The sequence below is a fragment of the Mya arenaria genome, chromosome 17 (genome assembly GCF_026914265.1).
Source record: "Mya arenaria isolate MELC-2E11 chromosome 17, ASM2691426v1".
NCBI classification, from domain to species: Eukaryota; Metazoa; Mollusca; class Bivalvia; order Myida; family Myidae; genus Mya; species Mya arenaria.
Genome location: NC_069138.1, coordinates 34,593,760 through 34,661,982, shown reverse-complemented (window position 1 = coordinate 34,661,982; position 68,223 = coordinate 34,593,760). Strand labels below are relative to the sequence as shown.

General features: G+C 36.2%; 4 protein-coding genes across 5 annotated transcripts; 3 read left to right on the top strand and 1 right to left on the bottom strand.

The window, feature by feature from the left end:
* The first annotated feature begins 10,643 nt into the window (after positions 1 to 10,643).
* LOC128224588 (nmrA-like family domain-containing protein 1) lies at positions 10,644 to 15,131 on the top strand. Of its 2 annotated transcripts, none has more exons than XM_052934501.1 (4): positions 10,644 to 10,772; positions 12,550 to 13,082; positions 13,685 to 13,878; positions 14,442 to 15,131. In XM_052934501.1, exons 2-4 carry the CDS (start codon positions 12,557 to 12,559, stop codon positions 14,634 to 14,636), a joined length of 915 nt encoding a protein of 304 aa, XP_052790461.1. In that variant the 5' UTR covers positions 10,644 to 10,772; positions 12,550 to 12,556; the 3' UTR covers positions 14,637 to 15,131. The 2 variants fall into 2 exon arrangements, with proteins under 2 accessions (XP_052790461.1, XP_052790460.1); XM_052934500.1 differs by lacking the exon at positions 10,644 to 10,772 and adding an exon at positions 11,315 to 11,572.
* Positions 15,132 to 18,923: 3,792 nt separating this feature from the next.
* LOC128224094 (vesicle-associated membrane protein 4-like) lies at positions 18,924 to 32,129 on the top strand. The gene is made up of 7 exons (XM_052933752.1): positions 18,924 to 19,282; positions 24,663 to 24,709; positions 25,396 to 25,443; positions 26,460 to 26,560; positions 27,476 to 27,555; positions 28,283 to 28,334; positions 31,030 to 32,129. Exons 1-7 carry the CDS (start codon positions 19,217 to 19,219, stop codon positions 31,074 to 31,076), a joined length of 441 nt encoding a protein of 146 aa, XP_052789712.1. The 5' UTR covers positions 18,924 to 19,216; the 3' UTR covers positions 31,077 to 32,129.
* A 3,085-nt stretch (positions 32,130 to 35,214) lies between these two features.
* On the bottom strand, positions 35,215 to 39,243 carry LOC128223414 (PR domain zinc finger protein 12-like). The gene is made up of 6 exons (XM_052932694.1): positions 39,147 to 39,243; positions 37,672 to 37,850; positions 37,241 to 37,393; positions 36,236 to 36,371; positions 35,601 to 35,810; positions 35,215 to 35,333 (listed from the first exon to the last, which is right to left on the bottom strand). The coding sequence occupies exons 1-6, from the start codon at positions 39,241 to 39,243 to the stop codon at positions 35,215 to 35,217; spliced, it is 894 nt and encodes a 297-aa protein (XP_052788654.1).
* Positions 39,244 to 40,205: 962 nt separating this feature from the next.
* On the top strand, positions 40,206 to 52,768 carry LOC128224945 (long-chain fatty acid transport protein 4-like). Its single transcript, XM_052935054.1, has 12 exons — positions 40,206 to 40,540; positions 41,696 to 41,843; positions 42,409 to 42,649; positions 43,437 to 43,589; positions 44,640 to 44,709; positions 45,232 to 45,433; positions 45,878 to 46,070; positions 46,899 to 47,039; positions 48,152 to 48,289; positions 48,745 to 48,909; positions 49,603 to 49,752; positions 51,014 to 52,768. The coding sequence occupies exons 1-12, from the start codon at positions 40,314 to 40,316 to the stop codon at positions 51,169 to 51,171; spliced, it is 1,986 nt and encodes a 661-aa protein (XP_052791014.1). The 5' UTR covers positions 40,206 to 40,313; the 3' UTR covers positions 51,172 to 52,768.
* The last annotated feature ends 15,455 nt before the right edge of the window (positions 52,769 to 68,223 follow it).

Here is a 68,223-nt window from a genome sequence, read left to right as displayed (position 1 = left end):
CTGTTGCGGCAAACTTTTAATTCAGTCATGTGCATACATATATACATGACCTTCACCTGTCTAAATAAATATGGGTCCGAGATAGAGCACACCTTTATCCGCGTTTGCCACCCCGAGGGTAGTACAGCGGGAAAGGCCTAGCGTCGAGTTGCTGCGCATGACACAAACGCGCGGCCAGGAGTTCTATTTCGCCTTATGTCACCACAGTGTGGTCGCTAGGACCGCTGGTATCATTGACCAGCTGTTCCGCTGTCAAATAACAACAACTATGACCATTCTCAACATGGTGCCATCTATACATGCGTGGTCGTCGGATTTATATATAAATAAAGATGAAAGGTCACTCCTAAATTCAGTTGCCGCCAGAAAGGTTTCCATAACAACCAATGTAACGGAGTATATACGGTTTGTGCTAATTTATTGTCAACGTTAAAATAGCTAAGATTTTGCAGATTTGATTTTTAACTGCCAATAATCTTTATAATTTTACAGCAAATATAAAACTTTGTTAATGCCTGAAATTCTCTTTTTAGATAAAATAATGTTTTCTCTGAGGGTGATTCTGTTTGCTGCCATGGTGTCCATGATTTGGGCGGCTTGTCACTATATTCACAAGACAGATTCAGGTAAAATAGGAAATAGAAAAGTAGCAGGTGTAAATGTTCTAAAACGATTCATTATACGTGTTCAGTGGTCAACATTATATGTTGTCCAATTAGAAGGCAGTATCTCTCAGGTTTTCCGATACATTTATTTCAGTTAATCAGCAGTCAGCCTTTCTTGATTTTTAATCAGGTGAAGCGGTAGATCTAACCGTGACTGACGCAGTTAGTGGGTAGTTTACACACTATCATGTGGAGCACAAAAAACTTAAAGATTGTAAGAACATTCTAATAATCTTTAACCACTAGTTTTGCTTTAAGAAAGTTGATCTAAAACGCTAAAATACTATTTTCCAATTTGAACAATATTTAAAACTTGAATGACTTTAGTTCCTGTAATGCCAAACATGTTTTTGCTTACACAAAACTGTACATGTATACGTATTACAGTATGATTTCCTTATGTCTATCAAAGTCATAAACAGTTTTCATTTTTTATAAAAAACAATTGTTGTTTGCTATGTCTTTTTTATTATGAGCGTATTAACAACAGAGTGTAGTGAACATTTATACATGTTCTCACTTCAGACAAGGAACGGGAAGAGTGCGTCCACCCGGAGTTTTCTGGGTTCCATGTCAAGGTCGGTTCGAACATTAAAACCCCGGACTGTCTCAACATCACGTGCTTTGAAAATGGAATGACCGTGTGCGAGTGAGTATACCAGGACGTGGTACATTGGATGTTTAAATAGTACATCAGTATCACTAAACATCGAATGAAAATGATATTATTGCTCGAAATTTTATTTATCTCATTAAGTGGAAGTATTTTTCATGTTTGATTTAGATTTATTTTGGTAAATCAGCAGTCAGTCGTTATAGGTGGATGATCAGCCGGTAGATAACATACAATTTTGAACACTAAACCGGTTAATGTTTGTTAATATGCATATAGCAAATTAAAGCGGTCGCTCGGCACGCGCCGATCCTGGTCTCGTTTAATTTGATATATGCACAGCCACAAACGCTCACCTATACATAAACATCGAAATCAAACGCTGCAGGGTCATTGTATACTAACTTGAACCGAACCACAGAGTAAAGCTCCGTGAATGGCAATACGAAAGCTGCATTGTAGCTTTGGTACGTTGTCCTGATTTGAGTCATCATGCGAATTGATCGTTTAAAGGGTCTCTTGATTTCATTGGTCAGGGATACTTATATCCCCTAGCTTTCAATATGTTCAAATCGACATGTGTTTCATTCATTAATGATGAATATATAACCTACGCTTCACTTCCTACCCTCATGAAAGAAACTAGTTACTATCTCTGAAGCGCTTATGTGTTATTCAATAAATCGTGTTATGGGTGTAGTAACCCCCCCCCCCCCCCCCGTAAAATCGTCTTAGTTTACTTACCATGTCATTTTTTTTTTTTTTTTTTTTTGGGGGGGGGGGGTAGTAATATACGCTTAAAATGGACCATATCGGACTAAAAACTGTAAAAATCGTATTGGGGGAGTAACCCTAAACTCCATGCAAATTTATGTCATATACATGTTGGTTCTGAGGGAGGCTGCATGCCAAAAGGTTGCACCCCTAAGTTACGCTCCCTCTAACTTCAATTCCTGGATCAATCCCTGTATCAGTATTAAAAAAAATCTCTGACTATAACCTCCACAGGTTCGGTTGGCGACTGGCTCGGCATGTTGGTCTGCCGGACGAGTGCACCAAGGTGAAGATCGGGGATTGTGGGGTCAAGTTTGTCAAGGTCAAGGACGCCGCTAAGCCCTGTTTTGAGGAAGAGGACGAGGAATATAACTCCATGCCGGCCAAGAAATAGATTATTTAAATTAATGTGATGTTAGTAAATGGATATAATTGATTTTCTATGTTCGCTATGCGGCTACAATGGTTAATACATTATAAAGTTTAAAATAGTATCACCCTCGGCGATGAGTTAATAGAGAATGAAAATCTTTAAATGGTAATCTACATGGAAACAATATCTAGCTATGGTTTTTGGTGTTTGGCTAGGAACAAAAATGTTTCAAATAAATATAAATGAAAATAAATTACTTTGTCACACATTTTCTGCGCTGTGTCGTACATGGTTCCAAGATATTATATTAAAATAAACATAAAATATATTTGATATATATGATGATTATGATGATGATGATGATGATGATGATGATGATGTTGCGCTGCTGCTGATGATGATGTTGTTGTTGTTTCTGCTGCTGATGCTGCTGCTGCTGCTGCTGATGATGATGATGATAGTGGTGGTGGTGGTGGTGATGATGATGATGATGATGATGATGATGATGATGATGATGATGATGATTATCATCATGATGATGGTGATGATGATGATGATGATGATGATGATGATGATGAAGATGGTGATGATGTGTTTAAGTAAACTGTCAATAATAAAGACAAAAAGAACGAAAAAATCTCACCCTCATTTCCATAAATCAAAGTCTTTTTTAAATATGATACATTCAGTAATGTTTATATTGCACAAAATTGTTTGTGCATTATCATAATAGTTTTAAAACACCATACGTATACTCTCGTGGGTATCTTAATCAGAAAATAAAATACTGGTCCCAGGCATCTTGTGTCAGAGCATACTTTTTAACGGTTCACACCAAGTGGTATCATGTTTAAAGGGAATGCAGGACGATAAAGAATGTTTTATTATAAAAATGCATTAATTTAAAAGTGAAACACCCAATTACTATTGTGACAGCATCTGAGCCCAGGCCTTCTATTCTTTAACGTCTTGAATTTGAGTTTGACTAGTATCTTTGGCGAGAGCGTATCAAGTGCCTGGTACCAGATACCAAGTTGTCTATTTATTTTAATTTAGGAGAAAAAGGTTGATGGCTAAATTGCACCATTTCGAACCAGTAATTATTACAAATTTATTTTAGGAATACTTACGAACTGCTCTGCCAACACCAATAAATTTCGTTTCTGAAGAATGAGCCAAAAGGTTACGCCCCTAAGTTACTCCACATTTAACGTAAAATTCTGGATCCGCCCTGGATATCGTGGTCCACGCGGCTATCACGTCATTGAACCAAATGAAATCAAGACAAGTAATCTGTATTAAAACTCTCAGGCCACTTTATGCAGCAGCATGAACCATGCACCTACATTTAACAGTGTGCACATACATATACACGTGTAGTACACTATATAAATTGCTTGATATTGTAATGCTACTAGAGTAAAAAAAATAGTTAAAAACAAATGCAATTAAACGGGGAAATAATGTTCGTAACTTAGTGTAAATAACCATAGCATATATTTCGTTTTATACCTGAACTGTGCAAAAGCGGTTTGCACTTACTTTTTCAAATATGTAGAACACAAAGTACTTAAATCGGTTCAACAGTTTAAGGTTATATTATGTTTACTGGAGTACCAATTTGTTTAAATGTAACATTTACTGGCATGACTCGTGTAGTATGTACGGGTAACAAGCAACATACTGATAGTTTACTGGGAACATAATCATTGTGTGTTTTAGTAAGTTGAAAACGATGAATGTTCAACTTGTGAGGACCGAAAATGTAGTCAGATGGATAAAAATTTTCGATATGAGAAGGGACATATTCAGGGACAGAATTTAAACACATTTCTCAAGCAATTTTGTGCAGACGGAGGCACGAACAATGGACACTGCGCCATCTCACAATTTGCTCTTCTGTCGACCTCTTTAACAAAAGCAAGGGAGAATAAAACAAAAACCCAACTGCACACGGTCAAAATGGGTTGTCTCACTTAGTTTGACTGTAATTTTAGAATTGAGCCTAAAACAGCAATTTTGATAATTCCAATGGGTATAATCCAATCATGCATGGGCTGGTTTTCGAAAGGATTTGAGCTTTCATGAATATCTCACTATTGAACTACTTTATCGCATTCACAAGCAATTGGTTACGGACGCACGCTCTAATGGCACCGCATAAGCTCTTCTGGCCTTTGGTGCGTTCTTATTTTTGCCCCTCCATTTGGCGCATTTTTGCCCCGCCACATCGCCGCAAAAAGTCGAAAAAGTCTTTCGTGTTCCCATTTCAGTAGACATGCGACAAACGCTATCAAATTATATCCTACCGCTGCCTTTTCAAACCTCTGCATGTATGTACCTTTTAGACGAATTAAATACATGTACATGCAATTACTGAATTAAATTTGTGCATTCGTGCAAATATTTAAACCATTTCATTTTGTATATACGCAAATGGCTATTGGAAGGCCAAAAGGCGCCAAGGGGGAGGTGAATAGGCAAACAAATGCACCAAGTAGCTAAGCGAAATGACGGGAAATAATCAGCCGCATCATGGTTTCGCATTTTAGCCGCACCACTTTGTTTTCGTCCCGCCTGCGCATGCTAACAGCCACCATAATTACGTTGACGGGAAATCAACTGACAATTTTACTCTTACACATATAGGGCTGTAATGACTGCAGCTTCAGGGTATTGAATATATTAAAGAAAAAAAATGTATTGCTACACGTGCTTGATTTCTATCTGGCCACTGGGTTTGAGATAGGTAAAAGTAGATTATCGTTAAGGATTTTACACAATAAACGAAACTATTCTAACAAAGCGACATTGAACGCTGGAATAAGTGCGCGTTATACCGAATAAATTCAAAACTTTCTTATTTCTATGTTTTGAAAACCCTGAAACTTTACCAAACCGACCTTTATCAAGGCACATACCACTTTTGTAGAAACTTTGGATATGAAATGGTCAATTATAAACATTTTCACTCAAAATATGCACTTATTTTTGAAAATTACGAAAGAAAATCCACACTACTGCAATAATAATTCTATATGTTTTTGTTAAGTATTTGTCACGGTCTTTACATATTTCCGAACGTTATTAATTTAAGTATCTAATTCTGATCCTAAATATTATCTTTGCAAAATGTCAAATGCACAGAAAAATTACCTGATTATCGGCATTGTTCGGTTGCTTAAGATTATGGCAGTCTGTATTTGTTTCAGGATAATACTTGTCCCATACCCGATCAATGGCCGCAGAACAAGTGAATGAATGGAAAACCAAACATAAAAGGCCTTTATCGAATGTACGTGAAGTTAGCGGCCTAGCGGCCTAGCGGCCTAGCGGCGTGAAGTTAGCGGCCTAGCGGCCTAGCGGCGTGAAGTTAGCGGCCTGGCGGCCTAGCGGCCTAGCGGCGTGAAGTTGGCGGCCAAGCGGCCTAGCGGCCTGGCGGCCTAATTATTTTTTCTATTTCCAAGCAATTGTTAATGCGTTTTTTTTTAAACAATGATAAATCAAGGTTTTTTATTCATATAGTTACATAGCGGCCTTAAATTGTTATATATTCAGAATATTTTTCTTTACCTTTTATTCTAAAACAATTTTAAATTAACTGTTTTATGCACAAATTATCACTCTGAAGCGTTTTTCAAACTTTTTTCAAAAAGTCGATCAAGCACTTCAGCGACCTAGCGGCATAGAAGCCTGAAATTAGCGGCCTAGCGGCCTAAATTGAATCCTATTTCAAAGCATGTATACATGCATTTTCTTCTAAAACAATAACATTTTAACTGTTTTTATGCACAAATTAACACATTGAAGCGATTATCAACAGTTTTTTTTCCAAAAACGTCGATAAAGCAGTCAGCTATTTCAAAGCATTAAACATGCCTGTTCTTCTTAATCAATGATATATTAACTGTTTATATGCACAAATTATCACTCTGAAGCGTTTTTCAACTTGTTTTCAAAAAAGTCGATCGAGCACTTCAGCGGCCTAGCGGCCTAGCGGCGTGAAGTTAGCGGCCTGGCGGCCTAGCGGCCTAGCGGCCTAAAATGGTATCCTATTTTAAAGCATGTATACATGCATTTTCTTCTAAAACAATGACATATTAACTGTTTTTATGCACAAATTAACACTTTGAAGCTATTAGCGATTATCAATATTATTATTTTTTTTAAAGCGTCGATAAAGCAGTCAGCTATTTCAAAGCATTAAACATGCCTGATCTTCTAAAACAATGATATATTTACTGTTTTATGCACAAATTATCACTCTAAAGCTTTTTTTTATTTTTTTTCAAAAAAGTTGATCGAGCACTTCAGCGGCCTAGCGGCCTAGCGGCGTGAAGTTAGCGGCCTGGCGGCCTAGCGGCCTAGCGGCCTAAAATGGTATCCTATTTCAAAGCATGTATACATGCATTTTCTTCTAAAACAATGACATATTAACTGTTTTCATGCACAAATTAACACTTTGAAGCAATTAGCGATTATCAACATTTTTTTTAAAAGCGTCGATAAAGCAGTCAGCTATTTCAAAGCATTAAACATGCCTGATCTTCTAAAACAATGATATATTTACTGTTTACATGCACAAATTATCACTCTGAAGCGTTTTTCAACTTTTTTTCAAAAAAGTCGATCGAGCACTTCAGCGGCCTAGCGGCCTAGCGGCCTAGCGGCGTGAAGTTAGCGGCCTGGCGGCCTAGCGGCCTAGCGGCCTAGCGGCCTAAAATGGTATCCTATTTCAAAGCATGTATACATGCATTTTCTTCTTAAACAATGACATATTAACTGTTTTTATGCACAAATTAACACTTTGAAGCTATTAGCGATTATCAACAGTTTTTTTAAAAGCGTCGATAAAGCAGTCAGCTATTTCAAAGCATTAAACATGCCTGTTCTTCTAAAACAATGATGTATTTATTGTTTTTATGCACAAGTTATCACTCTGAAGCGTTTTTCAATTATTTTTCAAAAAAGTTGATCGAGCACTTCAGCGGCCTAGCGGCCTAGCGGCCTAGCGGCGTGAAGTTAGCGGCCTGGCGGCCTAGCGGCCTAGCGGCCTAAAATGGTTTCCTATTTCAAAGCATGTATACATGCATTTTCTTCTAAAACAATGACATATTAACTGTTTGAATGCACAAATTAACACTTTGAAGCTATTAGCGATAATCAACATCTTTTTTTTTCAAAAAAGTCGATTAAGCAGTCAGCATACATGCCAATCCTTCTCAAAAATATGTTCATAATCGCCTCAGAGTGATAGTCTGTGCATAAAAACAGTTAACATATCATTTTTTTAGAAGAAAATGCATGTAGTCATGCTTTGAAATAGGATAGCATTTTAGGCCGCCAGGCCGCTAGGCCGCTAACTTCACGCCGCTAGGCCGCTAGGCCGCTGAAGTGCTTGATCGACTTTTTTTTAAAAAGTTGAAAAACGGTTCAGAGTGATAATTTGTGCATAAAAACAATAAATATATCATTGTTTTAGAAGAACATGCATGTTTAATGCTTTGAAATAGATGACTGCTTTATCGACGCTTTTGAAAAAAAAAACTGTTGATAATCGCTAATAGCTTCAAAGTGTTAATTTGTGCATAAAAACAGTTAATATGTCATTGTTTAAGAAGAAAATGCATGTATACATGCTTTGAAATAGGATACCATTTTAGGCCGCTAGGCCGCCAGGCCGCTAACTTCACGCCGCTAGGCCGCTAGGCCGCTAGGCCGCTGAAGTGCTCGATCGACTTTTTTGAAAAAAAAGTTGAAAAACGCTTCAGAGTTATAATTTGTGCATATAAACAGTAAATATATCATTGTTTTAGAAGATCAGGCATGTTTAATGCTTTGAAATAGCTGACTGCTTTATCGACGCTTTTAAAAAAAAAATGTTGATAATCGCTAATTGCTTCAAAGTGTTAATTTGTGCATAAAAACAGTTAATATGTCATTGTTTTAGAAGAAAATGCATGTAAACATGCTTTGAAATAGGATACCATTTTAGGCCGCTAGGCCGCTAGGCCGCCAGGCCGCTAACTTCACGCCGCTAGGCCGCTAGGCCGCTAGGCCGCTGAAGTGCTCGATCAACTTTTTTGAAAAAAAATAAAAAACGCTTTAGAGTGATAATTTGTGCATCAAACAGTAAATATATCATTGTTTTAGAAGATCAGGCATGTTTAATGCTTTGAAATAGCTGACTGCTTTATCGACGCTTTTAAAAAAAAAATGTTGATAATCGCTAATTGCTTCAAAGTGTTAATTTGTGCATAAAAACAGTTAATATGTCATTGTTTTAGAAGAAAATGCATGTAAACATGCTTTGAAATAGGATACCATTTTAGGCCGCTAGGCCGCTAGGCCGCCAGGCCGCTAACTTCACGCCGCTAGGCCGCTAGGCCGCTAGGCCGCTGAAGTGCTCGATCAACTTTTTTGAAAAAAAAAAAAACGCTTTAGAGTGATAATTTGTGCATAAAACAGTAAATATATCATTGTTTTAGAAGATCAGGCATGTTTAATGCTTTGAAATAGCTGACTGCTTTATCGACGCTTTAAAAAAAAAAATATTGATAATCGCTAATAGCTTCAAAGTGTTAATTTGTGCATAAAAACAGTTAATATGTCATTGTTTTAGAAGAAAATGCATGTATACATGCTTTGAAATAGGATACCATTTTAGGCCGCTAGGCCGCCAGGCCGCTAACTTCACGCCGCTAGGCCGCTAGGTCGCTAGGCCGCTGAAGTGCTCGATCGACTTTTTTGAAAAAAAAGTTGAAAAACGCTTCAGAGTTATAATTTGTGCATATAAACAGTAAATATATCATTGTTTTAGAAGATCAGGCATGTTTAATGCTTTGAAATAGCTGACTGCTTTATCGACGCTTTTAAAAAAAAATGTCGATAATCGCTAATTGCTTCAAAGTATTAATTTGTGCATAAAAACAGTTAATATGTCATTGTTTTAGAAGAAAATGCATGTATACATGCTTTGAAATAGGATACCATTTTAGGCCGCTAGGCCGCTAGGCCGCCAGGCCGCTAACTTCACGCCGCTAGGCCGCTAGGCCGCTAGGCCGCTAGGCCGCTGAAGTGCTCGATCAACTTTTTTGAAAAAAAAATAAAAAACGCTTTAGAGTGATAATTTGTGCATAAAACAGTAAATATATCATTGTTTTAGAAGATCAGGCATGTTTAATGCTTTGAAATAGCTGACTGCTTTATCGACGCTTTTAAAAAAAAAAATATTGATAATCGCTAATAGCTTCAAAGTGTTAATTTGTGCATAAAAACAGTTAATATGTCATTGTTTTAGAAGAAAATGCATGTAAACATGCTTTGAAATAGGATACCATTTTAGGCCGCTAGGCCGCTAGGCCGCCAGGCCGCTAACTTCACGCCGCTAGGCCGCTAGGCCGCTAGGCCGCTGAAGTGCTCGGTCGACTTTTTGAAAAAAAGTTGAAAAACGCTTCAGAGTGATAATTTGTGCATATAAACAGTTAATATATCATTGATTAAGAAGATCAGGCATGTTTCATGCTTTGAAATAGCTGACTGCTTTATCGACGTTTTTGGAAAAAAACTGTTGATAATCGCTTCAATGTGCTAATTTGAGCATAAAAACAGTTAAAATGTTATTGTTTTAGAATAAATGCATGTATACATGCATTGAAATAGGATTCAATTTAGGCCGCTAGGCCGCTAGGCCGCTAATTTCAGGCTTCTATGCCGCTAGGTCGCTGAAGTGCTTGATCGACTTTTTTGAAAAAAAGTTTGAAAAACGCTTCAGAGTGATAATTTGTGCATAAAACATTTATTTTAAAATTGTTTTAGAATAAAAGGTAAAGAAAAATATTCTGAATATATAACAATTTAAGGCCGCTATGTAACTATATGAATAAAAAACCTTGATTTATCATTGTTTTAAAAGAAACGCATTAACAATTGCTTGGAAATAGAAAAACTAATTAGGCCGCCAGGCCGCTAGGCCGCTTGGCCGCCAACTTCACGCCGCTAGGCCGCTAGGCCGCCAGGCCGCTAACTTCACGCCGCTAGGCCGCTAGGCCGCTAGGCCGCTAACTTCACGCCGCTAGGCCGCTAGGCCGCTAGGCCGCTAACTTCACGTACATTTAATCGATGTTGATTCCTATATCCAATACCCAATTTCAATACTTTGACATTAAGCAATATGTTTACCCAATATTTATTTGAAATGATTTAATATTGTAATCTTCTTTCACAGTATTGAGCGCGCATGCGTACTGCAGCGTTGCTAGCTTATTTAGTATGATATTTACTTGTTATAGAAATCGCATGTAAGATATTTAATACTTCTTAAAGAACCTTGGAAGGAATACTTACGGTATGTAGTTCTTTTGATTAGTTTTTATCTATGAATCAAATTATGGTATGTATTAGTTTTAATGGTCACACCAAAAGGTGTAGGAGGTTATCGATTGTGACATTGGATAAGATAAACATCTTATTTGCTGAGTATTTTGCTTCAGCTATATTACTATTGCGTTATTTTACGTCATAATTTAATGTATGAAGACTTTTAAGCATCCAGCTTAATAATACACTAAATAAAATTAATGTAAATTGAAATTTGGCGGTTGTTTTCGTGAGAGGCTTTCTAAATGATTAAATGTAACTCCAATACGGGTAACACAAAATCTGGATAGAAATGTTTCGTATCATTTCGAGTATAGAAAAAGGCTTGATAATAAGCCAAATGCAAGTCACGCGCTTTAAAGTGGTTATTCAATCCAAAGTCAGACCTAAAATCAATCGTTATCAAAATACGGTTGTCGGCGGGTTATCAAAGGTCATCTGAACTTGTTAGGTTTGCAAAACATATTAACATAGTCTGCAAACGTACATAAAAAGGCCGCAGACTGGATAAATAGAATAACAATGCTTACAAACTTGAATAGAAGTGATTTAATGTATACGATCTAAAATGTTTGGGAAATTTATTCATACTATGTATCTAATGAAAAATAACACTGAATTAAGCGTATTAGCTTAGATTTGCCAAATATTTAAATATAATAGTAAAATAATATTATTTATCCAACCGATTTATGAAATAACGTGAATATTGGAATGTTGAAAAATGGAGCCGGCGATGCATTTTCAAATGGTTGAAATTGAAACAAAGTAAGTTAACGAGTGCACGTGTGAATGTCATTCATTTACATAATGTTAAAACTTAATACGGTTTGATGGCATCATCATCAGGGTCGGTTCTATGATGTGACGTTAGAAAGGACGCACGATGGGGCGCACTTTTGGCCGTGTGCCCCCTCCGAGTGGTTCGTATAAAATATGAGCCAAGGTTTGGGGCTTCCCCCATACGAACATCTTGGCATCTTGTGGGTCTAAAAAGATGCATTCGAGTGTAATTTTCCATAATTCTTTACCGTATTAACATGATCAATCTACAATCAGCCCCACTTCCCCATCCCCACCTCTGGTTCTAGAACGAATAGATATAAACTGCTCCAATTCATCCATTGATGTATTACAGTGCAAATGAAAATTGTCCACACTTGCTCTTATGTATATTCCAGTTAATAACTTAACACCATAAAGCACTCGACATAGAATAAATTGTTATATCGTTTTAAGTTTGCTATTCATGATCTAAACGTGTGTGCCATAGTGCCATTAATCAGAATTCATATTGTTGAAGACTGTTGAATAATAATGGTGTCAATTACATGACTTCCACTGCAATTAAGATCACGACTATAAATGGTATGACTGAAACTAAACTGATATTACTATGTGTGGTCTATAGCTGTAAATGGTTGGTATAGCTTAAGTTAAAAATACTAAGTGTTTTGCGCGAATTTTCTATCATGACTAGCCGGTAGCCAGTAGCCACCGGGCATGTGCAGAACGCTGAATAACCCACTAAATAAAAATAATTTATGCCTTAAAGGAACTTTTGCAGCAGTGTTCGTCCAAAGCTTTCTAAACGATTTAATCTGAACTCGTCTGGCGATCCTATTGGCAAAATCATGGGCGTAAACACCAATTAGAATTATCGTGAAACATGCTTTACAGTATTTTGGGTTGTAAATTTCCTTACTGGATGCAATAGCTTAATGACGTAAATTTTATCCTTTCAGGGCAGAAATGCCGAAGACAATTACTGTGTTCGGTGCGACAGGGCACCAGGGCGGAGCCATTGCGCGCGCGCTGGCGCGTGATCCTGCTAACTTCGTCGTCCGTGGGATAACCAGGGATGTCCAACAAGAAGTTAAAGTGGACGATCTTAAGAACTGCGGTGTGGCAGTGATACAGTGTAACCTAGATGATGTAAACAGTATTAAAATGGCGCTAAATGACGCTGACGGGTGCTTTGTTGTCACGTACACGGACTATAATGAGCCAGACTGTATTGCAAAGGAGATACAGCAAGGAAAAAATATAGCTGACGCATGCGCACTGGCGAACATTCCACATGTTATTTATAGCACACAGTTACACACCACCAGAGTGAAGGGGATTGAGGTCCGCAATCTAGTCGCAAAAGCGGAAGTGGAAGAGTACTTCCGGTCAAAGGGACTTCCGTTATCGTGCTTTCTAGTTCCGTGTTATTATGAAAATTTCTATGATTTCCTAAAACCCCGGAGAGTCGATAGAAACAACTTTGTTTTTGGTAAGTTTTCGAAAGCAAAAAGACGGCTATATATACGTGGATAATGATTTCGGTAGATGTTATCTAGATATTATGCAAGTTTTGTTTCGCCATTGACTGAAACCAGTATAAATGTTCGGCGTTAAACTACACGCGTACAATACAGTAGCCCCATTGAAAACCGATCAAACTTATTTCATTAACATCTTTGTTTGCTTTTCAAAGGTATGATATCTACATAACCTTACAAATAAAGTCCTTTAACAGTAGTCACCACTGTAAACATTTAAATATGGTCGCATCACTTGCACCGGATTTTTGAACTCAAATTATTGTTTTAAAAATATATTAAAAAATCTTATAATTCTAAACTAAAAATTAGAATGCCAAAAATAAATATTTTTTCACAATTGTGGCATTGTAATTTTTAGTTTGGAATTATAAGATTTTATTGATTTTATAAAAAAAAATAAGTTTGAAATTCCGGTGCCAGTGGGTCGCATGCATGTTTCTGAACCTTGATGAGTAAGAACGCTTTCTTATTTATAAAGTCGCTTAAAACATTTATAAATCCCAAAGTCCCAATGGTAGAGCCAACTTTATCATCTACATCTATGTTTCAGAGATCCCCATGGGGGAGATGCCCCTTGACCTTGTTAGCGTGGAGGACATCGGGGAGGTGGCCCGGACCGTGTTCCTTAACCGTTCAGCCTATCTCGACAAGACCCTCAGTTTGTGTGGCGAGAAAATCACCATCAAGGAACTGGCCGCTGACTTCTCACGGGCGCTGGCTCCACTAACGTTCAGAGATAAACCGGTTGGTATTTATAAAAAAAATGCCATAAATATTTATAATCATTTAACAAACTGTATTAGCCCATGTCCGTCCCATTGGTCAACACCCTCAGTCTATGTGACAAAAACGTCATATTAGGTTAGTTTCAGGAAAACCCGATGTACTCCTTTAACATCTGTGTTTGACGTCCATCAAAACTTATATGAGTTGATAGTTCAACTATCATGAACTATGCTAAGAACCATACTGTGTAGCGCACTATGCCCTGCACTTAACAAGTACCATTCCGTTGGCGCCATTAACCTCGATAGAGGGCTAGTTAGACGTGAGATAATAAAACTCAAATAAACGAATGTTCAAATAGCTGTATGGTTTAAAAAGCAAGATCAACTTCATGTCAAACGGAAGAAGTATACATATATCGCGGATTGAAAGCAAAACGGTCGTAACTAAATATAAAAAAGATGACGTTACAATTGTATTGCTCTAAGACCTTGATATATGTAATAAGGATTAAAATCAATGTAAAGAAGGCTGTCAGTCGTCATCTAAAACCTTGCAAACAAGTCTGTTTCTTCCAACAGATAACTGTGCATGATTACAAGAAGAGGGGCGAGCCGTGGTCGGTAGATTTCGGGAACATGTTCGAGTTTTTCGTGCGAAAGGACCAACGGTACCAGCTCCAGCACACCAAGGACATCCATCCGGGCGTTCAGAGTTTCCGGGAGTGGGTCGCCAGGAATGCTAGGACCCTCGGGGACTGCTTTAATAAACTATAGACTTGTTAAACGTTGATGGGACATTGTTGTGTTTTATGGCAATGTACAACAGGCAAGATATACATCGGATGAAAAAGAAACGGTCCTAGGCTAAGGGACATAAGATATACCGGAAGATAGAATACTGTCCCTTTAGTGGGTTGCTTCCCTTTGAATCATCTCACTAAGGCATATAAATATCCCTGTTATGAATATCTGACGAATAACTAAAGCAAAAATAAAAAATGGCAACCGCAAAGGAAGTAAAATGCATTGATTGCAATGAAATGCACTTGGTTTTGTGTTTATAATTATGTCGTTCTTTCCTGTTTAATTTAATTCTATGAACACATACATGTATACGCAAATTAATTATGCGTTAATTTAGTTAAGGTGTATTGCATATACGGATGCATTGCACAACCATTCAATTGTTCATGTTCATTTTATTGTTTCAGACATTGTCTCGTTTGTGTTGTATATGTTTACTGTTATCTACGAATAAATACTTCTGTATCAAATTTACAGCTTAGTTGTGTCGTCAACAGCTAAAACCTTAAGAGCCTTACACAGTGTAAAAGTGGTTGGGGAAGGTCAAAATTGAAATTGTTTTAAACGTACATGTTTTGTTTAGTTTTCTAAAACTTTGCTCAACTCCTAAATACACCTACACATGTTCAAACGGACATATATATATATATATGTACTATCCTTGCTAAATATTTAACTTCAAAACTAAATTTAAAAAAAAATGCTTTTTTTAAGTATAAGATGTGAAGAACCGAAACATGTTTTTTAATGTTTTGGTCCTTCCAACGACTTTCTCTCACTGCGGAAGGCCCTAGACTGGGGGCAGTAAAAAGGAGTTGCTCCCAGAACGTACGCTAAACGAAAGTGCATGGACACTGAATCCGGCAAGGTACCTGAGTGCGCACTTTTATTTAAACATTCCATGAATATATATATATATATATATATATATATATATATATATATATATATATATATATATATATATATATATATATATATATATATATATATGCGATCGGCCAATTGTCCTTCACATATCGATGTTTAACTCGTTTCATCCCTTCGAGTGACAATGTAAACCGTGAATAATCACGGAGGGTAATCGTGTGATGTTATATGCATTTTGATTAAATGACGGAAATAAACGAGGTTGTCGTATTTTCCTGTAAACATCAGCCTTATACACCTCGACACATTTAGTAGCATGTTTGGGCGGAATTTCGGTTGTTTGTGTACTTTTCATCATATTGAACTTCGAAAAACTGCCTCGTGTTTTAGAAACGTGTTTCCTGTAGTCAAAAAATACATTATTTGCAGTGTGCTTGATTTTTAACGGTGTACAAGCGAGTGACCGGTAATGTAAAAAAAAACGAAAATGAAATTTCACTACGCACTAATTTAGACAAAGTTCAAGTTCGCCCCTACAAGCCGATTATAATACCCTTTGGTACTTACCGTGAAACAAAACATCCAATAATCTCCATTCGTGTCCATGTTCACATGATATATACATGTACAACACAATAATAATAAGAGTGATAGCATGAACTACTGATTACGGATTAACTATAATAATTTTACAAAAGTCCTCAGCATGACGACAATACTGGATGTAAAACTTTGTGTAACTGGACTAATTATCATCTGTGCTGGTAAGCCAATAAAAGTCAAATAAATTGTCGTTGTATTTGTATATTAGTCCTTGTGGGCGTGTGGTTTTGTTTTCATTTTTTTAATTGTTGCTTGACTGTGTCCTCGTGGGTTCTCTCCCCACCAAAACCAGCATATTTGGTTTATACTTGATGTGTATTTGTTCTGCAATTCCGATACCAAAGAGTAAAATAGTTACTATTAAAGTGTTTTCAGATGCATAGTCGGTGGTAGAGAATTGGTGCCAAAAACATAAACGAGTTCCTTTAAGGGTCGGTTAAAAGATAACAAGAAGCATAAGCTGAATGAGCTATTTTCCGACATAGCTGACACAACAAAGTCATGGCGCAAACCGAACGGGCCATCTATAATCTGAACAACGTTAAAAATAGCATGTAATATGATGTTTAGTGGATCTAACTATTTGTGGACCAATGATATTCAAGTTAAATCTAAATTGCTGTGTCCCAAACAGCTTTCGAACCTATGACGTCAGACAAGCATTAAAACAAACTTCAATAGTGGATCATTTGCTCAGGAATGCTCAGGATCTTAAAAAACGTCATAGTTACGTCAATAATATTGACTTAAAAGAACATACATACCATTAAAACTTGTTCAGCCAATTATTTCTATAAACCTGCACGCCTTATGTAGACGAATATATTCGAAAAAAAATATTCGATTCTAATTGGTCCACGAATACGTTCATAACCTTAAGTCTGCGCCCTCTAATCACCCAGGTGTGACGCACGCCATCATGTGTTACGAATGCACGTCTGAGATATATCACGGTTGCAGAGAAGACTTTCGGCCCCGTGGAATCCCGTCCGTGTGGACAGTCCCCGGAAGCGCAATGGCGGGCGAGTGTATTCTCTGCTACAAAGTGACAGTATATGGGGGTAAGTAAGCGCGTCCTTATTATGACTCGTTTCTCTCCTAGACACTGGGAGGGGGTAAGTATGCCTGCTGGCATGTGTGCGGCAGCCAGTGGCAGAAAGAAAAAAATATATAATACAGATTTCCTAGCTAGGTCACACTATCGCCGTCTTCATATGTCGCCAGTAGCGGTAGGGCATATACCTGGCACGATATTTGATGCCCGACTAGATCAAGACAGGGTTTCTTTGGTAGTCTCTCTCTCCGTCTCATGGTGTTCCTGTTTTTCTCAGAGCATGCTCCTGATCACATTGTCGCGTTAGGTGGTGTCAACATTCAATACTTGTAGTTAAATGTTGCTTAATATATCGTAATACAATTTTACTTATAAAACCAAATGAAAAATAACACAAGGAACGTCATAATTCAGTTTTATTCATTTAACGTTGCAGTTACAGTGCGGGGATGTGAGACTGACAACACGACCTACGGTGGTTGCTATGACGGCAAATGTTACTGTGCCAATGATCTGTGTAACTCAGCAGTTGCCATGGCAATGACTTTGACCACGCAGATGATAATGGTGTTAGTGTCAGCCATCTTGCTTACCGGAATATGACCTTCGATGTGTAGAGCATGTCATGCTTCGGCAATGAACAATGTTAAAGATGGCGTGTGATTTTTTTTTATAAAGTTCATTTTATTTGTTATGTTTGAAATTGTTCTTCTTTATATTCAATTATTGTATTAACGATATATGTGTTTCTTGATATTCAAGTTTATAATAACATGCAAATGCTCGGAGTTTTCATCCATGAATATGACAAAAATACGAAAATCATGTTACAAACATAAATGCTGTTATATATAAATCTTGGATTAAACTCTATATAATATTATGTTTTTAATGAAACTAACAAGTGGTGAATACAGACGGTTCCAAATTATTGTCAAAAATTGAACCCGTGTCTCCATCATTATGTCGTGCTGTCAAAGGATGTTTTCTAGTACGACATAACGTTTAACGTACAGTATCGAAACAGTCTTAGACACATACATTTAGACTTAGTTTACTTAATAGGAATGATTGTCTATATGAATGTTATGGAAAATGCCGTACATGCCGTGTTTCGTGCTGTTGTTTCCATGTTTTACTCCAAAAGGCATCAAAGACCACACATTGAGTGACATATCTACATGATTTAGGCGGGAAATGTGAAGAGAACTACTAATATGACATTTGCTGAAAATTGTGTTTGTCATGATACTGTGAATTGGTTGCTTTGTCTGAATATGCAATAACCTCCAACGTGCTTGATGGCGATCAATTTCGCTTTTATTTGGTGCAAATTTAAACAACACAATACTTATTGTAAAAATCATATAACATTTTAACCATGCATGTTTGCAAGTTTATGTGTTGTTCAACAACAGACCACTAACATGTGACCTTGGATCAATATAGAAGTGACAAAAGGAACAGGCTTAATTATCATCTCTAAAATTGTATTGATATATATAGCCATGACGCACAAACGGGCAATTTAATTTAAAAAAGTTCAACTTAGTATCATTATCCTTTTTTAAATGGTGATTCAATGATTCATTTGTCGAAGCGATGATGCCACCTAGGGACCGAGTGAGAGCGTTGTGATAAGGGACATCACTGCGTTTCAGTGTTGCGTTTCATTTAAAAAATAGTTGTGTTTAGCCGATTTAATCGATTTATATTTGCCAACAATTCAATCAAACATGACGTAGAAATGTCACTTCCGGAATAAACAAAATAACAATTTTAGTCAGTCGGTTTTTGTTATTAAGATATTCGCCACTGGTTTCTTTTTTAAAAAGGATTTTTGCTTTAAAGGTTCTTCTCATCTGCCTGTGTGTACTTGAAATAAATGACAATGACTTATGGTTCAATAGTAACTGCGTAATTTGGTCCGTTGGTTTGACTATTAAAAAAATCTGTTTTGTACGTGTGACAGTCATCATAACAACAAAAAACCACGAACTTACAGTACTCACTACTGGTGAAAATGCCTCCAAAATTTGCGCGCATGCCAGACAGTGCAGACAGATATGGAGCCAGGGATGTTGAAAGGGTACGTCCTTTTTTTCTGTATACTTTGTATATACCGCGGCACAGGTGATTTCGATTTCCGGTTGTAGCGAAGGGTCACTTCCTCTTCTTCTCTTGAAGAAAATATTTTTTCTCTCAATATCCAGGACCAATTTTGAACTAAATTTTTGTGCATATAATTTATTACATTATTTTCTTGAGTATGATAGATGCAAAATCACATTTCAGCTTTTTTCGGTAAATTTATTAGATTTTCTGTGTGAACCGGAAGTAGGTCAGGAAACTTCCGCCATTTTTCTTTTTCCCATGATGCAATATGGAAATGTAAACATCCTGAAACCCTTTTTTTTTCAACTTTTAAGTAAGTAAAAATGCTTTTTAAACACAATATTGTTTTTGGTTTCATAGCAGTTTCTTTGCTAGTATATAAATTGATATCTTTACCAGAGTCTCACCATTTTTGTAAGGATAATGCCCCTGTTCTTCTTCGAAGCAGCCCGCCGTCTCTCCCCACCCAGTTCATCACTAGCATGAAGCTCTACATGGGAAACATCAAAGGCCCAGTATGTAGGAACAAGCTGGTTCTACTGTACCTTTGCTCCCTACTTCTTGCGGAGTCCTATGCACCTGAGCCTAATCCAGGACCAAGACCCCCCAAGTTTCCGTGTGCTGTGTGCGGCAAGGCCTGCAAATGGACAACACCCTGCATTTGTTGTGATACTTGCGATTGCTGGTACCATCAGGCATGTATGGGAATGAATGACCAGGTATTTAACGCCTTAGCCAACTACAGTTGGGAATGTGTTCAGTGTGGCATACCAAACTTTTCAACAGGAATATTTGATAGTACAATATTTGATACAAGCAACAGTTATGAGAACCTTTCCAATGTAACAACTACTGACAGTGAGATAAGCTTTTCCTGCCCAAACGCCACATCTTCACCTCATAAACGTGTTAACTCTACTTCTTACCAAGCACCAGATCAGCGTAACGACCTACCTATGAGAATCTTGTTATTGAATTGTCAGTCTATTAAGAGCCCAGGGAAGACTGGACAACTAAAGAACATGATCACAGCATCACAGGCAGATATCATCATAGGCACAGAGTCATGGCTTGATGAAAGCATCTGTTCGGCTGAAGTCTTTCCACCCAACTTCACTCCATATAGACGTGATCGCTCTACCGGCTCACAAGGTGGCGGAGTGTTCATCCTAGTATCAAACAAGTATACAAGTGACAGTCCCGTGGAACTCACTGATGAATCCAATATCGAGATGGTATGGTGTAGGCTGAAGGTCATAGGATCGCAACACTTGTACATAGGGGCTTTCTACAAACCACCTTCAACGTCTGACCCCGAGTATTTAGAATGCCTAGCCAACACACTTAGTAGAATTCCTAGCAATGCCCACCTTTGGCTAGGAGGCGATTTCAACCTTGCTGATATTAACTGGAAACATGAATGTCCCACCGCTTATGCTTCTAATGCAAAACAGTGTCAACAGCTTATTGATATAACCAAAGATGCCTATCTTGAGCAAGTAGTGGATTCTCCAACCCGCATTACTGCATATTCAAGCAACATCCTTGACTTGTTCTTCACCAACAACAAATCACTTATCAACAAGTGCGAGATCCTACCCAGTATTGGTGACCATGAAGCAGTCTTCATTGAATCCAGCCTCAGACCAATGAAAGCTAAGAAGTGCCCTAGAAAAGTCCACCTATACAAACATGCAGACTACAACAGCATTAAAGAACATTTGGATTCCAACTATAATCAATTCATTAATGAGACGAGTGACTATTCTGCTGATAAAACCTGGACTACTTTTGAAATGACTCTGAAATCACTTATAGAAAAATTTATTCCATCTAAAGTGATAAAAGGTGACAAACTGAAGAAGCCATGGATAGATAAGAACATTCGCTCAAAACATAGGAAACTAAAACGTTTATACTCAAAACAAAAAGCAAGTGGAAAGGCTGAAGACCGCCGGAAATATGAAAAGGCTAGAAGCACCACGCAGAAACTAGAACGCCAAGCTTATTGGAAACATGTCGAAGACCTAATAGAGGGTGATGATGACGAACTAGACCAACCACCCAAGAAACAGAAAAAGTTTTGGGCCTATATTAAAGCTCTTCGTAAGGATAGCTGCGGCATTGCACCCTTGAAGGACAAAGGGAAACTACACAATGAGCCGATAGACAAAGCAAACATTCTGAATCAACAGTACCAGTCTGTCTTTACCCAAGAAAACAACTCAAATACACCAACACCCGATGGAGATCCATACCCATCCATGAATGACATAGAAGTAACACCAGAAGGAGTACTAGCTTTGTTAAAGAAACTTAACCCCAACAAGGCCACAGGTCCAGATATGATACCATCCAGAATCCTTAAAGAATTAGCCGACCAGTGTGCACCATACCTCAGCACGATCTTCAATAAGTGCCTACAGTCTGGGGAGGTCCCATCCATCTGGAAAACTGCCAACGTTTCTGCCATTTTCAAGAAAGGTGAACGTTTTAAGGCCAGTAATTACAGACCAGTGTCCCTAACCTGCATATGCTGCAAACTTCTTGAGCACATAGTTGTAAGCAACGTTATGAAGCACTTCGACAGTCACGATATCCTCACAGATAGCCAACATGGCTTCAGACGTAAGCGTAGCTGTGAAACCCAACTTGTAACACTGGTTGATGAACTCATATCTTCTATGAGTAAAGGAAAACAGTTTGACCTCGCCGTACTCGACTTCTCCAAAGCGTTCGACAAGGTGCCACACAGACGACTCTTGGCTAAACTAGACCACTACGGTATTCGAGGAACTACTCTGCCTTGGATTAGATCGTTTCTGTCAAACAGATCCCAGAGGGTAATTGTTGATGGCGCTACGTCCGAGCCAGCACCCGTAGTCAGCGGAGTCCCACAGGGAAGCGTACTCGGGCCCATATTATTTCTAGCGTTTATCAACGATCTGCCACTTCAGGTTTCATCCAGCACGAGACTGTTCGCCGATGACTGTGTGGTTTACAGACAGATAGACAACCAATCAGACTGCAACCAACTACAAACTGATCTACACAACCTAGCTAAATGGGAAGAAAAGTGGGGGATGTCCTTCCATCCGGAAAAGTGCAGCATCTTGCGGGTTCACAGGAAGAGATCTCCAACTGTACACGATTACAAACTTAAGGGCCATACATTAGAAACAGAAGACTGTACAAAATACCTTGGTTTGAACATCTGTACCAACCTCTCCTGGGACACTCACATCAGTAAGATCGCTAAGAAGGGCAACTCAACCTTGGGATTTCTTCGACGCAATCTACGTATCTCAAGTGAAGAAACGAAAGCCCGCGCCTACAACGCTCTAGTGCGCCCACAACTTGAGTATTGCTCAACAGTCTGGAACCCCTACACCAAAACACACATTAGGAGGCTTGAAATGGTTCAGAGAAGAGCTGCAAGGTATGTGACAAAACGCTATCACAACACCAGTAGTGTAACATCCATGCTGGAAGATCTTGGATGGGAGACCTTAGAATCGCGTAGGACCAAGGCACAACTGACCATGATGTATAAGATCGTGAACAACCTGGTCGACATACAAGCTGATTCCTACCTCACTCCCTCCAACCGCTCCACAAGAACCTCTAACAACAGGAACTTTACACAGATATCAACTTCTACCTCTTACTACAAGTTCTCCTTCTTTCCACGGACCATCACAGAGTGGAACAAGCTACCATCAAGCATTGTTGAAGCCCCAGACTTGGTATCCTTCAAGCAGGGGCTGTCCACCGTCTTCTCTTAAGGGTTAGGGGTCAGTTACAAGTAGCTTTCGAGGATTCTTAAGGCTGTGCCGGCAGTGGCCACCATAACCGGATTGGCTTAGGTTAAGGAGGTGAAAACGTAACTGACAATAAGTACTTTAGACTTTTTCTTCTTTTATCTATCCGCTTACTCTAATCTTTCCTATCATTTCATTCTTTTTTCTTGACCCTATACCACCCGTCACATAAAAGTCAAGCGTGACTGAGATGACGTAACATATAGATGTAGACAGTGTTTAAGCAGGAGGTTGTGGGTTGGATCCCTGGCCACATCATTTCAAAAGACGTTAAAAGTTGGAACAAGTAGCTCCCTTGCCTGACGCGCGGCAAAAAGAGCTAGGATATATCACTCAGACTTCCTTGTATCCCACCACTGTCTTTTCAGTGCGCTGTCCCTTCAGCAAAAAACAAAGGACCCCATTGGAAATAAGTGCTTTCACTTTCATGGGTTATCCAAGGTCTAAAGAAATACATACATACATGAATATGTCATATCATGGTCTAAAATAGACTTCCCAAAATTGATGTTTTCTATACCCTAAATGTCTAAACAGGGTTGGCAAAAAACAGGGGGGGGGATATAATTTATTAAATTTAATTGTATTTAGAAAAGTGTTAGTTGTTTGAAAAGGTAATGTTCATTTTTTTAAAATGGAACTGCAAAAGTATTTTGCACAAAACAAGCATTAAATGCATTAAAACATGCTTTACCATGATCAAATTTAGTTTAACAAAGTTTCAAATGACACTGACAACACTTGCATTTTTGAACTGCAGGTGCCCTTCCTGTAAATAAGAGTTAAGGAATAAAATAAACTTTTGTTGGATATTGACTTTTCGTGCAAAAACTAATATGAAATAACTTATAATGGTACTTTTGCTTGTTTTTATGATTTTCTATAGACATAATAATGCTTATCCAGGAATCACAAGTGTTATGAATTGCTCAAAATGGCAACAAAACCATTTATACATGAAGGATTCTAGATTGGTCATATAAAAAAGTAAAGAAAAAAATCTGTCTACATACAATTATTTGGAATAAATGACATGATAGTGCATTCACCAAGATGTCCTGGGTTTGATATATATGGCCCCAATGATAGTTGATGCAGCCCAGATTGGCAGATGGTATGCCCCAGATTGAACTATGAGACAGTACTAGGGATGAGATCATTCTAGATGTTTTTCCAACCTTCTAGTGATGGAGCTTTAAATATATCACATGTCTGAATGTATAATTAGGCTGAATTTAGGGACATTGAATAATATATACTAGAGCTGAATTTATGGTAGTGGAAATAATTCATATGGCTGAATTTTTTAAGGTGTTTGGAATGTATGGTATCAGTGATTTTTTGGTGCAATTTACTGCCTTCTAAAGGATATTTCCCCTTGCGAAAAACTGTTCATTTCCCCCAAATTTTATATTTTCCCAAATAATAAAATAATTCTGTGAATGAAAAAAAAAAAGCAATGAATTTCTTAAAAAAAAATTAACCAAAATGGGTAAACAAAAAAGTTTTTAATTTCCTAATATTTTCTTTCAGCAATCGCTGCTGGATGCAGATTCTGATGAAGATGACTTCTTCCTCAAGTAAGATATTTAAGTGTTTTTGCTGTTATAGTAATATTATTTATAAAAAAACACGACAATATGTACAGTACAGCCAGTGATAGATAATGATTTTATTATCAATGAACAATGATGGTTATGAGAGTGTTAATGACTTTGCTTGTGTGCTGATACATATGGTATGATAACAAAATGCTAATTTATTCACGAAAAGATTGTAAATGTAAATATATTGTGATTATACTCTAAATATAAAGTTTATCTTCAATATGATACACCCTAGGGACTTTTATTACTACAGTATTACATAGTAAATACTTCTTAGTATTAACACTCATGTTCAAGTCTTAGATTTTGACTTAAGTCTATAATGGCCTGAAGGATGCACAAGCTTTCCTTCACTAGCAGATCCAATATTCCTAAAAAGGAGAAATAAAGTAATAAATTACGTTCAAAATGGACCATTTTGGACTAGAAATTTTCTAGGGGAGTACCCCCTACCAACACTATCAACCAAATAAATTCAGTTCTGAGGAAGGGGCGCAAGTCAAAAGGTTATGCCCCTTTGTACCCCCCTTCTTACATCAAATCCTGGACCCCTGGTCTCCATGACGGCAAAAGGGTGCTAGCAAAAAAGGACAGGGTTCAGCACCCTGTTTAAAGCCTTTAAGTATGAAAACAATAAAGGACTTTAATCTATTTTGCAGTGGCCCAAGAGTGAATACTAAGAAACTAGCTGATCCAAAAATAAGCAGGTAAGAGAAAATATTGAGAAAAAGTACAAACACATACTTAGAAATTAAATTATGCAGTTTCAATGAAATGCCACTAAGTAAAAAAATTTTAATTTGTCTCTAAAGCATTCTCCATTTTGTAGCAGAAATTAATTTACTTATAATCACAAGCATCTACTCACATGTACCTGCCCATTGGATCATTATTTAGCAAGGTTCACATTTAATCATTGATTATGATGAAAAGCCTTTGAAGAAAACAACTATCAGTGTTATTTAGAAGCTCGCACATGTGCAGTGGCTTGTATAGAGATATATAAGGAATGAATTGCAGGGTTGATGTCATTAGTGGGATATGAACACAATTGGGCTGGTCTCCACACATACTTGGACTAGCCTTATTGCGTTCATATCTCCGATAATGACATCAACCTCGCAATTCATTACTTATATTTACACCATTTGTTTATTATTTTATTTAATAATTGTTAAAAAAATACTTCATCTCAATTAAGAAAACCTTTTAATAATCCTGTCTTTCCCATTCTGTAAATAGAACGACCCGACTGTAACCGGAAACATTTTTTTCAAATGACGTCACAATAACGCGGGAAAAGATCAACCACTTGAAATCACTTTTAAACGTAAAATTGAAACACTTATGGCAACAATACATTTAAAATATAATAAATTAACACTTTCTAAAATGTTGATTTATATTTTACGGGACCTTCTGACACAATACAACCAATAACAAGATCAATAGTTTTCATGTATATTGTTATGCGATGAATTGCGATCCGAACATATCTGAAGAATCAAGATGTTGCGTTCATCGATTGATTAACGCAATTGCCGAAAGGCAGATCATTTAAGGAATGGAATTTGAGGTGTAAATATTTCATGTACAACTCAATTTTGGTCTTCTTAACAACGTCAGTCAGAAATGGACTGCCACCTTAATGATTTAGAAGACTAATTTTAGGAACACTAATACTTATTATGACTGTATTCAATGACTACCTCGAACTTTGTAGATTGAAGGGTCAGGTGGAGGATGTTGTCGGGGTGATGAAGGACAATGTTACCAAGGTCATAGATCGGGGAGAAAGACTGGAGGATCTGCAGGATAAATCCGGTAAGGCCATTTTCAGCCCTGTTGCCATAGATGGTTTAATTATGTGTAGTTGTTAATCATTATGGTGAGGATAGTACAAGACATATCTGATCTGGTATCTCTAGGATATTTAGTAATAGTTAAGAAATATTAAACGAGCTAAGTGAGCCCTTCTTAGTCATTAAAGTTTTACATAAAATATTCCAACTGACTAGGGTTATTACATGTTTTCAGCAAACTAGGAAAATTATTATGGCGTCTTGTCTGTTCAGTTGTAAAGCTGCAAGTTTTAATGAATAAGCATGATACTTATTTGAGGCTGATAGGTGATATCAGTTGTAGTAATATAGATTTTCAATATACTAGTAAGCTATGTAACGCACTGCTGGATTTGAAATAGTCTAACTCTACCTGATTTTATAAAGGGTGAAGAAAAGCAGCCAGTGAGTCAATGATTTAAAGAACATCATTACTAGTGAAGCATACCCTACATTTAGTATGATTGTCTGTGAAAATGTAAAAAGGGTAGCTTATTTTGTGAACTCAGTTTGTGGAACAGTAAATTTCGCTGATTTCTTTGGAAAGGCAAACCACAAATTTGATATCCTGACGAAATATATATTCCAGAAGGTTTGCATATGGCCGGCCTCTGTTCAGTGGGGAATGTAGACATTTTGTTTCAGGACTGGCCAAACTTTCTTGTTATATTTTTAATATGCACAATTTCTAGGTGCCCATGAACTTGTCCATTTTAAAAAATAAAACACCTGAAATTTTGAGCTGACAAATATGTTTTCGCAGTATCTGTTTCCAGCTGCTTGGTTTAACAGACAGCACAAGTTCAGTAGGATTTTCGTAATATTTTAAATTTTTGTCTGGCTTTGTTGCTATAATTTTATATATATGGTTACATTAAATGATTGTTTCATTTTTCAGACCATCTGGCCAGTAACTCTGACATGTTCCGAAGCAGAGCAAAAGCCTTGCATAAAACTATGTGGTGGAAAAACTGCAAGGTACAGGGTTTAGTTTTAGCTTTAAGCTGTGTAACCATGGGTTTATGAATAGACACAAGACTGGGTCTGTTGGATTTAACTAGTGTTATTCTCAGGTAGGGATAAAAAAAATGAATTTGAGAGGTCATGTAAAAGTTCAGTCATTTAATTGCCATAACATCTTGATTCATATTTTACTACACTACATGATGTATGTTCTGTTTTATAGTAAAATTGATTCTATTACATTTGAAGCTGCTTCACAGATTGACAGTTTTGATTTATTTTTAGTTTTTGTCAATCAATTGATTTTGGTAGCAATGCTCTCAATGCAGTCATATAAGATGATTCACAACAGAACAGATCTCAATTGTCTGGAAAACTATTTTTTCTTAAAGCGTTAATAACGCTTGTAGCCATAAATATCAATCTTCAGACATAAATATAAAAACTGTGATCTGATTTTTTGTCAGCAGTCTTGTATCACTGGTTTTCAGACTTTAAGGCAAAATAGGCTCATTTTAAGACCAAAAGTAAAAAAAAGTTGTCAAAATTATCAATTTGTGAGAGTGCAGCTTTAAGGGGTTTGAGTTTCAAATGCAAGTTTATTAATAGAAAGCTGTTGAAAAGGGTTGATATTTCCTTTGTCATTTTTATGAGTTTTAGATGAAATCATAGTTACTGTTACTTGTTACTGTAACAGATGTTTTAATGGCTATTTTACAATTATTTTCCATGTTCTTTTCAGATGAGGCTGATCATGGGCTTGATCATCATGGTCATATTGGCAGTTATAATCAGTAAGTGACAAGTGGCATTAACAAGGAGATATAATTTACTGATATGAGTTTCAAACACGTTATAGATCGATTTACGCCCACACTTAATTAATAGTTTTTTTGGCATTTTCTGCCCAACTCACAATTTCGTTTATTTTTTTATACGTCTATATGCAAAGATTATTTGCAATTACTCTTTTGTAACTCTTTGATCAGGTGAGCTATATAGGACCTTATAGCTCACCCTAGTTTCTAAGCCAATCATCACCCAGAGATTTTCAAATCTTTGCTCGAATAGGTTTCATATAAGATCACATCTGCACCCAATAAGTTAATTATTATAACTAGGTCAACAGACATGGCGCGCGCCAAATGAACTTCGAGCAGCCAATGGGCACGCTGTATACGGCCTTGTCCGATGATTGGCTTAGAAACTAGGGTGAACTATAAGTCGGTTACAGCTCATGTAATGGAAAATAACAAAACTTATTACTGGGCTTTGCTTGTAATAAATTTTGTTATTTTCCATTAATAAATTTGGTTATTTTCCATTATATGGACTATAACCTACACACCACGGTTCTCTTGTTTCTTCATATGTTGCTATAAGTGCATATTAAGCCACATGAGGCTGAAACTTTCACCCATGTAATTATACATACAACCTAAAAATAACTTGTGGTCGAAATGTTAAGGGGACGAAACATTCGGATTTATAACATTTACGCAATACGTACAAATTATGATTTCTAATAAAATTCTAGACAACTGTTGTCAATTTCAGGGGTCGACACTAACCATTTTTCCAAGGGATCCCGAAGGGACACCAACATTTGAAATCAGGTGTCCCTTCCTGAAATTAGGAGTCCCTTCCACTTTTTACATTTTTTCATTGTTGAGCCTGTTTTAATATTAAATTCAACATCCTTTTACTTTTCAATTTGTAATGCAAGTATAAACCACCATAATTATTATACATGTTTTCAGCAGCATGTAATGACAGGTTAGTAGCACTGAATGACAGTGAGGTATATTTTGGTCTCTAAGTTGGTAGATTGGGTTCAAAAGCGGGAGAATGTCTAAGTCCTTTTTGTTTCAGTCAAAAACAGAGATGGATACAATGTAAACAAAAACTTGATGTTGTTACTATTTTTAGATCATGGTTCAGGGTCTTGTCAAATGTCGGTGCTTTTCATTAAGAAACTGTAGGAATATTACATCTGGCTTGTGAAAACTCCAATCAATATTTAGTAGAGCTGTTGATAAATCAATCAGACTGCCCAACAGTCGTAGTGCATACTGGAAGAGCAGACGACCAAAAATTGTGTATACATGTTAATTTTCGCGCCAAAATGTCATAAAATTTTATAAATTTATTGAATTAATGAATAAAACCCTGCACATTTTATTTCTATTATTTTTTATCAAGGCATAAAATATATGTCTTTAAAATTAACAAAGAATATTGATAAGTTGAATGCCAATTAACAAAGAATGCTGAATGTAGGATGCAGTTCTTTTGTGTCGTAAATGTTACTGTAAATACTCAAAGGTCGCATCATATTATATAAAAGGTATCATCAGAGTTGGCATCTTTTTGGGCGGTTCTGACACATAAGCAAAACAATTCCACATAAGTATTTTACCGATAATAAATCTCTGTCAGCTCTGACCTTGTTTAAAATGTAAACAACAAAACGGAAGCGTTAACCTGCATGCGCCTGTGAAATGACCTGTTTATTTATAGATTCATGACGTAACTATAGTCAAATAGTCAGCTATACTTTCGCTTTGATGAGTCCGATAATGATAATTAATAATATTGTTTTGACATGTGCTGTCAAGAAATTTAGGGAGCCCGAATTTAGGTAATAAATTAATTAAATGCTACTTATTTATTGATATTTAGCGTTTATCAGTCAGAAATTTAAGTGTCCCGACGGAATACCGGACTTCGAAGTTCAGGTGTCCCTCCTGAAAAACTGGTGTCCTCGGGATCCCGGGACCCCGTTAGTGTCGAACACTGCAATTTGGTATACTTACCACGAAACGTATCCACACATGCGGTGCAACTATTGGTTTCTAGCCAATTTTGTAGGTTGGTCTTCGACCACGACTTTACAAATTCTGGCGCCTCCGCCATCTTGTTGTCAAGGGACGCAACTTCTTCTGATTTCCGGTACCGCGGAACCGACTCGTAATATCGCGAAAATTTGTATCCAAACCAATTCTGTACACGACGTTCGGTAAAATATGTTATATGGATAAAAAAAACCGGTATTTCACCATCGGGCAGTGAATATAAATGAGCAGATACGGTCAGAAGCAAAAAAGAAAATGACGCCCCCCTATAGAAGCGAAATTGGACTTATCACCACCCCCTACAGTAGCAAATTAAGAAAAAGCCCTCCCCCCTACAGAATTTCTTTATTTTGCCGTCCTGGGGTGGGACATATGTTTAACTGGAATAGCCCTTAACTAAAGTAGTAGTTGAAATTCATCATAAATTGACTAAAGATCTAGATTCTAGAGTCTATGGTAACGGGGTATGCACCTTGGTCATGGTTAGTAGATGACCCCAATTAGGGGTCAAAGGTCAAGGTCATGGTGACCTTTATGACAGTAAATTATAGATGCTATTTTTTCATATCAATTACATTTTAACTATCCTGTTTTACTTGTCATCTTGATCATGTTTCTTGTTTCCATGTTTCAGTTCCAATCATCATCTCTCAGAGCAAGAAGAACAACAGCAACCCATAGAATCAGCAGCGTTAATCAATCAAAGTTGAGTTGAACCAAGCAGTACAGTCCAAGACCTCTAGTGTACCACCATGTGAATTGATATGAGGCTAAAATAGATTTCAATCATGCTCGATAAATACCAACATGTCCAGCAAAAGAATATAATGAATCTAAGTCCATGTAGATTTGTTTGTGTAGGGTTAAATTACCATGTGACTACCGTAGTAAATCTCTCCATTGGTTATACCGTTCTGAATACTTTTATCAGTGTTGATCAGCATTATATCAAATGACAGCATGTGGTGTTTTCAACCAAAAACCAGTTATACGTTGATAGCCAAGTATGTCTTAGCTGTTATAGCATGTAAGTCTGGAAAGGAAGTCTTCAACCATGTACATGTTTTAAATTTATTCCAGAAAATGTTGTCATAAAGACTGATGGTCTGTCCTTGAGCTGGGCCCTGTTCACCAACATCTTCAGTGTGAGGTTCAGACTCAGAAAAGCAAAGTCTTTATTTAGTTGTAAAAATGCTATTCTATGAGAAGGTAGTTTTTGTTTTATCTGTTACAAATAATCTGTGCTATAATCAAACAGACATCTTTTACAAAAACAATGTTATATTATAGTTATAATATATAACAAGATTTCAACTTTTTGTGCCCAAGTCTCAAACTCTTACACACGACGTTTGTGAACATGGAACCAGAACATTATTAAAATACTGGGTGTGTTATTTTGTTAGTATTTATTTGTTAGTTCTTGCCTTCCTAGAAAGCATGGATCCATTCTTCAAAGGGTACAAATTGCATTCCACATTCCATCAACACATAGATATGAGTGTTAATGTGTATATGACTATTTGTTGAAAGTCTTTCACTAGAAACATTCGCTAACATTTTCTGAGTAATGATTTTCAATGAGTTTTATTGTTTCTTAACATAGTTTAGTTTCAATGTTTCTTAACATAGTTTAGTTTCAATGTTACTTAACATAGTTTAGTTTCAATGTTTCTTAACATAGTTTAGTTTCAATGTTACTTAACATAGTTTAGTTTCAATGTTACTTAACATAGTTTAGTTTCAATGTTTCTTAACATAGTTTAGTTTCAATGTTACTTAACATAGTTTAGTTTCAATGTTTCTTAACATAGTTTAGTTTCAATGTTACTTAACATAGTTTAGTTTTAATGTTTCTTAACATAGTTTAGTTTCATTGAATCTTAAAATAGTTTAGTTTCAATGTTTCTTAACATAGTTTAGTTTCATTGAATCTTAAAATAGTTTAGTTTCAATGTTACTTAACATAGTTTAATTAAACTTTGTTAAAGGTGATCTATTATACTGGTTTATTATGTATCTGGGGTATAATGCAACATTTGTATGTATATTAATATATATATATATATATATATAGTTGCTACACGTTATCAGTTCATTCTCAGTATTGGAACATTAAATTTTATAATGTATAGAGAAAATTGTATTTTTAAAGGACTGTAAGCTTTACAATACATAGTTTAATTGTGGGAAGGATAAGTTGGTGCTTTATCACTGTGGAGTGTGTAAATATTGGATATTACTTTTTATTGACCTTATTGACAATTTTCAGCTTTATTTAAATACCATGTATTACACCATGGGTGGCAGTTCCAGTCTGTAATGAAAAAATGTGCTCATTAATTTTTTTTATACCATGAACATGTCAGGGTGTTTTATGCAATGGTTGAAAATGGACTTGGACAGCGTCCCCTTTTATATATTTATATGACACAAAAAATGCGTTCACCATCTCTGACTGATACGTACTGCCACCTATGTGTTACACAGCCTTCCTGCCTATCATACCTGGATGTATGTGTTCTTTTTCTGGATAATTATGCTATCATCCTGAGATGTATGTGTTCTGTTTCTGGGTATTTGTGCTATCATCCTGGGATGTATATGTTCTGTTTCTGGATATTTTTGCTATCATACTGGGATATATATATGTGTTCTGTTTCTGGGTATTTATGCTATCATCCGTTCTGTTTCTGGGTATATTTGCTAGTATCGGGCATATTTTGCATATCATGTAATTTACAATTTAGGTTCTAGAATTGTCTTTACCATTTACTTTTTATTTCATTATCCAATGATATGGTTGTGTGCTATACTTTGCTTATCAAAATTATAATATAATTAAACAACATATGTACCAAGACTGAAATTTCATTACCAAACATTTTATTCTATTTTATATTCATGTTACTACATGAAGTGAGGTGTGTCAGTAATTGATGACAAACCAATTACATGTATAACATATGATACTGAACTATTTTTCATTGATGTCTTCAGTGTTAAATCTTCTTTATTCTACACATCAATTTTGTATATAAAACTCCAGTATCAAAGCTACTTGGTATGTTATAATTACCATTAATAAAATGCACAGATTTTTTTTTCAAGTTGTCTGAGATAAAAAAACAGTAATAGTTCAACTATTGTCAAAGCCTTTGTGTGGAAGTCGTCGTGCATTTTTTTTTCGCCATAACTCAATAACTATTCAAGATATTCAAATGAAACTTGTTTCATATGTTGCCGGAAACAATAGGGACATGTTAAGCATAACTCTGGCTTAATTAATTTCTGAATTATGCCCCTTGTTGTACTGAAAAACAAAAACAGACAAGGTTTGGCGTTTTCTCTGAAGCGCTCTTGTTGTTTTATCGAGGGATATATAGGATCAATTAAATCATCATGTTTTGGTATGTCTTCATAATGATATTTTAACATGGCTGTAGATGAAAGTATTCTTAATGTTCCTGAAACACAATTGTGTGAATTTAGGGTGCCTGGTGACCCAATTTGTTTCAGGATAATTTCAAGTTCTTTCTTACATACCGGACATGTAGAAAAAGAAAAAAATGAACCAAAGATAATATTATGAACAATGTTTTTTGGCCTGGAAAAATTAATAAATAGGTCTTTTCACGTTCAATTTCAGTTGAAAAAAGGAGCAAAAATTTAAACCACAAAACATAATGTATTTTATTTCTTAGTAATGAGCAAGTAATACCCTGTGAAATGATACCAGTATTTTACAGCCGGTCATCAGGCATCAACATTTAACATTATGTTTAATATAGCTGTAAGAGAACAACTTTAATTGTGGGTGGTATATCTTAAGTGTTAAAACTAGGTGAGATGAAATATTTCTTGGTTATGTTCTTACATTTAACTTTTATGTTCTGGTTGTGTTATTTATTTATTGTGCAATATTGTTTCTTTTTCTTTTGCTATTTTGACAATTGTAAGTTTTTTTGCAGCAAGTAAAAAAGCAGCCTCTCATTCAATGACTGTTTGCGTTTGAAGAAGTCAAAGTATTGTCATAGGCTTATAGCTGTAGGCTTAGGCGCTGGTGATGGTGTTTTTCTAAACACAACTGGATTCTTTTTAGATATTTACATGTGGAGCAGGACCCATAACTCTGCCTAAAATATTTGTTAAATAATGAGGGTGACCATCTCAGAAAAACGTTGGAGCGTTGTCATGTGCTTGTGATGCTGTTGTTGTTAAAAATTCCTATGCAGTACTAAGTATTCGTTAATTTAAATCCATCTTTCTTTATTATACAATTGTTAAAATGCTCACTGAGTAACATGGTCGACTGCCAAAAGGTTAATAAAAGCTTTATTTATTGGATTTTGTTCATATTTATTGATCATCATATTTATTGATAACATACTTCACCACAATACACCGTATCATTGTCCAGAGTAATCACATTGGATTGTGCACTCATATATTGTTATAAAATGTCAATTCTTAAAAAAAGGGTAGTTGTGCAGCACTGGTGCTTACAAAATTAACCCAGTAACTGCCTTCAGTGGATTGCCCTTCAGAAATGGATTGCATTGACATTTAAATATCACTGGAACAACGTGTCGATATGATAAGCACTTTATATACCGTGCACTTTGAGTTCTGAAGCTGAGATATAGATTTCCATCTCAGATTTGTTGGCCTTGACCTTGAGGCGACTTGGGTGGAACCTGTCGTCTGCACGCTGTCATTGTGAACATGAATGTTATGCCAACACTTTGAAATTGCGGGCAGAGCGGGTACGCATAGTGACTATCTTACCTAGACCGACTATGATGGAAATTATCATGCTTTAAACGACGATGTGTTTGTTTTTCCCTGGTCTGTGGGCGGAGCTACGCTGGTGCGCGCGCAGACCGGCCAGCTGGGAGTATGAACTTCGGCACGTGACGCACGTGTATGGCTTCTCACCTGAAATTGTAAAATTCATTTAATATCAGATAAGTAGTAAAACTAGTAAAACTAACGTAGCTTCCAGCAATGCTTACGTGTAGTGGTCAGAAGAAAAGTTCACATTGCAAGGTTGGTGGTGTTTGAAATTTGTCAGATGGAAGAATTGTTAATTCTAATTATTCCTAGTCAGATACAACCATTTTTACGAGTACCTATTTCTTTTTTGAGGCATGTGTAAGTTAAAGTATATTTTATAACAAATCTAAATGTTTTCTTTGAGTTTACCTGTATGTAGTCTAATGTGATTTCTGAGCGTTGAAGACTGACTGAACTTGCGCGCGCAGTACTTGCACGTGAACGGCCGCTCGTGCGTGTGAATGCGCATGTGCGAGCGCAGATTGCTACGGGAGTTGAAGCCTCGTTTGCACACGACACAGAGCCACCTGGCGCACGACTTCCGGTCTGTGTCGAGTATTTGATTGACTTCCTGTGTGGCTGTAACGGGAAACATTTTATTGAAAAAATACAGAGTCTAACGGTTTGCAAACCAACAAACTGACATCAAATGCCTAGTTTAAAGAATATCTGACATTTATATCCCTATTATCCCGATCATAAATTAGGCCATTGAACCGCTACGTAGCCTTAAGCTTTTTTATATCGGCACCAAGACAAAGATGGAGATGCAATAAAATAAAACTCAAGTAGGTTGTGAAATTATACAAACCAACTACATGTAACATGAAATTTCAAGTTTTCATTTAGCTTCTAAGCATTTATATTTCCAACGTAAGTTATAGAATATAATATTTACTCAGACTGGTTTAAATACAAGTACATTTAGCTAACGCGGTAATGGGGGGATCTCCTTTAAACGGGCAACTTGCGATCCGAGCATTTTCGTTTTGATGACAACTCACTTGGTTGGACAGTGTCTCGATGACTCGGATGTTCATCTGCCGCCATCTGGTCTGGATTCCGTGTGACAGGAAGTCCCATGTACAGTTTGTACGTCCGTCCGTACCAAACCAGCAGCTCTTTCCCTCGGGGTATATCCTGCAGAAAAAAAGTTGAAAAATAAGTACAATTGTGTTATTTTACTAATCTTAGTTTTTTTATTTAACAACGATTGAGAATTAAGTTATTAAAACATAAAAAAGAAATTCAGTACATAACTCTCGTTGGCACAATGTTACGCGAGGTTTGAATATCCTAACGAGTATGATGCCCAAACTCAGTAAATGCTCAAAATGTGTTCATTTAACACACAAGAGACTTGCCCCTCTAACCAGTGGACTGCATAGAGAAGACCCCGAGACAGCGTTCTATACAGAACAAGTTCACAAAACGGAGCCAGGCCCGGGGGATTGTTTCCCGGCGTGTTCCAAAAGGAGCTAGCTTTCCAATGAATTCAGAGCTCCAAACAGAGCTAGTGTTGCAAAGCGACCTTAAAAGCAACATAACAGACTGAACCGTGCTCCAACACAAATGATGTCTTTCATAGAGCCATAACAATACCGATCTTCTCTTCCCTGTTTATACACATTGGTCGCGTAGCTGCGGTAGTTAGTGCGTCGGCAGAAAATGTTCAGCATGTTCAAAAATTATACCAGTACGTTACATTGAGATCAACGGAGAGCCGCCGATCCATTATGGGTGTTTTCGAACATAAACGAAGTACTGCCGTTGTAGTCCCGTTGCTCGCTCCGGCAGCGCAATGACAGAAATCTACAACGTCGCATGTCGTTGTTATTTTTTCGCCGATGTTCTGACGACGTCCTGACGATGTAAAACCGATCTTAGCGATGCGTAGCCGTTTTTACCGTTGCGCTGCCGTGCTTGTACCAACCCCCGAAAATCGCCAACTTTGTGCTCTGGTTTAGCCCCAGTGAGTCAAAAAAAGTAATGTATGACAGGTCCTTTACCTTGGTGGCCCGGTAGAAGATGCTAACGCCGACCTGTACCGCCTCCACGTTCTGCTCGTGCTCACCACGTGCACACTGCATGTGCGTCAGCCAGTTGGCAGGGCAACCAACTGCTGTAAGGTATGCCAGGACGCTGCCGTCACTGTTTAATATCTGTAGTAAGAACGAAATATAAATTCAGTGATAAAGATGTAGTTGATGCGAAAGTTGTTTGAAAACTCAGATTTAACTACTAGTAAATTAGTATAATTCTAATCTTGGTGACAAGACGAAGTAGGCGAATTGTTTGCTTCTTTTGAAATAAAAACTAACAATATCAGAAGACTGTGGTCGTGAAAGGTTTGATCTCAAATCGTCTTATCTAAATCCGCTTAAACATCTAAATCCGCTTTAACAATGTTATATTTAAAAACCGCCATGATTCGCCTTACCTCCCATGCTTCCGTATACGTCTCCCGTCCGCCCCCGCCCCAAGGAGACACGTAGACACCCGGAAACGGCCCCATCTCTGTCCCCCTCTTGATGATCCCCGTGCTGTAGACGCCTACATCGGCGCCGGGAACCGTGCTAGGAAGGATTGCCACCTCCGGTGGTGTTGGAATAACTTCGCCTGAAAAATAGGTTAAGAATAAAAGTTGCGATAGAATCAAGCAATCGTATGTAAAAATGTGGATGATGTTTCAACAAATGTTTTCTCTTTAATAGCAACGTTCGCCTTAAAGCTGCACTCTCACAGATAAACCTGTTTTGCTACTTTATTATTTTTTGTCTTGGAAAGAGCACATTTTTGCGTAAATATCTGCAAACCAATGATATACCGGTTGTCGTCAGTGAAATTTGAATCGCAAATTACTAGCACTGACTTAAGGTCATAGCCAATTACCCCCCCCCCCCCTCCCCCACACACACATGTGCACACACCACATACCACCACGCCGACACCACCGTAACTACCGTTTTCCTTCACGCAGTTGTTGACGTAACGTTTGTTAAGCCTACGATATATTATTATCCTGTCGCCGACGTTGAACAAATTATATCAGGATATATCCAAAAACAAAACACAATTCAAATCCTGGTGGTGTGCGTTATATAACGTGCTGAGCGTTTAAAACAGGTAATTTTACCGCCCAGCGACAATGTATCCCGTGATCCTGCAAACGTTTCGCACTGTGGTACGATGAATTGGTCGACCACTCGTACCGACGACTAAGTTTGCCGTCGACGTTGCAGTTAAGAAGTAAGAGATTGCTGAAATACCGTATGACGGATATAATGTATTGACGTGTTTTCGCTGGAAGCATTGCACACGGACGTCGACGGTCAGAAACTGAGCCGATAGCGTTGTTTCGTCGAACAAGGCGAGATATATTCTAATGGTTGACGTTAAAATGTCTAGCAATAACAGGTTGTGGTAATCCATCTTGCGAAGTCCCAACATTCTGTTTCAATATTCATTTTTTAATCTTGGTTTTGCCTACCGTGATTGAAACTATTCAATACTTTCAATGATTTTCTCATTTGTAATCCAAGTACACATGCATTGATACAAAAGTTATAGCCCTAAACTGACCGCCTTGTAAACGTGTTCGGAGCGCGTGTGGAAATGTACCGGTTTCTCCCCATAGGACTTAATAGTCGAATGCGCTCGATAATTGTAGTCATAATTTGTGTATGACATGAAAACATATAATATATTATGATAAGTTTGCTAAAAATTAAAGTTGTACCTTTTTATAACAGAATAAATTATCAAATTACTTATTGCGTTTTCAAATCTGTAGGTATAATCATTACTTAAGTTTGTTCTGGATACCGACATTCATATGCATATACAGTGAACTGTTCTTTAGCGTCATAATTAATATATAAGGTATATCAAGAACATAAATATAAAGTAGAGTACCTGTGTTATTTTGTTTGTTGTACATAAAATCGAATTCCCTCTCAATTTTCCCGTGGAGAAACATATCCAGTACTTCCGCTTTTATTTCATGCACCATGCTAAATAGGCAATATTTTCCAGTGACTTAAATATGATCTCCTTATAACAACAAAATATAAATGTTAATAATACACTAAACAAATAATTTATCTTAATATAACTTAATTTTTATCATTATTTTAAATTATATGAGAGGCTATTTTATTGAACTGCGCACTAACATTGTTTAAAATATAGTGATTTAATTCATTATAAAATTGGCTAATAAATGTCGTATGAAACCCAGAATGCCGTGAGCAAAGCCAATCAGATGGCTAATAGTTGTCAAATTTCTCGTGCGTGTATTAAAAGCGAACGGCTGGACCTGCATCCTCTGCTAATGTAGAGAGCGTGAAAAGTGTTTTACAGAGAAGAATGAGACAATATAATAAATGACCACAGAATGCAATATGAGAAAACGAATGTTTTAAGGGCGCAAGATTAAACAAAGACATTAACACTCTTGAATGAACTATATGCGGGTTCTTTGAGCGAATTTTTAATGTTACCCGCAGATTTTCGTGTAAAAGCAATACCAGATTGTAAAAGAACACTTCGCTCGCCATGGTAACACTTTCCCACAAATTCATAGTTTTTTAACGCGATTTTTTCCTCCATCAAAAAAGAAATGAATCAATTTTACAAGTATATATAATACAGCACGTGGAAATGGAAAAAAAAACGTGATGATGTCGACACAATCATTCGAGATTTTATTTGTATAAATAATTTGTATAAAAGCTATCGCTATGTTACATTCATGAAACTTTGTGCAATAGCAAATTTACCGTTTTACTGCACTTTTATCTGTACGTGCATAATGCCTCAATTTTACTCATCAAAAGGTCGAAAACAGTAATTCAGTCCCTTTGAAATGTACTCTAATCAAACAATGTTGCTAGGCTGATCACCGAGACGCTTGATTTTGGAAAGTATAGGAAGAAAATATTAAATTTCAAGCGTCTGGATCTGTATATTAATCCAGAGTGTGTAATATGTAAACTTTCCTTTTTTGTACTTTGAACCGTACTTACATGTGAACTTTACATTGTTTGAACTTTGCTTATTGTAGATAACATTCGTCTACACATGTCAGACGTGTTTAGTGTCGCTAGATCAATACGGGCGACCATAGACGGATGTTTCAACATGCTTGTGTTGAAACTGGTTTCGTTTTTCCTGCTTGGAGTTTTCTTTAGTTATTACCTGGGTTTGTCATGTACATTGACAACTCTTGCAGTGTTTGTTGTTTATGTTGCCACTGGAGGCTGGATATTTGTGAAAGCAGTCGTTCAGACACTTCCTCGTGACTGGAGGTGAATTATAATTTAAGTATTACTGGTTTGAGAGCAGTATTGACTGAAATATTACTTGTAGAAACACATACTAGGGGTCAAAGGTGACAATTGTTTATTAGAAAATCTTGTGACAATGGCCAGATACTGCTTCCCGCCGGATACTGCTTTCCAACCTGTATACAAGATATAAATACAGCTGTTGCCAACAGTGTTGGGCAGTAATCTGTTATTTGATTGTAAAGATATAAGATGTTTTCATGCCAAGTCTGGGCTGTATGCACTTTTAAGTTAATGGGTTTACAATATACAGCAGCTTTTATATTGTCTTTTATGCATTTAAGAGGAATTTTAGTTTAAGAATTCTTGTTCTCAATCCTTGATCTTAGAACTACTAAGGGATATTAAAGCTGCACTCTCACAGATTGAACGTTTTGACATTTTTTAATTTTTTTTGTCTTGGAACGAGCCAATTTTTGTGAAAATCCATGGAAACGGTTATATAAGACTGCTGAAAAAAAATAGATCGCAGATTTTTATATTTAAGTTTTAAAAAATGATGTTTTAGGCATTTTTCTTAAACCGTTTGTACTGTATATGATAATCTATGATTTGATTATTTGTCAGCAAACTTATATCATTGGTTTGCAGATATTAATGCAAAAATTTGTTCTTTCCAAGACAAAAAATAAAAAAGTTGTAAAAATGGTTTATCTGTGAGAGCTTTAAGGGCTACTTAACCAAGAACTATTAGGAGATTCTTAAAAACACAATGAAATGTTATTAATGTAAGGAAGAATATGATTATGACAATAATTTGAATTTAGATAGAAATCTGAATGTATTTGTGTATTAATAGAAAAATGTTCATGAGAATCTTTTGATGACAGGTTATCATGTCAGGTTGTTCTTAGATACACTTCTTATTGAAGAACTCTTAAATGTTATTAGTAGCTCTTAGTAGTTCTAAGTATCTCAATGTAGTTTTTAGTAGCTCATAAGCTTAAGCAGGACCCTATTTTAAAGTGTTTCAACATATAAAATGGCCTCCCAACACTGTGCAATGTTATGAATGTATGACATAGACAAAAACATGTATTAACCATGTATGGATTTAGCTGTTTATGAAATTCCCAGGCTATAATGCAATACATACCATTTATGCTAATATTTCAGGGCTCTTAAAGTCTTACTGACATTAAAATGGGCAGTGAAAAAGTACAATCAGTCAGGGATGAGCATCCCGAAACTGTTCCAAGAAACAGTCAGGAAGTATCCCAATAAGACTTGCTTCATTTATGAAAACAAGACATGGACCTTTCAGGTTTGTTATAATTTCATTTATTTTTTTCGCAATTTGTTAAAAGAAGGATGATCAACATTACATAAATTATAAAAATTGTCTCTCTTCAGCTTAATCTATATCACTTTGTTGACTTTTATATGGTATTGATATAATGTGTTTCCTATTTCTGGACTAATAGCATAAATGTAAATGTACTTTAACCCTTAGGCTGCTGATGGCGATTTTAAAGTCTTTGCAAACAGCTTGGAACCAGACCAGACACCGAGTAACTCGGCGCCTGGTCAGGTTCCAAGCTGTTTGCCACTCAGTCAATATAACCCCAAAGTTTTAAGTAAAATGAAAGAAATTTAGAATAAACCAGACAACATTTTTGAGCAGATGACAATTTACCCAGCATGCAAAGGGTTAATTTCACCAGAGATTTATTAATATCAATAATACCAGCTGTTTGGATAATTTCACTATAAGCACCATATTTGTTGAGCGTACACAAAATCAGAATTCCACATATTCAGGCTTTTTTAAGTGTAAGATAATATAAAAATATAGAATGAATATAATGACTTTGTTATAATTTCAACAGGAGGTGGATTTAATCACAAACGCCATTGGCAACTTCTTCAATGAAGCTGGACTGGGGAAGGGAAGTGTGGTTGCCTTGGTGATGGAGAACCGACCAGAACTTGTGTTTTATTGGCTCGGGCTTGGAAAGATTGGTGCCATCGGGGCTCTGATAAACTTCAACCTCAGAGAGAAATCCCTGCTCCATTGTATACAGGCAGCTCAAGCACAAGGCATTGTCTTCTCCGAGGAAATGACACCTGGTTTGCCATTCATATAACCTTTCAAGAATCAAGAGTAAAATCAAACATTGAAACATATTAATCCCATTTGCATATATATAGCGTAAATCTTACTACATGTGTTTAAAATGTTATTATAATTTAATTATGGTATTTCATGAATTCGTTTCATTCAAGATTTCCAAATAGATTATTAAATAATGATAGTTGATATTTTAATTTCATTGTTTCATATAATTCTCAAGTTTAATAGCTTTTCTGGATGTCTTGTTTATGTAAATGTTAGAAAATACATGTAAGAAATAAAATCATAATGATTAATCCAAGTTAAACCAGCAGAGCAAGTCCTCCATAATCAATTAAATTTTACTTCATCTTGATCTATAGAAGTGATCATATTTACGCCTATTCACTGCTAAATTCAAGTCAGATTTGATTATTTCATGTCATGCTACAATTAAGTTCAGTCTACTTGCATTTTTTACCATAATTCATTTATACAAGTGAATTTAAAAAAAAACAAAAAAACACAGTAATATTTTTTTTTTTTGAGAATTCTATTTGTGGTATTATCCTCTATATTAAAAGAAAATAATTAATAAGCAAACATGTATTATAGTTTATCTTATCACAGGGATAGAACAGTAAGAAAATAATGCATGTACCTTAATTACATTTTAGCATGTGAGAAGAAAGACTATGTTAAATCCCTGTATCTATTACATGTTTTTCCAGTGGTCGGATCAGAGGTTGGAATGCCAAAATTTGATTTGATTTTAATCTCACCACTTATATTTTCTTTCTTCAGCAATAGCGGAGATTTCTCAGGACATCCCCAAGTCATGTCTAATGTACTACATGAGCAGTGTGGCCTGTCCCATCCCCGGGGTTATCAGTCTGGATCCACTCCTCGAGAAGAGCCCCACTTACAAACCACCTGAGCCCCTAACAAAGTTCACAGGTACAGGAAAAGTTTGTCTCAATCTTTAAATTGCTTATGAAAACTTTGTAAGCCATTGAATTCAGACGCTCATATTAGGTTATCACGGCACTGCCAGGGGAGAGGCTTTTAAACTTCAAATACGGTATTGTTTTCAAAATCAGAATTGCAATCTGCAGCAGGAAGGCTTGTCAAATGGTCAACTTTGGGATAAAAACTTTTAATGTGTTATCCAGGTGACTATGTCGGTGCTGTAAGAATTCCACCTATCAGGAATCAACCACTATCTGTTTTCACCATTTAATTATGCCCGCCTGATTAACATGGATATGTTTGTAATTTAGCCGCTCTGTACATATTGCAATGTTTAAATTGGCACTGTATGTATTGCACTGTTTATATCCGCACTGCACATGTTGCACTGTTTAAATCCACAGTGTACATACTGCACTGTTTATATCTGCCATGTACTTATTGCACTGTTTAAATCCACAGTGTACATACTGCACTGTTTATATCCGCCATGTACTTATTGCACTGTTTAAATCCACAGTGTACATACTGCACTGTTTATATCCACCATGTACTTATTGCACTGTTTAAATCCACAGTGTACATACTGCACTGTTTATATCCACCATGTACTTATTGCTCTGTTTAAATCCACAGTGTACAGACTGCACTGTTTATATCCGCCTTCTTGTTATCATTCCAATATTGGAGTTAATGTGTAGACAAAAACAAATAAAACACTCTACAACATGGTACAATTCATGAGTAATTCCTATTGTTTGTAATCAACCTGCTACAATTTCTCTTGTTTGTAATCAACCTGCTACAATTCCTCTTGTTTGTAATCAACATGCTACAATTCCTCTTGTTTGTAATCAACCTGCTACAATTCCTCTTGTTTGTAATCAACCTGCTACAATTCCTCTTGTTTGTAATCAACCTGCTACAATTCCTCTTGTTTGTAATCAACATGCTACAATTCCTCTTGTTTGTAATCAACCTGCTACAATTCCTCTTGTTTGTAATCAACCTGCTACAATTCCTCTTGTTTGTATTCAGATCGGCTGTTCTATGTGTACACATCAGGGACCACCGGGCTCCCAAAGGCAGCTATCATTACTCATTCAAGGTGAGGGTTCTGCATATGATTCCTGTTGCAAAAGATCTTGTAACATATTAAGTTATCAACGGTTAACCTCATACTGTTATAAGTAATTGTGTGCAAAGTATATCTGTAAATAAAACCCGCAAACTAATTTTGATGCATGGTATATTGGAGTCACCATACGGTTGGTTGGTTGGTCAGGTGCGTGGTCTGTTGGCAAAAGTTTGGGAAGCGAACTTCTTTTACAGATTTAGATGTATCACACTGTTATAAGACTGTTTTGATACGATTATTATTGGTCTTAATTAAAATGAATTGCAGTGTAAAGTTGTTAGTACTTTTTCATGTGATCAATTTAAAAGAAATGGTCATTTAAACCATATCTTGTAGGAGAGATTTACCATTCTATCTCAGAATTTTGGACATACTGTACAATCTATAAACACCTTGTTCAACCATTTTTCTTCCACAAAAAGATAAGTTAAGTCATTGTTCCTTGCAAGTCCTCTTTAATCAGTTATGTAAGCTGGATTTCCTATTTCTAAGGTATTACTACATGGCAAGCGCCATCAACATGTTTCTACGCATCACCCCAGAGGACGTGCTGTACAACGCCCTCCCACTCTACCACACGGCAGGCGGGATTATCGGTACAGGCCAAGCTCTTCTCTGGGGAACCACCGTCGTTGTCAAGAAAAAATTCTCCGCCAGCAGGTTCTGGGATGATTGCATCCAGTATAATTGCACAGTATGTGGGCAATATCTAGATTGTTGTAAATATGTAGATTTATGGACTTTAAAGTTTAAAGCTATATCATTTCCATTTGCTTTTTAATCTGTTGAGATTGAATACTCATTTACCCATATTTCTGTAATATATTATATCCTTTAAGGTGTTAAGCATTAAAGTTCTCACCTATTTCAGTCATTAAAATAAGACTTTTGAAAGAACAAATCCGAATTCTTACACTAATGTTTGGCATAAACAATGGTCAGATTCCCTGCTAATACAAATAACAGACTTTGAGCAAGCCAAAAGCATTTTACTAGTGAAGGCTTATGCTAATTTCGACTACTGAATATGTTAATGGTTAATTGAAATCATGTTAACGCAATGCTGTATAGAACAATAAAAATGGCATTTATGGTAGTTTAAAGTTAATTGTTGATCAGCATTTATTTTCATTTTCAGGCTGCCCAGTACATTGGTGAAATATGCCGGTACCTTATCGCCCAGCCGGTCAAGCTGGCAGATAAACAGCACCGGGTACGGGTCATGTTCGGTAACGGACTTCAGCCAGGGTTGTGGGAGGACTTCCAGGCAAGGTTTGGCGTCAACATCATGGGAGAGTTCTACGGAGCTACCGAGGGCAACTGTAATATTAGTGAGTTATGCTTTATTTGTATGTTTTGTATCCCTCATCCTAGTTGATCATAACATGCATGTAGAAACTCAGTGTCCACATGTAAATACTTTGAATGTTCTATGGTAAAAAGGGAAAGAATACTTGTATCTTTATGAATGTCAGTGAAGTGTAAGTGAAACCTGTCTGGCAACAGGACATTGCTGGTGAATTTCCTGCAAAATTGTGAGATAGTTTTGACTGGTATTTAACACCTGAAACTATTTATCACCAGAACAACAAACTCAGTGGATAGAAATATTATAGTCGTTAATATTTCATTCAATATACACTGAATGTTTATCCACGTCAGGAAGACTGGATGCATGAAGGCAGGGAATATGAATTTTTTGGAGATATATATTTGGAGAGACAAATTTGTCCTGTGTGTCATAATAATGCCCTGTATTAGGCACATAGATGTCAGAAAGAATATTTGTGCCAATTAAGGTTTTGTGAACCATGTAACAGATTTTGTTTGGCAATCATTAAGACACCAATTGAATACACTGTTTTAAGTTTTTAATGTATTCATGTGTCTTTTGGTTGTGAGCGTGCATTAGACTCAGCAAAAACAATGCCCAGGAAAATCTAGGAAAAATCTTGAATACATTTAAAAACCTGCATGTCACAAAAAAAAGAATAATCACAAAAAAAAAACATAATCACAAAAAAAAAACATTCTTTGCTGTGATTGAATAAAAAATATTAACTTTTGGTATGGAATGAGGTTATAAAACACCTATGCCCACATCATTGGGTTTCATTTAATGTTTTTGATATTAACAATTTATGCACTTCTTATTGCAGTTAACTTTGACAACACTATAGGAGCGTGTGGGTTTACATCAGTGATAGCGCCATTCATGTACCCTGTGACCTTAATCAAGGTCGACAGTGAAAATAAGATCATTCGTGATAGGAATGGGGTGTGTGTTAAAGCAAAGCCTGGTAAGTACAATCTACATACAATCAACACCTGTTTGCTCGATATACCTGACCAAATGATTGGATTCTAGCTATTATCGAGTCAAGCAAGAATGCTTTCAAAGACCAAAATAAGATCGGTTCTTAACATCCAGTTTGAGCCAATACGGAAATCGAGCCAAGCAATATCAAGCCAACATGTTTAGACTGTATCATACATCTTCTTTATTTTCTTGTACTTCATATTAATTTTGTTTATAGTTTAAGTCTCATAAAAATAGGCTTACTAAGTAAGCAAGGTATTTTTGAGTTTTAATTGTTGGAGTATATTGAAACAGTTATATTTGAACCACTTTCTGTCGATGAATGTGCAAATTGTGCAAATCTTTTACATTATTTATTATTTAATTAATTTTTTTTAAATAAGAGTGGTTATTTTTATGGTCATTCAACATTTAAATTTACTAGTAAAACAGGTATTATGTTACCTATACATGGTTGAGTCGCAGCTTGCACTATGTAATAGTTAAAACATATTTTCTAAAATCTAATTGATAAAGAAGGGGAGAGTGAGTGCAGTACATGTTCCAACTGACTCAGATTTAAGGCAGGGGAAACAAATGATAATATCAAGTCTGCCAAGAAGCAAATTTAAGTGTGGTAGTAATTGAAGGAGTGATTATAATCTAACAAATTATCCTAGTCAGGAATAATATGATGATTAAGTATTGTCGAAAATCAATCTTTTAAGACTAAGGTTGCCGATAATCAATTGCAGAATCTCGAAATCGGTTCTTGCTATGTGTTGGTATTCTAAAAAAAAATGTAAAAAATTGAAGACAATTATAATTCATTTTGCATCCAGCTTAAAGCAAATCAAGCAAAGGAATTTACATCCTTGTTTACTTTTCCAGCACACTTGAGAACAAAATGTAAAAATACAGCTTGTGTTTCTGTTATACCACAAAGTTAATGTTTTTTATCAAGTTTCGATCTTAAATGCTAAGCCAAAAAATTGATTGGATCGGCTTGACTGATATTTCTGATGATTGATTATGGTTTTAGAAAGCTTTTTAATCCCTACTCATCATATTGTAACCGTCCATTTTTACTCAATAATGTTATACCCCAACCAGGTGAGCCAGGGGAATTGGTGGGCAGGATTGTTACAGGCGACCCGCTGCGTCAGTTTGATGGGTATGTGAGCAAGGACGCCACAGACAAGAAGGTGGCTCGAGATGTGTTCAAGAAAGGGGATTTGGCATTCCTTACTGGTGGGTACTTGTTAAGTTTTCTTTTAAACACTTCAAGTATATTATTTTTTGCACTGCAATGAAGTGAGTTTAGTTGTTGGTTTGTTTGCACTAGTCAAGCAAATAAATAAATGTTTCTTTCTTATTTTTGTTGCCTTTTCACACTCTGAAGTGAGTGAAGTTGTTGGCTTGTTTGCACAAGTCAAGCAAGTTAATATTTTTTTTATTTTTGTAGCCTTTTTGCACTCTGACTATTTTTTTTGATCCCACTATTTCAGGAATGGGTGCCAGGTTCTGAATGATTGGGAAAGTATGTCATTTTGACATAAATTGTGAATTCCAATTATGCCAAAAAATGAACAAAAATGCGTTAAAAATAGACTGAAAAGATAACAGAGTCTGATTGAACTTGTTTCTTCAAGAATACATCAACTCGTCCATTCAAAAATGGATAAAAAAGGATTCATTCATTTCAGGTGATGTGCTGGTCATGGATGAGCGTGGTTATATGAAGTTCCGGGATCGTACAGGCGACACGTTCCGATGGAGGGGAGAAAACGTGTCCACATTCGAAGTTGAGACAACCATCAGCAAGATAATTGGTCTCAGTGATGCTGTTGTATATGGTGTTGAAGTCCCAGGTAAACTTTTGTTATATGCTTTGGAGGTGAATTTTATCTCTTCTGTTGTTTGAAGAAAAGACACGGTACTGTGATAGTCTTGTTATTGTTGTTGTCGTCAGCAGCTGCATGGTTGTAGTGTAAAATCTTTAACCTTGGCAAAAAATAAAAAAAGCCTTCAAGATATTGAAAACTGGGAAACATGATGCAAGAGACATGTAAAGCAAGGCCAATAACTATTTCATAAACCATTTTTGAGTTATTTCCCTTGTTCCACTGAAAACTCCCCAAAATACTTGTGTTGGAGTTCATTATGCAGAGCTCTGGTGGAGGCTGCCACATTTTGGCCAAATTAAAGAATTGATGATTCCATTTAATTTGAAAAAGTTCCATGAATTTTCAGGTCATTTTCAATAATTATAAACCATCGCCTTAAAATGGAATACTACAGTTTGCATTTGACATAAAGAAAAAAAGAAAATCGTAGTATTACTAATTTGAGGAAACATATGTTATACTGAGTAGTCACTTCATTTAAGATGTAATTTGCCCTGAAGTTATCTCTTTTATTTAATTGTCCAACCACTATATGATAATATAAATATTACTGTTCCTCATTTACAATATGATAATTATGTCAGATTGCATTGATCTAAGGTTTGAAGCAAAATATCCTTGTTCTGTGCTTAGACTTATAGTTATGTTTTTCCTCAGGCTCTGAAGGTCGTGCAGGCATGGCAGCCATAATGGATCCTGAGAGCAAAATCAACCTAGCTGACCTACATAAGGCTCTCCATCACAGCCTTCCGCCATATTCCAGACCCCTGTTTATACGATTACTGGACCAGGCTGCTGATACCACCGGTATGTGTAATGTATGTTTTGTAGGGGGCTATTACGGATCCCAAGGGCAGAATCAAACTAGTGGACCTACGTAAGACCCCGAGGAACATTTTAATACAGAGGACATACATCAAGTCTTACAACACAAACTGCCTCCATGTTCCAGACCTTTATTTATAGGCTTGACCAGGCTGCTGTCACTACAGAACATTTTTGTGTAATGTATGTCAGGGCACAACACTTATGGTAACCCGGTGACCCGAGACACCCAATTTTCTGACAGAATTACCACAGCCAATTTGCCTGGTCACCAGATAAAAACACTTTGCCATGGTGGCAATATCATATAAATACATAACTGTGCTGTATCGATAAATAATCTATCTCTTCATGTATATATAGCAGATGCACACTGCCTGGTGCGACATCATTGGATGTATTCCGGGTCAGCGTTATCTGCAGTGTTTGGTTAATAAAGTACATACAGAGAAGCCAGTCTCCTTTAAAAACAATGTCATTATGGTATATTTAAGATAATTGTCAGCCCTTAATTTTATGAATAATAGATTAATAATGACATTTTTTTAAATAAAGAGGAAACAAAATAACAGACCAGTTCCGTGTGTCGAATTTTAGTATGACTCAGATACACATTCTGCCACACATTTTTGCGATATTTTGCAAAAAAAATTGTTTTTTTTTACGGGTCACCAATTTTTGGGAGGAGGTGATCCTGCCGGTCACCTAATAAAAAATTAGTGTCGCGCCCTGTATGTGTTGTAGGGAAGCCAATATTGACCCAAAGGGACATTTCAATACAGATGACATTAATCAAGTATTACATCACAGGCTGCCTCCATAGTCAGTCCTATGTTTATAAGCTTACAGGACCTGGTTGCTGATACCATAGGTTTGTGTAATGTATGTGTTGTCAAGGGCCAATATTGACCCTGATGGCAGGTTAGACCTAGTGGACCCAGTTAAGTCCTACAACACAGGCTGCCTCAATAGTCAAAACCTTTGTTTAAACACTTCCTGTACCAGGGTCAGGGTGCTGAAACCCTAGGTGTGTGCAATGTATGTTTGGTAGGGGGCCATTATGAACCCCAAACTTAGTGGTCATACGTAAGTCAAACATCCCATTTTTAAAGGGAGTATGAACTTTTTCAATATAAATATGATATAGAGTATTCATGATGATTTCTCAATAATATATGTATATTAGTACTACTGATTTTATTGAAGTGTCATAATGGTTAAAATTTGGGGGTTTTATTTTCAGGTACTCACAAATTAAAGAAGACCACATTACAAGCAGAGGGTTTCAATCCAAATGTTGTAAAAGACAGGTTGTTTTACATGAACACAAAACTAGCACAGTATGAATCTCTGACGAAATCTGTGTATGAAGATATATGTAAACAGAAAATACGGATGTGAAATTTGGGGCAGTTTAGTGCATAATACAGGGGTTCTAGAGGTCAGAAATAATCCTGAAATTAGGAATGAGGGTATTTAACTTTAGACTATATCATAGTCATAAGCACTAATTTGCTGGGACATTTGCATCAAAACTGTAGGAAGTACATACATGTACCTTGAATTGAACATATTTTTGTAAACTATTTCAAAAGGGGTCCATGCAAGCTCCTTTGCCCTGCTTTGAACTTTAATCCCTCATACTCAAACAGATGCCCGGCTATTTTCAGGATTGACAATTCTCAGCTGATAGAACTCCTAATGTTAGTTTCAAGTGTGTGCTTGATATATTTTTTTATATGTAAACTCATGCTAGATACAATCAACTTTACTGATAATTGTAAGTTCACTTTTTGTTTAATCATGATGGGTTTAAGTTATTTCTTGGTCTAACAATGTAACACTGATATATTTAAGTTGATTCTTGGAATATATTCATGATACATTGTTGATTTATAAGCTGATTCTTTATAAATATATTAGAGTTAATTCTAGTCTTCATAAAACCATAATAAATTATCACATGGTTAAAAGTTAATTCATGAAATAACTGATGATTTTTTTTGTAGATTTAAGTTAATTCTTTGTATGAGCATGATAGAGCTTAATCCTTGCTGTATTATTTCAGCCATAATTGATTAATGATTGTTTTGTTTGTGCCTTATAACTTTAGAAGCATCCCGGCCGGCCATACCTCAACTGCCATGATATTCTGTTTTACCTGATGGCCTATAATTACCAATTAGACAATTGTCTGAATTTGACTTTAAAGCTGCACTCTCACAGATATACTATTTCTACAATTTTTTATTTTTTGTCTTGGAAAGAGCAAATTTTTGTGTAGATATCTGCAAACCAATGATAAAAGATTGCTGACAAAAAAACAGATTGCCGATTATCATATTTCCTTTTGAAAAATAATGTTTTATAGCTTAAACTGTTACTAACGTTTAAAAAACATGCATAAAACATCAATTTTTCATCATAATTGTTAAAATCTGTGATCTTGTTTTTTGTCAGCAAGTTCAAGTTCAAAGTTTATTGTACAAAGCCAGCAGTCTTATATACCTGATTGCCATGGATTTTCGCAAAACTTGGCTGGTTTCAAGACAAAAAATAAAAATATTGTCAAAACGTTCAATCTGTGAGAGTGCAGCTTTGAGATGAAGTTAAAAAAATAAAATTTTGCATTCGCTTGAGGTAATGATAATTATGATGAATTTCAATAATCTTGTATTAAATATATTTATTGATGAAAAGTATTACCAGGGTAATTTTTCACCTTTCAATTTCTAATTATTTCGCAGAACTATTTCATCTAAAGATTTTGAAAAAATCTTATCAGTTTTTAATTGATATTACAACATCTTGGAAAGTGGTTTTGCTGTCAAGAATACATTATTTGGCATACAGTCTTCAAACTGACTATATATTTTGACAATTGTCTAGATTTTTGATACTTGTTTATTTTCTAAGTATTTTTGTACTGTGAATTATTACATTATAGTTCCTTATTTAGCATTATTTTGTATGTATTGGCTACAAATAGATACATGAAGGAAAACTGTGTTCTTTTTTGTGTCGCCTGAAAAGACGACATATAGGGGTTACTTTTGTCGGTGGCGGCAGCGGCGGTGGCGTCGGCAGTGGCGGCGGCGGCGTCCGCGTCCCATTTTCGCTTGTCCGGGGTATATCTCCTAAACTATTAGTGGTATCAACTTGAAACTTCATATGTACATAGATCTAATTGAGGGCAAGTGCAGTGCACAATAACAGTAACTCTTGCTTTCTTAGTTTTAAAGTTATTGCCCTTTGTAAATTTTCATGTTTAAAGTTTTGTCCGGGGCATATCTTGAAGAATATAAGAGGTATCAACTTGAAACTTCATAGCTAGATAGATCTCATTGAGGGCAAGTGCAGTGCACAATAACAGTAACTCTTGCTTTCTTAGTTTAAAGTTATTGCCCTTTGTTAATTTTCATGCTTAAAGTTTTGTCCGGGGCATATCTTGAAGAATATAAGAGGTATCAACTTGAAACTTCATAGCTAGATATATCTTATTGAGGGCAAGTGCAGTGCACAATAACAGTTACTCTTGCTTTCTTAGTGGCGGCGGCGGCCGCGTCCCATTTTCGCTTGTCCGGGGTATATCTCCTAAACTATTAGTGGTATCAACTTGAAACTTCATATGTACATAGATCTAATTGAGGGCAAGTGCAGTGCACAAGAACTGTTACTCTTGCTTCCATATTTTTTTAGTTATTGCCCTTTGTTATTTTTCATGCTTAAAGTTTTGTCTGGGGCATATCTTGTAGAATATAAGAGTTATCAACTTGAAACTTCATAGCTAGATATATCTCATTGAGGGCAAGTGTAGTGCACAATAACAGTAACTCTTGCTTTCTTAGTTTTAAAGTTATTGCCCTTTGTTAATTTTCATGCTTAAAGTTTTGTCCGGGGCATATCTTGAAGAATATAAGAGGTATCAACTTCATAGCTAAATAGATCTCATTGAGGGCAAGTGCAGTGCACAAGAACCGTTACTCTTGCTGCCATATTTTTAGAGTTATTGCCGTTTGTTAATTTTCTTGCTTAGGTTTTGTCCGTGGCATATCTCGTAAACTATAGGTTTCAACCTGAAACTTATTCCGTAGGTATATCTGATTGAGGGTTCAAATGCCACTTGAAGTTAAATGGCAACATCATTGTCTATAAATGAATAAAATGCCAATCTAACAGCTATAATGTCGACAGTAAATAATTCGTCAGACGACACATCCGACTCGCGGAGTTCTAGTTATTACCGACAGTCATTGTTTTCTCAGATGAAACAGTCTTTCACAGAGAAGTGGCAAATGCCTCAGATAGGTATTTGTATAATACTGTAATTTAGAATAAAATGATATTATACAAAGTAAAATATGGAGCACAAAAATAAAACATGGCATGGTTTTAGCAATTTTTTGGGGCTTAAAAGGTCCATAATCCGGTATAGAAATTTTACCATCTTGTTATTCGTGCGTTATTCAATCAACTAAAATAAGATGTTTTCAGAGTTTGAAGGCAAAAGCTGTTGTAGTTGAGGAGAAAACTTGACAAAAAGATAAAAGTAAACATTGCCGGACCCACACACAAACGCACCCACCGTTGGGTGTAGTAAAACTACCGGTTGAGCGTTCGAGTATGTTTATTTCAATGAACTCAGTTGAAGATAATATGGCAGTGTAATTTTTGTAAAGTGAATTTTCACGCAATTTACGTATTATATGAGAAAACAGTTTAACTATAGTGTCTATTTCAAAAATTACATCATGTATAACCTTACATTCATGATCAGTGAAATGTCTATTGAATACATTTTGAAACGAGTTTTGGAAAGTCAGAGCTCGCTTTGGGTTTTTTTCCGTAAAATGTTGCATAACATGTTGTAGTCTAAGGCACCTCATGTCAGATTATTTCCATCACATAACACATCTGCCTCAGAAAAATTCACTTTGCCATAAGATTGACGCTTAATTGGTGCGTAGAAATGACGTCATAATAAATGTACCTCATTTGCATTTTTATCCAACGTCAACCGATCAATTTTGTTATGACAGCCGCTCTGCTGTGCACCCGAACCATAACATGTTTGTTTTGTAACGTCGACAACTTGTTTAAATTGATCAACTTACGGAAAATGTTTCATGAATTCATCGGAATCGGAAATAGACGCCATTTCGGTAGGATATGATTTACTGACCCAAAATGGAAACATATGGGGCCCGTGACCAGTTCTGGACCAATGGTGTTGCGTCATTCATGTTGGATATATAATTGTACAGATAGAGAGCGTAAATACATCTCTTAGAAACAACACACATATGTATGAAGTATAAGCGGCCTTAACTGGTATCGCTTCTACTCCTGGCCAGTTCGGTGAAATTATAAGTTTATGAACCCTAGTTGGGGATAAAGGTCCACACACTTCTTAGAACAGGAAACGCATGTCATGAAACTCATCAAAATGCGAAGAGCTATATGTATAAATGCAGTCCATTAAATCACCAATTATACCGTTTATTAAATTGCTGAAAGAACTTCTCATTATGTGGTCTAAAATATTCCCTAAGTTTACGATAGTCTGAATCTTTAAGAGTGGGGTGGGTCCTGCCCTTCCCGCTCCCAAGGCAAATCTCCTCCCCCTGAAGGGATTTCAAACAGTAAAAACCCTTCTCCTTGTTGAATATAAACCTATCTGCTGTGATCTGGTGTTCTATTCCTAGAAAGTCTTCAGTCTCCGCTAACACATCGACTTGGTGGTCCCTGAACCTGTCTCCATCGACAATCAGGATTTGCTTTTTGTCAAAGTATTCAAGCCAATAGCGAAGCATCGATGCATACCTGTAATATATATTTATATCTTTTAATTAAATTACCTTCAGTTTTTATCAAAGGTAAGTAACTACAATTGATGCTTAAAAGTTGTTAAGTTCACTTCATAGTTTGCAGTGATATTTTCACTGCTGTTATTCACTGCTGTTATTTCACTGACAATATTCAATATTTTACCGAAAACTATAAAATATTATCAAGCTATTCACAAACGTTTGTTAATAATGAGCTCAATAGGACTTATCACGAACCGAAGTACATTTTTCACCACAATTACATTTTTTTGTTTTGTTTTATCAAAGAATTTTGAAACGGACTTAAAGGGAACCTTGCGAAAAATGTCATTCTAGAATATAACTTGCCCTTCTAGTGTTTTATACCTGTCCTACTGTCAATAATATATAAAGAAATATATGAAAGAGAGTAAAAGTCAACCGAACGCCTAGCCAAGTAGATAATACAGTTACTGTAATACAGAAGAACATACGGACGAATGAGCAACGACACTATGTAAATAGTCACAAGTACTTCAAAATGTTTGAAATGCTTCAGACAAATATATAAGACAATTTTTGTGAAAAATGTGCTTTGGTAGGCTCTGTTTGACCGTACACAATGTTTAGCAAATTAAGTTGTGAAATTCTTGATCTATAAATATTATAAGCAAACCTGGAGCGTGATATCAATGGTGATTCGCTATTAACGCTGCCGTCTGGGTGGAACAGATGCTGCTCCAATGTGTGACCTCTTAGTTTATTAGGATTTGCCTGTTGCATCTGGAAAATATACATAACACGACGTACGTGACGTCAGCGAAAATGACTCGTGGGGAGATTAATGTGACGCCTTCAACTGCGCGAGATTTCGTGCCACATAAGCAGGCAATTTATAAAGTTCATTTTCCATATTTTAAAAAGGTTCTTTAATTTAATTTTACACGTATACGTCTGTTTGGAATCAAACGTGGCCACCAATTTGCAATGTAGAAGTACATGTTTGCGATTACATTCAATATTTTAATAAAGATTGGAACAAAGTGCTGATATTTGATACGTACCAGTATTTTTATTAAGTTTTACGCTGCTTTATCGAGTTATAAGAATAAATCCACTAACCTGAAGATAATGTGACACTGCACGTGCAATAGGATCCCGTACCAGGACAATTAGTTTCATGTCTGGGTTCATCCTGTACACACGCAATGGTGCCGAAGGTGCGGGCATGTACTGGGGAGCTTTCTCGATAGTTATCTAAGAAAAGACAAGAAAAAAGTTGATGAATAGCATCAAGTCGGCGCAATGAAATTAGAAGAAAAACGTGCATGCAGATAACCAATGTTGGGTGTACATATGCTCGAAGGACATTATGGTTAATAAAATTGCTATCCAATAGTTTAAGCCCGGAATTATATATAGTCTGTTTTTTTCCTCAAGATAATCCTCTGGTTAAAACTAAATTATACCAAAAATACACATACGTTTCTTCGGAAGAAATAGAGTCAATGGTCTAATACATATATTTTAATAGCATAAAATTCACCTTTTATTTGTACCGGCATGTTATGTGAATTCCTTGCTTTATATATTGTATAAGTTTTTTTGTAACACATTTCACTCATATGAGTGATACTATACACCAAGAGGGAATTATCTGGTGTTAATTCCTTAGAATGACATTTTCAAAACGAACAATTCAGCTCAAAGTTCATATTTCAAAACTCGGCATTTTTGCTGTCGCCAAGGGAGATAACTGCGTAGGAGGTTTACAAACATAAAGTATATTGTAATAGTACCGTGTAACCTTCATCTTTTTTGCGAAAGTTGGTATTAATCGGAACACCTCGGCCTGTATCTATCTCGGATTTGGCCGAGTTGTTATGATTGAGTTGATATTTAAAGAGACAGTGTCACAGATTGGCACCAAAAAAAAAAGTTTTTTTCTGTAACGAATCTCAGGACAATTATCTAATAGAATGTGTTACGCTTTGATATCATAATTGTAAAAAAAAGTACCAGAATGTAATAAAAAAAATTGTGTCGGAGACCGGGTTCGAACCCGCGTCGCCGAAATTGAAATCATGCGTCTTTCTCATTGAGCTACAAAGGCTTAATCTCATTGATGGACATAATTAAGCTATACGCCTACCTCGGTAATATCACGTGATAACAGCGACTAGCCAATCACGCATAATAAATGGTTTCTACCTGGTAGACATAACCAGTAATCTTTTTTAATGGAAAAATACGAAATAACTGCTAAACTTAAATAAATTGTAAACTATGTGGTACTTCAGTTTGTAAGTTTCAATGCATTGCACACATCGATGCCAAGTTTATGTCAGTTTTCGACAATTTTCTTTTTCTCTCGCTATTTTATCATACCTGAGACAGCCCCTTTAAAATAAAATTTTCAAAATGATAAGCAGGGCATTATAATTTATGGTTTTATTATCAATTAAAGTGTGCAGTTTTATAAAACATACTAAACTTCATATTTTATCATGCAACCTGGAAAGTATTGAAAGCATTGTTCTGCAATTTATGAACTAGTCCCTTAGTTGGAATATATCTAAAGTAATATCAAATATAGTCCGCGTCCTTCTGCGCCGACTAATAAAGTCATATTATATAGTTCAGACAAGTACATATTAACTACAGCCAGTTGAATTGCGCTTACGGTCATACTCATTCAAACAATAACAATACGAATAGGGAAAGGTAACAAAGACCGCCGTCTACCATGCATTTTATTTAGTTTTATCAGAACTATCTTTAAATGTACAAACTTTTATAGTCAAAGGGGACGTACACACCTGATCTGCAGTGCTACACAACATCTGGTCTCTGTACCATGCAGGGCCTCGATGATAGTTTGACGTGAAATACCATGTGGTTCTAGCGTTTAAGGACATTGCCACCTTAGTATTCAGTGCAAGAAATGTTGAGAACGCCTCTGTGCCACCCTTCATTATTCCTGAAATGATTCAAGAGCTATTTGCTTGTATACAGTTGTGAAGGGATACCTCGAGGAACATGTATTGCGATAACTCGAGTCACATGGCTAACTTTGTGTGTTAATTGCCAAGTTGTTACTCTTCACGATTCCACAATGGTAAAAGCAGCTGGTAATTCAGTCGAACCTCGTTGGTTCGAACTCACAGGGACAGGCGAAAATAGGTACCTCGAGCCTCGGAAGATTCGAGCCAACCGGGAATGCTTGTCTCCAGTATGTAGAAATCGGTCCTTTACATCCAGTTCGAGCCAACGAGGAAATCGAGCCATGCGATTTAGAGCCAACAGAGTTCGACAGTAGTACACAGTTATATACAGTTATTGGTGTATCATGTACAATAAACCCAACGGTTCTCGAGTGATATGGCTCGTTAAAGAAGGATTATGTGTATTTTGCACCAGTCAATTGTACCCAAGGCCCCCAGGTCTAGGAAATAGCGGGGACTTTGACTTACGGACCAGCCATTCCCAGGTAAAATCTCCGCCCTGCGAAGACAAACTGCTGGTAAAATCCCCGCCAAATGCCCCCGAATCCCGGGGACATTATAGGTAATGCCCATTCCACGCTATTTTATGCGCGGAAACAAAAACACCGCAGTCACTGATCGGCACTGCGGGTCAACCTGGAAGGTAGATACACAATCATTTCCCCCGCCTCCCCCGGTATACCCCAGGACCTGATGGGGATGGGGGGGGGGTGCCCCAGGACCCTGGGGGTACAATTGACTGGTGCAGTACGCCACTTTGTCACCATCGTGATCCTCGAAGTGATACATGTAAGTCTACAATGTACAATAAAACATTGATAATTGTTAATGATGTGCAGTAGATGTTATTGATTGTATTAATAGTCCAACAGCGCTGATTCGTGGTGCTATGTACTATCATGATAGGCACCATAACCACATGGCCACTCTAACCTTTGCATTTGTGGTACTAGTGGTTCATATATATTGTACATGTAGTAACAATTCACTTTTTACGAAAGCTGAGTGGACATCTTGTTAAAGAAAGGACACTAGAACAATGCATCTATGCCAACATCTATTGTACCTAAATGGTAGATGTTGACTTTTTAGCATGAAATGTATAATTTATCAGCGATAATTAGGAATACAATAAACAACAAAACCTTAATGTTAAAGAAGATGTCGTAGATAACGCATCTTTGTCACAATTCCTGATTCCTGATAGGCAGAATTTAGTCTCTTCTGGGTTCGAAATAAATGCAAATATAAGTGATGAACAGCAATATATCGAAATGTTATTCAAAACTTCCACAATTGTGAGAATAAATATATGTGCACGACGTGGTCACCACGTCCCCTTATATCTTACCAATGATTAATGCATGCGGGAGCCGCTTCTTACATCCCCGCTTCTCCAGAAGATCGTACCGACCTAAGTCTTGTATCTTATCTAGGCCTCGTTGGGTAAAGTCTGGAAAACATGTGAATATGGAATACAAATTGTTGGTTTTGAAACTATATACCAATCTGATATATTTAAGATAAGGTCGTCTCAATTTTAGCGTCCCAGAAGCAATACATGCGTTTCAGAGTATTTAAAAAGACATACCTTAATTTAACAATCATGTGAGAATTATTGGTCTAGCAATGTGTTTCACTGACTGATCGGGTTTCCCGCACACATGTTGACAATATGACATTGCATACAGCCGCGTGTATTCATCAGAGATAAAACTATCCATATGTGTATCTAAATCAATATGAACGCTGTATTTGTACATATGTAACATTTGCTCACCCTTTCTGACCCTTTTCTCTATCTTTACTATTGACTGATCGGTCTCGTCCTTCTCCCGTTTTCGTTCAACAACAACTGACGGGAATGCTTGGCCAACGTTTTTCTTTATCTGTTTTATTGATATATCAGCCTCTTCCTTCTCTGTTTTCTGACCAACAACTTGCGTAAAATTTTGGTCAACATCTTGCGGAAAGTCTTGGCTAACATCTGACGGAAAGTCTTGGACAACTTCTGACGGAAAGTCTTGGCCAAAATCTGACGGAAAGTCTTGGCCAACAACTGACGGAAAGTCTTGGTCAACATCTGACGGAATGTCTTGGCCAACATCTGGCGTAATGTTTTGAACAGCATCTGGCAGAAAGTCTTGGCCAACATCTGACGGAAAGTCTTGGACAACAGCTGACGGAAAGTCTTGGCCAACATCTGGCAGAACGTCTTGGTCAACAACTTGCGTAAAGTCATGGCCAACATCTTGCAAAAAGCTTTGGCCTGGCGGAAAGTCATGAATATCTTCTACACTTTGAGCCACAAGAAAGAGAAAATATAAGAACTGGTTTGTTATGATATTAAAAAATAATTATAAGTTTAATTTGTTTAAATTTAAAAAAAACAAAAACGCCTTCTCTGAATGGTAATCATTTCGATATTTTCAATGACCATCAATTGTTTTATTAAAGCTTCACTCTCACAAATTGACTGCATTAACAAACTTTTTTTATTTTTGTTTTGTTTGTAAAGAAACATTTTTTGCGTAAATATCTGCAAACCAGTGATAAAAGACTGCTGACAAAAGATCAGATCGCAGATTTTTATATTTTCGTTCAAAAATTAATGTTATATGGATAAAAGCGTTACTAATGGTTTAAGAAAAATGCATGAAGATCAATTTTTGAACTTAAATATGAAAATCTGCGATCTGATTTTTCTTCAGCAGTCTTATAATCCTGGTTTCCATGTATTTTCGCATAATTGGATCGTTCCAAGACAACAAAAAAACATTCATTCTGTGAGAGTGCAGCTTTAAGCCGTGTCATAAAAAAATATAAACAGTTCATGTTCACCATTATCTTGGACAAAAACTGGCTGAACGTCTTGGTCTTGCGTAAAGTCAAAGCCAACTACTGTAGAAAAGTCTTTACCAACAACTGGCGGGATTTCTTGCCCAGGAACTGAGTAAACATCTTGGTCAACATCTGGTCGAAAGTCATGACTAACTACAGGAGGAGAGTCTTGGCCAACTACTTCACCTTGATCAAATAGAACGACGAGAAAATAGTTTTTATATTACAAGTTATTATATAACCAATCTATGTATCTTTTAGTATATTCTTTATAAATAAATTAATCGAATCAAACAAACATTTACTATTTAACAAGGCAGTGGAGTTTTTCCAGATATTATTTAAATAGACAATAAAATGCAAAAAATACTTCCATTTACAAATGAATGTGACACAAATCATATCTATTCTTTTCTTTGGGATGATCTCCTTTTTTGCACTATTTTCCCGGCGCATTTTTGCACATTATTTTGTGTCTGTGCCTACAACAATAAAGAAAATATACTTACTACAATCAAAATCTTACTTTGTTCAAAGATGCCACTTTTTTCAAAATTTGTAACAGTCACGGCGAACACGAAAATTGCCACAACTATGCACATGCTAGTCAGGAACTGTTTGTAGGCAAGGCATTTCACATCGTTGAAGCTGCAAGGGCAATACCATTTATCGAAAACATTTGGTCTTTGAATGCGTCCTGTATACGAGTATAAAGTGTTGATTTGCAATATTATCAGAGTGTCCTCAAACCATTGCATACTAAAATAACTTGGCACAAATTTTCATCACGGTCTATACGAACTGCAGAGCGGCCAAACATGAACTGACAATGTTCAAATTGACATGAAAACATCTAGGTATTATTTTGCCGTCAATTTCAGGAGTATTGATTGTCTCTACTGACTTCATAGGAATTGTTCGATAAGGAAGCACCAGACTTAGAGATTATCATAAAAGGAATATACTGTTCAATGTGTAGTATGCTCGGCACTACACACGCTATGATATTGTGTTGCTGCGTTATCATCATCTTAAGTTATTTGTTTGAGTGACATTATTACCTATTTTGTAACTCATATTTAACTTGATGAAGATTCATAAGGACAATCATTTTAAATAAGTTCCATGATGACCCGATAAATAGGCACCATAAGCACATGGCCACTCTAAAATATTTAACCTATTTTGGGGTCCAAAGAATTTTCTTTGGCTTGACCTTCTTTGATACAAAATTGATTTCCCCTCTGATTTTGGCAGTATATTACACCATATTATTATATTTACACACAGGTTTCGCGATTGTGTCGCCCTCTGCATTCATGTTAAGGCTCGAGGTCATACACTTCTATTTTAATCAGTTCAGATACACTCAATCAATACCTTCGTGTCCGCCCAGCAAAAACTAAAACAATACATTTAAAGGATCCAAAACAGATCCAAAACAAGTGTACATATACATAAAACAGTTTTAAACATATATTTAAACCTCCCTGTACTGGTAAATATCCTATATTCAACTCTTTTGGGACTACAACCCCGCCAGATAGTACATTATACTTACCACGTTCTAAATAGTCCACTACAAGGCATATTTGTGTTATGAATATATAAATTCATGTACAAACCATGTTAAGAATAATTAAAATGAATTATTAATAAACTATAAAATAGCTGCAGGGTGTGTGCATGTAATATTGAAAATTATACATAGCTGTTGACAATGCTTACAAAACAATAATTGAGATCGTATCTAAGATCGAACATCAGTGATGAAATCTTCACCTACCTTTCTTTTTAATATGGGGTCCTTAAGGTAAGGAAACAAACTAAATATATTCTCCTAAAATAACTTTATAATGACTAAAGTTTTATATGAGTTAATCTTACATAGTGCCAAAGGCAACAAAATACATTTCAATACAATTTGTACAGATGGAGTTTATTTTTAGATTTAGAAAAAGAATGAACGAAGTAGAAGAATATTAACAGTATAATTGGGTGCGAAACATCCTGATACCCATACAAAATCAACCATGTTTAACATATGAGCGCGGTCAATTAAATCAACACGGATTTGAGATTCTATTTATAGCATAATTTAGAGTCAAAATCCAGCTCAAAGTATCTTCAATACACATTTTAGTATTCTAATTTTCAAAGGTTTCTCAAACACACTTTAAAAATACAAATTTCAATCCAATTCAATCAACAAAATTAACAATACGACCAATGTACTTGGGATTTTACATTTTCATGAGATTGTCTTTTGTCTTATTTCCAATAATGAGAACAGGTTTGTTTCAGCCCATATCATCTTGTATTAAATGGCTATAGATTTACCAAATCGAAAAACACCGCTTACGGATTAAAAAGAACCAATGCATTATTTATATTTATTTCCAAAACAGTATTGTACGAATATACACTTATACATACATACAAGCATACATAAAAAATCAGCATTAAATGTTAACAACATTCATACCAAACATAGAGTATACATCACATTGTCGCAAAAAGCTGAAACATGGTCAATAGGGACATTTTGCATATTTTCAAACATATGAGTAAAATGTCAGTTATTACCATCTTATATGGTTCGTTATCTTCAAATAAATGCGTATATTAATATACTTTTGTTTTGATAAGGTTTTCTAGCACACCGGATAGGCGACGTCAGCCGTGCTGGAAAATTCCATCCAGGCATCCCCCATGCCAGATGAGTCACGCGCTGTGACGTAATACTTTTTATTTCTTTTATTATATATTTTAAGTAACCATAATTATGAGTTTTCAATAAATGAGTACCATAAACATTAACTTTACAAAAATGTTTTCAATAGATGAGTACCATAAACATTAACTTTACAAAAATGTATCTTCATAACAAAACAAAATAACCCTTAAAAGACTTGATATCGAAGGAACTTATTGACGTATGCAGTGAATACAAATTACTGCGCGTCATGACGTCAGTAAACATCATCGCACGCGCTTATTGGTGAATGAACAAAAATGAGTTTTATTATACATTTTCTTCACCAAAAATAGAATTTAAGGTATGCTAGAAAATATATCTATCATGTGTTCCCGTTCCGGATAGAAAAATCCGACCTTCGGGCACGCTGCGTAGCCGGTAACTCGACAAGCCTCGTTACCTGGCAACCCAGGTGCCCTCGGGTCGGATTTTTCTATCCGGAAGGGAACACATGACAGATATTATTATTCTAGAATCTGATGACATGTCAGTAATGATTTTTGTAGAGCAATGGGAGAACTAAGATTTAAAGTTTTCTTCCCTTAAATTATTATACTTGGAACATACTAGAAGGGAATGATATTCATTTTCAATGACATTCATGTTGCAATAAGTACAAATTATATCTGTTCTGTTAGTACAATGATGCCTTCCCGATTCAATCATGTAATCGTGGGACGAAACACATGTTGATTTAATAAGAAGTTAAGTTTAATTTTTTCATACATATGCTATAAATCTGATGCAATTTTAATGACTATTTTAGCATTCATATGCTATAAATCTGATGCAATTTTAATGACTATTTTAGCATTCATATGCTATAAATCTGATGCAATTTTAATGACTATTTTAGCATTCATATGCTATACATCTGATGCAATTTTACGGATTATTTTATCATACATATGCTATAAATCTGATGCAATTTTACGGATTATTTTATCATACATATGCTATTAATCTGATGCAATTTTACGGATTATTTTATCATACATATGCTATAAATCTGATGCAATTGCATGAGTATTTTTTCATGCAAGTGTTTAACAAAAAGCACATGAACTATTTGTCACATATCTTAACATAATCCGATACTCTTTTGGAACTACGCTGTGAACATTTCTTCCATTTAACACATATCAAGGAGGATACAACGAAAACTTGAATACAATGCATATGAAAGAAATACCATATAAGTGTAAAAAATGATGTTAACATTTATGAACTGTACATACTCAAAGAAGACAAGAGTCTCAAGTTCAAAAATATCCATTCAAAATGCGTCCATATCTCAAATATGACAAGTTATTTAATCTTTTCGATAACAACCAAGCAATAATTCCTTTACACACGTTTGTTTTACATTTTTTACGTGTTGAGCATTATTCACAGCCAAATAACCTGGTGGCTTTATACAAAATTCTCTTCTGAAAGATGCGAGTTCTTTTAGGGTAAATAGCAGGTTTAGAGATACGAATGATATTTAATTGCATTTAAGTCGTTTAATGAAATTGTTATCTATCTATATATTACATGAATGACAAAGAATGACAAAGAAATATATGTAAGTGAGCGATAATAATATGAACATAACTTTAAACGTCAGTGCATAAAGAAGCCAAACATCAAATCACCCCCATAGCCACCACTGAGCCTCGACTGTTGATACGTGGATTCCTATTGTAATTAATGTAATAACCTATTGACTTCGGATCTATGCGTATTTCTCGTAAAACCTCCCGAAATAATCGAGGATGTATCAAAGAAAAGCTCTGGACATGCGGAGGTTTAAATGGGTTTGTTTCCAGACATCAACCGTAACCTGTGTAACGGTATCGCATAAATGTGAAATGAAAAGCTCATTTATACATCGTAATACAACGGATATGGTGTTTGAAAATCGGACTCCAATTGCTATCGATAATCGAATCGAATCGGACGAAGCAATTCGATTTACTATCGGGCCATAATCGAAAGTTCATAATATAATTTGGGAATACATTCTTATATATAGTATCATCATGATCATTTAAATAGTTTAACCTGGAGTCCTTAAGTGTGATACTATAGTCTTGCTTATCGAAGCAGTTAATAAATGTCCATGGACTTGTAATGACTTTAATAACTTCACGAACGAACATTACAACAAAACACATTTATCAGATTCAAAATGATGCAAACCGCATCAAGTACATGTAAGCCGTTACCGCATTACAAAAAGATACGTAAATACCGGAAGTAACATTAGCGACATCGATTTTGGACAACCACTATCGATTTTCGCCGACATTACATTGTCAGCGACGATTTATCGATTGTACTCGATAATCGTTTTATCACTAAACGGATCCATTCAATCACCAATTATACCGTTTATCAAATTGCTGAAAGAATCTCTCATTATATGGTCTAAAATATTCCCTTAATTTATGATAGTCTGAACTTTTAAGAGGGGGGTGGGTCCTCCCTTTTCCGTCCCCCAAGCATATCTCGTCTCCCTGAAGGGATTTCAAACAGTAAAACCCCTTCTCCTCGTTAAATATAAACCTATCTGCCGTGATCTGGCGTTCTATTCCTAGAAAGTCTTCAGTCTCCGCTAACACCTCAACCTGGTGATCTTTGAATCTGTCTCCATCGACGATATGGATTTGCTTCTTGTGGAAGTATTCAAGCCAGTTTTGGAGCAGCGATGCGTACCTTTAATATAAATCTATAGTTGTATTCTAATATCAATTCTGTTTCCTCTTCTATATGTTCTAATCATTACGTATAAAATATTTAACCGCCTCAACTAAAAACAGGCCTCGACCATTCTTAATGTATTCGTTTAATGTCACTGCTTGCCGTTAAATGCCAGTGCCGTTTAGTTTCAACTTGCTTTCATTTGACGGAATCTATGACCTTCAAATAGTTGTTTGTGATTATTCTTGCTTTCGAATGACATAGCTATCAAGTCAGCAACGGTATTTATATGCGTATTGCATTATCACTATTATGACATCGGTTAATTTACGAAATTGTTTGTTTTCCATGTGTATTTATAGTTTTCGTTGTAATAAGAAAAGACATTTTAAATCCGCAAACCTGGATAGTTCTATAAACGGTGATTGACCATTTACGTTGCCGTTCGCATCAAAAACGTGCTGCTCGAATGATCTACCTCCAATTAGGCCAGGATGTGCGTGCTGCATCTGCATGATATTCAAATACATGATATAAAGTGGAGGAATTTGAATTAAAGTGTGATGACATAGTATCTGAAAATAGTGGAACTTTTATCATGCTCCAAACGGACGGGGGCTTTTGGCCTGTTTCCGACATAAACCGGTTGGTATATATGCTCAAACTATAATATCGTAATTAGCTGAACTTAAGAAAAACACATGTTGCAATTAGAAATGATGGGGCCTTTCAAGATGGCGTCAAACATGGCCGCCATTTTTTGTCCAATTTCTTTTTATAATTCAATTAGGATGGGAACGGCTGCATCCCAAAAAGGTTCATATTAAAATGTGCTAATTAGATGCTCTATATGCATATGTACGCTTGATCGAGGTATCAGGATTATAAGAAACATTACATAATGTACACACCTGAAGATAATGTGACACTGCACGTGCAATAGGATCCCGTACCAGGACAATCAGTTTCATGTCTGGGTTCATCCTGTACACGCGCATTGGAGCCGAAGGTGCGGGCATATACTGGGGAGCTTTCTCGATGGTTATCTAAGATAAGATCACATACAATCGGTCATGTTAGTTTCTCAAAGACACATGAAACAAGTTTAACCTACGCTTTACCTACAAACAGTTTCATTTTCTTTACGATTATATTCTTTAAAATAATAACACTTCATTATCGGCATCAAAAAATTTGTTCAAGTATTACCACTCTTATTTTCTTATTTTAAATTTATATCAAAAAGTAAGAACAACAACAACTTAATAGATATAGTAACAAACTTTAAAATTCGAAACGACCAACCTGATCTCCAGTGCTGCACACCATCTGGTCTCTGTACCATGACGGGCCTCGA

Bases quoted from the DNA above. Each gene is read 5' to 3' on its own strand.
- LOC128224588 (XM_052934500.1), top strand. From the start codon at position 11,529: ATGGAGCCGGCGATGCATTTTCAAATGGTTGAAATTGAAACAAA. The intron at 11,573-12,549 runs GTAAGTTAACGA...TTATCCTTTCAG, and splicing joins ATGGTTGAAATTGAAACAAA to GGCAGAAATGCCGAAGACAA. The intron at 13,083-13,684 runs GTAAGTTTTCGA...TCTATGTTTCAG, and splicing joins TAGAAACAACTTTGTTTTTG to AGATCCCCATGGGGGAGATG.
- LOC128224945 (XM_052935054.1), top strand. From the start codon at position 40,314: ATGTCAGACGTGTTTAGTGTCGCTAGATCAATACGGGCGACCATAGAC. The intron at 44,710-45,231 runs GTGAGGGTTCTG...CCTATTTCTAAG, and splicing joins GCTATCATTACTCATTCAAG to GTATTACTACATGGCAAGCG. The intron at 47,040-48,151 runs GTAAGTACAATC...TACCCCAACCAG, and splicing joins GTGTGTTAAAGCAAAGCCTG to GTGAGCCAGGGGAATTGGTG.
- LOC128224094 (XM_052933752.1), top strand. From the start codon at position 19,217: ATGCCTCCAAAATTTGCGCGCATGCCAGACAGTGCAGACAGATATGGA. The intron at 25,444-26,459 runs GTAAGAGAAAAT...CGAACTTTGTAG, and splicing joins GCTGATCCAAAAATAAGCAG to ATTGAAGGGTCAGGTGGAGG. The intron at 27,556-28,282 runs GTACAGGGTTTA...TGTTCTTTTCAG, and splicing joins TGTGGTGGAAAAACTGCAAG to ATGAGGCTGATCATGGGCTT.
- LOC128223414 (XM_052932694.1), bottom strand. From the start codon at position 39,243: ATGGTGCATGAAATAAAAGCGGAAGTACTGGATATGTTTCTCCACGGG. The intron at 37,851-39,146 runs GTACTCTACTTT...CCTATTTTTCAG, and splicing joins CAACAAACAAAATAACACAG to GCGAAGTTATTCCAACACCA. The intron at 36,372-37,240 runs GTAAAGGACCTG...TTTTTTCTGCAG, and splicing joins TCTTCTACCGGGCCACCAAG to GATATACCCCGAGGGAAAGA.